The sequence below is a fragment of the Bacillus rossius genome, chromosome 1 (assembly GCF_032445375.1).
Source record: "Bacillus rossius redtenbacheri isolate Brsri chromosome 1, Brsri_v3, whole genome shotgun sequence".
NCBI classification, from domain to species: Eukaryota; Metazoa; Arthropoda; class Insecta; order Phasmatodea; family Bacillidae; genus Bacillus; species Bacillus rossius.
In genome coordinates, this window is record NC_086330.1 from 70043299 (window position 1) to 70105292 (window position 61994).

The 61994-nt window shown below is 39.9% G+C and overlaps 2 protein-coding genes across 2 annotated transcripts in view; one reads left to right on the forward strand and one right to left on the reverse strand.

The window, feature by feature from the left end:
• Nucleotides 1-5935: 5935 nt before the first annotated feature.
• On the reverse strand, nt 5936-33443 carry LOC134537344 (PRADC1-like protein). Its single transcript, XM_063377687.1, has 6 exons — nt 33158-33443; nt 21449-21582; nt 17485-17600; nt 16723-16890; nt 13120-13242; nt 5936-9459 (listed from the first exon to the last, which is right to left on the reverse strand). The coding sequence occupies exons 1-5, from the start codon at nt 33249-33251 to the stop codon at nt 13122-13124; spliced, it is 633 nt and encodes a 210-aa protein (XP_063233757.1). The 5' UTR covers nt 33252-33443; the 3' UTR covers nt 5936-9459; nt 13120-13121.
• Nucleotides 33444-53158: 19715 nt separating this feature from the next.
• LOC134537352 (trafficking protein particle complex subunit 6b) overlaps nt 53159-61994 on the forward strand; it is a 10821-nt gene continuing 1985 nt past the window's right edge. Inside the window, exons 1-3 of the mRNA XM_063377699.1 lie at nt 53159-53348; nt 57528-57589; nt 58008-58209. Of these exons, the coding sequence (XP_063233769.1) occupies nt 53262-53348; nt 57528-57589; nt 58008-58209 (351 nt within the window). The 5' untranslated portion in view covers nt 53159-53261. The remainder of the gene's footprint in view (nt 53349-57527; nt 57590-58007; nt 58210-61994) is intronic.

Genomic DNA, 61994 nt, shown 5'->3' on the forward strand with positions numbered 1-61994 from the left:
TTCTTTGAGGAATAATTTTTTTAAATTTTTCTATCTTTTGTATGATAAAATCTACCTCAACATACTTTTATGAATAAAATTGAATCATTTTTATTGAATTATCACTATTTTGTATGAATACAAAGGAGTGAAATGAAATGTACAGACACGGGGTGGGGGGGGGGGGGGGGGGTCGATCGGTCGGCTTTACGGTGGATCGTTAGTGGGCGCCACCACGTGGTACGGCACGTGGACCCGGTGAGACTCCTAACTCAGGGCGTGACGTCGCCCATGTGAGACGTGATATCCCCCCTTGAAAACATCTAGCACTAATTCCTGCCCACTCTCAGCGTCGGGCACGCTTTTCCCTACGAAGTGGGCTCTCAGGCATCCCACACGCCATCACTCTCCACATGGTCACACAGATTGAAAATAAAAGAATAATACGTGAAATTCACACACCTGATTTATTCCGCTAATTCCGCTCACACATGTACACGGTTGAAGCTATGCAAAACGCCCGCGGCACGAATCAGTTTATAGGTGATGAGCCACCACGTGGTCACATGTTGATTTACGTAGTACAAAGAAAAAAGACCGAGACTGGTCGTAAATTAATTAATAAAGCAGTCCCCCGACCGAGAGCCGCTCCGAGAACTAAAAGAAAGCGATTGAAATGAAATTAAAGTTAACAGAATTACTTGGCAGAGAATACAAGCGGTGAGGTCCCCGGAGTGCTGATGCGTCTGCTCTCGGTCGTTAATGGCGGAAGACTGCGGGTGAGGTCATGGCTCGCTCGACTAACATGGCGCCCTCCCGCCGAAACAATTGCCGTTACAAGATATTAGCGAATTCGTGCCACGGGAAACTAAATTAACATGACAAGAATGCATTGAAAATTATGTAACAATTTTTGAATGAAAAGAAAAGATTGTACAAATAATAATTATTAAGATTGAAACGTAATTATTGTCTGGCTTCGGGTTTCCTCGGGAATGTCCGGAAACGCTATGATATTTTAATATATAAGTTAAAAATAAAAGTACATAAAACCCTCCCGGCCGATCTGCCGTCACGTTGCACTTAGGGAATATAAAAACAAACAACACAATTACATATACTTATGTGTTTAGGGGTACGGCGCACTGGCTCGACAGCGCCCTCTTGCCGGGCGAGCACACACGCACGCACACGTACGCACGGGTAGGCGGGAGGTTTGAATGGAGGGTGGATGGTGTTTGGGCGGTGGCATATCGGACTTACAGGGGCCGTATGCCCGAACGATGTCAGTACAATTTAATTAATAAATTTACTTTTATTTGCATTCATTATTAAAATATATTTATTACTTTTGAAATGTTACGTGCGCCGTATTTATTTTTACAAGTTCAAAAAAAAACTTCGCACCTGCCGGGATTCGAACCGACAACCTTACGATTAGAAAATAGCGCCGATGACCGCTCAGCCACGAGGCTAAAATTTAATTGATAGTTTCAGATGTTATATATACCTTTATAAAAATTTTGTTCACGGTAGGGGAATAACATTATTTCATTTTAATAACTCGATTTTATAACAAATACGCATCCCAAATACACCAAACTTATTTATAAGGTGTTACAATATGTTTTAAAACATTGTGCAAAAGATCCCAGCTGTAATTTGAATTATTATGTGTAACTGTAAAACACCATTATTGGTTCAAAACGTATTTGAATATTCAACATTACTTTTAAATAACCGTACCGATTGTGCTGAAAATCGGTGGACGATCGTTAAATTACATAATATTAATAATTCAAACGACGAAAATATGATTGAAAAGTCAAATCGATGGTCGTTCCAATCGAGTGGAAGAGAGATGCCACGCATGCGTACAATGAGCAAACAGGAACATCCGTAGTGGGACATTCGTAGTGGGACACTTTTTTGTGCGTGCAGCCGGCGTTCTTCGATTTATTAGACGTTGTCACGTCAAAAATGTTTCATCTGAAAATCCTCTATATTTTGGGTGGGTCTCATATATTTCATTGAATTTTTATTTGTGGAATTGCAGTATGCTCTTCTGCAATCTAAGTATGTCATATACTTCAACCCTCCAGTTGTACAGATGTGAATACTTATATATTTTTATGACCAAATAAAAATAATGGTGAGAAAAGTAAGAACAGAGTCTTTGATGTAATTAATTGCTCTTTGACATTGGCAGACTGGCATCAAAACAGCAGCAAGTAAAACTGTTGAGTAGGCCTACTTATACATACTGTTTCCAACTGGTTGACATTACTCCTTATGAGGGTAAAAGCAAGTGGTGATAAAATTAAACTTAAAAATCACCTATTTCTGGGTTCAATCAAATATATGGCACCTAGGTATCAAACTAATGGCAATATGGTTTAGAAGAAGTACATTATTACTAGTGAGATGTGATATATTAATTAGATGTTAAACATTGTCATCATCCTTTTAATCTTTTCCTGTACTTCAGTCCTACCATTAAATCTTGTGTAGACACTGTAACAGGAAGAAAAACTCAACATACTGCACATTTGATAGTCTCTTCTGACATCACAGGAGGATAACTTAATGATGGAACAGAAAGATTTTGTGCACAGGCAGAGACTGCCCGACCTCATCTTTACTGACCCTTTTTTTATTTGCAGTGTTCTTTGTAGCTCCATGTAAACCAAATTAATCTCATGAAGCACCACAAAAGTAGAGGAACATTAGCTTCATGAATGAGAAAAAAATTCCTTTACTTGCAGGTTGATGTTTGTATTTCTCCTTTTCCTCTGTGACTGTAATTATTGTAAATACAATACATAATATAATACCGACATTACTCCCAAAATCACTGAGATAGTGCTTGGTAAATCTTTATCTAGTAAGATGGTTCAATGGTTTATTCTGGATATCAACTTCATGAGTGTTTGTAAAAAGGTCTGACAGGTCAAGGAAGCAGACATGGACAGATCAAACAAGGGTTATAGATGTCCTCAATTCTCTCGATAAGAGAGAGCATGACTACAAAATATGCCTCATTTGCACTCTCTTGATCTAGTTTTTCTTATGCCTCAAAAAGTAAAACTATACCCTACTTTTAAGAGTTTATAGATTCAATTTTTAAAAAAGTAATTAAATTTATGAATGTTTTAGCAGATAAAATGTAGGGTAAGCCATATACTATTTCTCATTTCTTAACATATTTTATTTTTAATATGCCACAGGCAAATTGTATGTTTAAACAATTACAGCTTTGTTTATTCATTCTGATAGTATAAGCATAATTATTTATTGTACTATTTCACAGTAAAGTTGGATTCATGTGCATTATTAGCATATTTTGTAATTTAGGAATTCTTTAATTTTCTGCAAATGTCATTGATCAATAAGTGTTTATTTGTTGGCTAGGTTGAAATGAGTATGATCATCATGTTCAACATTATATATATATATATATATATATATATATATATATATATATATATATATATATGAATTTACACATAAAAATGATCAACACTATGTTAATTTTATATATATGTGTGTGTGTATGTATGTGTGTGTCCTATATATATACATACACATACATACACACACACACACACATATATATATAATTAACATAGTGTTAATCATTTTCATGTGTAAATTCATTCCTAGAACATTGTTAGGTTCACAATTTTTCAATAATTTAGAAGTGTGAAAAAAACAAGGTATATTTGCACAGTTATACTGTTACATAATTATCTGTAGTAGAATTTTTGCTTAAGCCTATTTTATTAGCAGTTAATAAGAACAATCAATGTAGTTTTGAAGAACACCTGTAAAGAAAATAATGGAATTTTCTATGTATTTTTACCAAGCTTTGTGATTGGCAGAGAAACTAAAGTGCTGTTTCTATTGGTTAGCTGGGCCATCTGAAGGCCTTCATCCTGCGTGGGCAGCCCTGTTGTCCAGCATGCTAGTCATTGCTCAGCAGTTTAACTAGAATGTCATGTCTTTGGTAGCTCACAAAAATTTAAGTGTGTTAATTTAGTGGGGAATAATTTCAATTCTGTTAGTCCAGACCAGACCAGACCAGACTGGACTGGACAGGACCACATCATAAATAAATTTTTCACAATCTGTGATTAAAAATTTGAACACAGGCGTCAGTTTTCAGCCCAGGGTACTTTTTTTCCTTGGTAATTATCCACTGTTGTAAGGAATGGCAACACTATTTTAACAGAATGGTAACTACCCAACGAGTCCTTGGGGTCAGTGATCGCTGATGCAGTGTGTGTCCTGAGTTCTAAACCAATTCTGGCATGACTGACTCAAATTAAGATCAGAGAGTTGGTTTCAAATGTACTTCACAACCTACTGCAATTATGCACATCAGTATTTACCGTTTGTGCATAACTGTGTGACATAAATAATTATTACATTCTATAGCTTGGTGAATACATATTTTGGTTGCTTTGAATGGCCGTAACTCGGCGACGATTGCAGATGAAAACGAATGTTTAACTTAAACCTACCTCCTTTACAAATAGTGGCCTTTTATTCTCTACCTGTCCTCTTCATTATTGGCTACAGGTTTTAAGTCACCCTGCCACATAATCAATATCAAATAAATATAGTACATATCGGAAAAACTTGTATAACTCATTATGAAGAGACTAATGCTGTCTCGCCAGCCAATCAAGGCGAACCTTGAGGGGTTTAATGTTTCTCCCCAGGCCAGTATTTTTCAGAAAATAATATGATTGGTCGGTTGGCCCACGAGGTTGCCTCCCTTGTTTTGTCTTGTAAAGGGATGGTAACTGCGTGGTGTGTGTTCAGTATGTTCAGAAGTAGTCGTGAGTCGACAGTGGCCGGCAGTCGGCAGTCGTTGCTCGTATTGTTCAGTAATGTCAGTTGTCGGTTGATCGTTGCGGCATGCTCGCTGAATGTAAATTTACGAAGAGATAATTTTACGCCTGTTGGTCAGGCTAGGCCGAAGAAATTTTTTTGTTTGGATTTTATTTAAAAATTTTGACCACAGGCGTCGGCGACAGCCCAGGGTGACTTGTCACCCACCCGGGAGAATTTTTGTGGGATAGCGTACGTGGGTTAAGTGGATTAACCCGGGGATTTATTTTCATAAATATAGAGCGACAAGAAGCTCTGAAGACGAACTGGAAACTTTGTTGGTATGTATGGGAATATTTTTGTTTGTATCAGCAAGCAATTCACCCAGTATAAAAACTTTTCTGATTCACAAACTTTGACCGACAAGAAGACAAACTACAATGGGTATGATGTGTGAATTAAAGTAGATTTTTTTCTTTTAAACAAAAAACTCTACCAAGCTTTAAACAATCATCTACGCATTACAACAAAGTGTTGAATGTCTTTGTTAACATTCCAGGTTGCAGTGGCCAACTTGGAATGTAACAAGCAGTGGCAGAAGGATGAGTAGACCATTGGTAGTACTTTCTAGAACTCAAATTTGAGACAAGTTATAATACCAATCATCACTGAAATTAATAGGGTTTGCTAGTTCTAATATTTAAACAATGAGTTGACCTGGTTGAAACTCAAAAAGAGCCTTTTTTTGCTCAAGAGATTTGACGTTTTTAAAAATCAGTGGTTATGGTCATTTTATTTTATAAAATAAAAAAGTAAACCTGCGTACAAAGTACTGTAATTCTAAGTATATACCTATTATTCTTCCACAAGAAATTTGTTAATATTTTAAATACATTAGTTTCTAATCACTGCTGGCATGTTTAATATTGAATATTAAAATTAGCACTAATTATACTACCAAAAATGTTAACCAGGTAAATGAAAAAATATGAAACAGTTGATAACAATTAATTTTTTATATTATTGCTATCTTAAGTTTATTAATAATTAATTAATGTATCCAAGATCATGAATATATTTTTTTGCAAATTAGAGTTTACTATGTAAAAAATAAAAATAATTCCAACAAATAAGAAAATTTTATTCTCAAATTAAGAACCTGTACAACAGAAGTCAACATTTAAACACAATATGTATAGTAAATTAAACCGGTTAGGTGCTCTTGGAACAATAAGAAAAATACAGAAATTCTAATTTAATTTTTTAAATTTTGTTGGTAGTCTTTACATTATTTTTCGACGTACACATAACATGATGATCTACTTCACTATTCCACTAGTCAGAATTACAATAACCTGTTGTCTCTGATGCCCTTCTGTCTGTCAGCTCCGTGAAGCTAGCCAAGCAATTAACAACACTACTTCATCCATCTGTAAAATATTTTTCCAAACCCGTGCAGCCAATGATCAATGTTTTCTCTCTCGGAGATTTATCATAATTTTGTTTGCTTTTTAGGTCCTGTTCTCATATGTATTGTATTAGCAAATTATCGTAAAAAAATTATCATAATTATTGAATTGTTTGGATGTGAGATTTAACGCCAAAATGTTATTGCTTTTATGCAAAACAGTTGCACAAACAAAAACAAACTCCACATGCTTGTATTCTGATAACAGTTGTTTGATGCAACCTACAGTGTATGTATTTATGTATGTACGTAATTCCATCTGTCCACCCATCAAAAATACGAGTTTCCCAAGCTTTTCATGGAGAGACAAGAGTTGTTCTGAACCATCTGATTGGCTGCAGGTTACATTACTGAAGGACAGACAAAGGTGATGGGCTATTGTAATACCGGCTGAAGACAAAAATGAGCACTGAACAGTATTAAATACAATATCTACAACATGCATTATTTACAATTCCAATAGGCACATGGAGAAATGATCAGGGACTATGGCACACTACTTCAGGAGAGATGAACACATAGGAAAAATAATTATTCTGTAATAACACAACACTTAGCCTAAAATATATTTTGTACCATTCTTCCTCCAAGTTCATTAATGCCTTATGTTTACTGATTGAATGAAAGGAATGTTCTTGCCACATTATTATTTTTTATTTTTGGCTTAAACATGGGGGAAGGTAAGGGAAGGAGTTTAAATTGTGTTATTAAGTTATAAAATAATCAACTTTTTATAAGAAAATTGCAACTAAAAAAGTTGTTGTTTGTGATAGAACGTTGAAACTGATCATTATACCAATATTAACAGCATTACAATCAAAATGTTTGCTACTATAATACCAGGCTTAATATTAGAGCTGGGAAGGTAATGAATTTTGTTCGGGAAAATTTCCCATGGTAAACGGGATGGGATCGAGAATTATTTGAGGTAACAAATTTCAAAAATGTTAATACTATTTCAAAGGAAAAGTGTTGTCCTATTTATTGTGTAGGCCCATGGTTAGTGATTATACATTGATAGAAGGATTTAATTTTGAAGGACCACAAAATACCATGAAATAAGGCTAACCTTATTTTATTTTATAACCACAAAATCAAACAAAAAGCCTAATTTGCTTTTAACTCAAGTTATTCACTCACTAGTTTTAGTTATTTATGTCTGCTACATACCCATCAGCAATATTATTACAAACACATTAACAGGGAATTTCCACTCAATTGTGGCATCTTTATTTATGTTTACATTTGTTTATGTTACTTTCAAGGCATAAGTCACAACATCTATAAAGTGTTTAGATAAATGCAGTAAGTAAGCTACTACTGTATGACTATTGTGATTGATTGATCATAACTAACAATTAAAACATAGTTTCAACTAAAGTGTTAACATTTTATCCATAGCACAATATACAGTTCCCGTGTTTTTGTTGATGTAATTCGTAGTCAAAGCCAATTTTGTTTATATTTTTTTCAGATACCAGTAGGTGATACCAAACAAAGGTTTATGACAGGTTTAGGTTTTATTATTGGTGAATGTGTCAAATGCTGAATAAGTGCTGGTTTAAAATCGTGTCTACGAATATTTTTTATGCCACTTTTAATGTTTTGAGTTTGAACTGCTCAAAATAGAGCATTTTCAAGTGCATAGACATATGTGTATATACACTTTACCAGAATAAAATCAAGAAACAGGAAAAAAGAAATTTCAAGCCCACCTTTTGGGAAAGATACGTTCCCTTTTTTTTCCGGGAAATACTGGAATCCAGCCCAGCTACATAATATCAAAACTTGGTGTACAACTTTCCTTACGAGAGGCACAATTTTTACAGCTAGACATCCACACTTACCTGGCGAGGATAGTGGCTTTGATCCCAAGCCTTAGCATTGACCAATCAGAACTGAGTAAGACTGTGTGCACAACCATGTGTCGTACAACCCAAACAAATAAGCAAAACGCTGTGCAGCAATTGAATCGAAAGTTTATTTGATGATTCCACAATTTAACAATGCATTTGGGTAAAGCATTATACAAAAGTTATCTGTGTAATAATCAGGACCTATTTCCTACATACAACCATAAAAGCCTGCTAAAGTTTGTTGTGTTGCTACTGAAATTCCTGCCTCAACTTTTTGATGAAACCGTGCTGTATCTTGACTAGTTTATGGTTTCAAAACAATGCACAGTTATCAGAAAACTGGAGTTCAAAAGTTTGTACACTGCCTCTAATGACTAAGTACAAAAATATTGCAGACACAAACATTATTTCCCTATTTGAAGAACATGTATTTACATAACAGAGCCTTCTTTACAAGTGAAATAAACATTACAGTGTTGTTGTATAAGTTATAAACTTATAAGTCTTATCACATGTTTTTGTATATTTAAAGACTTGTGACTTGCAGGCTTGGAACTACAGTAACATGCCCCTAAATAGGCTAATGACTAAAATGTTAATGGACTATTACTTATGGCCGTGATATTATTCATGCTTTTGATGTACATACATGTCACTGATATCACCAACTCACATGCCTTCTTAGAGTCATTGCTAATGGGCTATTCCTATTTATAGCCATCTTGCATTTGTTTGGTTACAAATTTTATTACAATATAAAATAACTTAATTTTCAAGCTGTAAAATGTCACAAAAGTAATTACTATAATTATGAATGTTTACATTACCTTTTATTGCTTATAGATTTGGTATGGTGATCAAATTAGTAAAGAAACATAAAATGCAAGAGAGCTATCGAGATCAACTCACATAAATAGCCCTTGATAACAGCAACAACAAGAAAATGAAGTTAAACATATTGTGTGAGAAGGAACATTAATTCTTTGTACACATCACAGGAAAAATGCAGACTATGTTGTTTAGGTCAAATATATTAAACCACACAGCACAGATCTACACACCTCCAGAGACTACCTAATATTGTAACGTAACTATACATATCAAATAGCTGCAAGCCAATGCCTAGTTAATTTTACCTTTTAAACGGCACAATATAATATAAAAAACTTGTATGACACCTACAAGTAGATGTATACAGAACTGGTGTTCCAAAATGAAGTACAATATAATATAATGCAGGGACACTATATTAACCTCATGTTGTCACATACCATATCAATATGCATTGTGTATCAGTCAGCCTCCATTTACTGCCTATAACTGCAAAGAAAAACATACATAAAGAACTCATTAGAAAATGAAAATGTGCATTTCTTTAAAAACATATATTATAACCACATGCATTTCAGTAGTAAATGACAGAGAATAACGTAATGTTTGTTTGGTTCGAAGGAAATGGCAATATACCAAACCTTTATTTAATTTGCATTCAATTGACCTATAAGTATGTAAGTATTCAATGCTTGACTGAAAATTCAAGTGAATGTTTTTAACACCTTTTGACTCTGTAATAATTAATCCCATACAAGTTAAAACGCCACGAGACAATCCGGGTGCCAGACAATAATGATTAATGACATATGAGAGCTGGACAGAAAACCTGTCACTTTAGATGGTGCTATAATGACCAACTACAGTAGAGTGAATAATGATGTTTACATTATGAGTACATGCTCTCACAAATAACCACAACTCAAGTAAACAGGTATGAGCCTACGTTAAGCAAATCAACCACAAAAACTTAAACAGGTTGTAGTAAAACAACATTTTAGAAGATAATGCTATAAAAGGAACTAATGGAGCACCAACAGCTTTATCCTATGCTATATTTGTAAAGTCAAATCAATACCCTAACTCCTTAATAAGTTTTGGGTCAAATTTTGAGATAAATATTGGGAAACATACTGAGCCTAAGAGGAAAATAGTTATGAGTGAATTTGTAGCAAATCTACTTAACTTAAATTCAAGCACAGAACAATGCATGTAGAACCAATTGTTGACTCATTTTTGTGTTGGGGGGGAGGAATGATTTTTAATGATTTCATCTAAACAATTTTGAACAGATTCCTACACCTATTGCTATTATCGAAATATTGCATATTACTATAATATAAATATATACAGTAAACTCCCGGTATACCGCGCCCCGATAGATCGCGGAATCGGGTATATCGCGGGTCAAACCATGTCCCCCAATCAGAAATGAATAATAATAATAATAATAACACAGTAGAACCTCGTTAATTCGTGATGGTCGGGAACGAGATAATCACGGATTACCGAATTTCACGGTCTAGCGATTAAAAGCCCGGAAGGTCTTGTCAAGCTTCTCAGACACCGGCGTGCAGCTGGGTAGGCCAAGGTCATGTGACGTAACATCTACCGAGGCTTACTGCGCCTTGGCAGCAGATGGATAAAAAATAGTAAACTCTCCATTATTCGTGTTAATTGGGACCCCGCCGATGCCCGGATAATTAAAATCATGTAAAAAAAAAAGTAATAAACCCGGATAATCCGTTCACGGTAAGGACCGTCTTCGAATTAGTCTCGGCTTAAAAAAATACGGCACTGCCTAGCCATTAGTTCACGGTCATTTACAACAGCGGAAGAGAGAAAGATAAGATCGTGCTGACCTTGCACCCCCCCTCTCCACCATCGTCCAGCCGAATGCCAGCCAGACACGTCACTCGCCAGGCGCCTGCCGTGCGTTGGCGGGTGGAAACAAACAAAGGGAGACGGGAAGCAGAAGTCAAGACATCCCCCTCAAGTTTAAAGAGTGACAAATGTGACAGGTGAAAGGGGGACGACACAAAGGGTCGGTACAAACAGCGTTGCAGAGTTTGGCGGCCCACGCGAAGGCTTGCAGTGTTTGCCGGCCGCCGGCCCGCGTGACGTTAATTTTAAGCGCTGACAATTTTTACTTCTCTTTTTTTTATGCACTTTTAAATCGTCCCGGATTATCCGGTTCTCGAATTAGCGCGTCACGGATTAACGAGTTTCTACTGTAATAATAATGGAATAAATGGTTGACAGCCGATTAGGATAATTTTGCGTTGTAACTCACAAACTAAGCATCGGGCAGAAAAAAGCCTAGGCGTAGAAAATGTCCGCAGTGAAATTCTAAACAAGATATCTCCGTACATTATTCCTCTATCTTGTAGTGTTTTCAAATTATGGTCCAATCCAGTCCAGTGTTATTTTCTGAAACACTAGTTCTTAACATTTTTTTTAACCCACAAATAAAGCATCGGACAGGGGACCCGATAAAGCCCACCGTCTAGCGACATCATCCAGCGTGACTCGGCTGGGGATTGATTTTGGATAGGTTTGGTTGACGGCCAGCGCTGGGAGGGGAGAGGCGAGCCGAGAATATGCGACCAAGACACCCGGGTAGACGGGAGGAGTGGAATATAAGCGCCAGTGATGAGAGGGGCGATTAAGACGAAAGGGGGGAAGTCTGGTGACCTTGAGTAGTTCACTCATTTCCGTCTGCACACTTCTCGTGGTCACGTGTGTTGACAAGCGGAGACATATAAATGTTTTGTTACAACTTGAACCTACAGACGTAATATTATTCGTTGTATTATACACGTTCATCTTTTTACTTTTGTATAATGTTTTAACATTAAATAGTAAAGTAAATCAGCTAGCGTATTTTTAATCTTTGCCGAGGAATTCCCAGTGGTCCAATACTTACGTGAACCATACTGTACCACTTTTGCCGTGAGGTAGTAAACAAGCCCCGGAAATGTTTATGTGTAGCGGCCTCCCGACCTTTAACCAGAGGCTGGGGAATATAACACTTGCCGATCCGAGCCACACACACTCAGCAACTCGACACAGCGTTTGATGGAATAAGTAAAGACAACGTTTAACAGACTTTTTAATACGGCGCCACTTATTGCGCTAAAATTATTTTGGCGCAATTTTTGTATCCCACATGTGACCATTTATAATTTACTGTAAGCATGGATAACAAAGTTTAACTAACCACTTTACACGATAGACGATTCTTTATTTTATATTGTACGAATGCTAGAATCGTTTTTCACGTATCTGCTGCATACTTCTGCAAAAGACACGCTATCTGTAAGTACGTAAATCTAGAATTTTTATTTTGTCAATCAAACTCGGTACTTTGCGATTCATATTCGGTTTGAAGTATTACTATGGCCTTTCTATTTAGAAGACTTTGACCACAGAATCGTGTGTAACCGCACACACTGCACTTACTTTGTTACGGACACTCAGACGAAGCAGATACTGTGGCTGACACCACGAGACTGGCAGCAGCTTGTGTGCCGCACGTGTGTATGGCGGCGTGTGGCGCGCTCGTAGGCCGTGCGACAAACTGTGCGCGGCGTGCGGAAAAATAAAAAATAAAATTCAACATTTAATATTTATCTTTAAAATTTATTATTTTTTTTTCACCCGCGTTTAGTGAAAACTGCGGATGCAAAGTTCGCACAATGGCGGGCCGTCTATTCTGTGCGTGCTTGCCGACCTATTAGAACACAGGCGGTGTTTTGACCTTGGTCACATCGAAACATCGCGGTTATGCAACAACGCGGGTAAAAGTTATGTCCCCCGACAACCGCGTTAAATAGGGAGTGTACTGTATTATAATGAGTTAATATCAAAACTGTGTCTTTTTAAATTATAGTATACTAAAAGTAACTTAACTTTTTTTTAATAAGAAAGTAATTTGGGAAGCTATTATGTAATAAACCCAAAAAGAAACCCTTAATTTGCATTATGATTGATGGCTCATTTACATCAAACAGCAATTGTAAATTTAATATATAAAATAAATCATAAACAGAAAATCACTAAGTCTGTTGATCACAGAATTGGCTAATGAAGATAATCGTCTTAAATTCTGGCAACTCAAGTTAACTAGTTAAGTTGCAGAAAGCTTACCTTTACCAAACCATCCACGGAGGCTCATTTATTTTGTACGCTGAGGTGAACGTCAAATTAACTGGAATGTTGATGACAGCGTAGACCCTCTGAAGTTTCTCCAATGTCCGTTTTATCATAATCCTTGTCAAAATAAAACACGTGAAAGTATGAGAGACTGTTTTAACTAGTAGTGCTGTGAATATGCCTGTGTGAATATTCAAAATTACAAACATCTAAATGAATAATTTATTACTTAATTGTATTTGATAAAAATGAAATGAAAAACACTTTAAAAAAATTAATTTTTTTTTATATTCTAAGTTTAGTGAAACTACATTCAAGGAACCAGTTTTCTGTTTGTCAGGATAAACTGATAAAATGTATCGCCCGGAAATAAATCATACAACTTGCAAATAAACAATCCCTTTTAAGCGGTCAAGGCTAAAAAGAGGTGTAAGTATAAAACAAAATGTACTACAAAGAAGGGTAAATGCATGGCTGCAGGAAAAATTTGCAATTCAGTAAAAGTGTCACTGCAGTTTGTCTTACTCAAATAAATAACAATTTCTTTGTTATTAATAACAAAAAGAGTACTTATTGTGAACTATTTTCATAATTATAATTTTGATTACATTTCTGTACAATTTTCCTCATTCAAAATATTTTAAATAGATTAGTTTAGTTAAGGTATCAATGATTTTTCGGTCATTAAATTCATTAACTTATACTAAAGTTATCAATAATTTCTTTTTTCTAACATTATACAGTCAGCGTTGGGTAGACCTATGTGTACGCCAGTAAATGCCGAATTCAAATTTATTTGAGTGATTATTCGGACTTTACCCGACAACAAACTTGGATAATGCTAAGTTACCCTGGGAAAAAACAACCTAGGTTTAGGCATTTTTTTATTCTAGCATTACTCTTATCTTAACACACACAATATATATATATATTCTTATGCACATTTTAATGATATGTATAATGACATGAGCAATATTCCTTTGTCCAAAAAGTACAAATTTAAATTTGTATTTTATGTGGCAACAGTGCACACAGAAACAAGGACAGTACTAACAGCAGTCGGCGTGTGGCAGAAAGAGACGGCGCTATTTACTTCCCCACTGTAATCTAAGAATAAGATGCTCTACAGTGAAAGTTAGCTTTAACTGGGGGGGGGTAACAATCTACACAAAGCACTTTCAGGGCAGTTGGGAATCCTGCGACCAACGATCCCTCGTTGTCGGGCCCCACTGTTGGTCGACAATTCTTCTGTGAGCGTGTGTGTGTGTGTGCCTATGCCTAGCTATTACAACTGTGTTTGACACAGCTAACACGTCACAGTTACTTATATTTGAGTAATTACAGATGATATTACGGTGTAGTGTATGTTAAGGGTGAAGTATATTAACTGGCTGGCAAAGTATGGTGGTTGGCTGTATTCGTGTATGGTTAGTACCAAAACTAATAATATCAAATAATTAAATCAATATCAGAATATTACTATATATTATTGATATTTAATTTTTAGCACATAGGTAGGTACAACACTTGGAATGAAAACTCATGATCTGAAGAAGTTTGCATAGAAAAATTATGTTCAGATACCCTAACGTTGTACCAGCTTAGAAATAACCTACCAAATACAGATAGCCAGATATAAATGAACTCGGGCCAAATTTTGATACTACACCGTCATTACTGAATTCTCAATGGTTAAAACTACCGGTACTAGCTCTATTTGTGGTAGATCATGTTCTTCGGCCACTCAAGACTTCTGGGTAGATCGGCGGATGGTCGCAGGAACTCATAGAAAGGGACGCTGTAAGAAAGTTCTAATCAACTACGACTGCCGTAGGCTACGATTCAGTGACTGTATCGGCGATACAAAATGGTCCTGAAAACGTGGTACAAGGAAAGTTCTCACCACGAGATGACAGGAATCAGATGTAGAAATCACGATAATGGAAGCACAAAACGCCTCGTACGTCGTGGTAAGGCGTATACCCTGTATTCTGAGGTAGATGAACTCAGAATTCTCCTATCTGAATACTCTGCTAACACTGTAGTATTCAACTATCGTGGTTGACACAAACTTCTTGTTTCCATTGCGGGCACCAGGTTTTTGGCGACACATCGCAAGGGAAACGTCTTCTATAGACCATGGCGTCGTGGAATTCTCCCTATTCTTTCGTTTTCAACTTCCACTTCCCAGGATTGTTGTAGCAACCAGTGAGCTCGCAACTAGCAGGAAGAATACTCAGCAGTCGTAGTAAAAATCAAATGTACTGTAATTAAACATGTGTATAACTCATGTAAAGCTTGCAGAAAAAGGAATTGGCGTCCAAAGAATAATAAATGAAGACAAGAAATTATTAAACTGCGACAATTTCCAAAGACTAAACATACTGGCTTGCCTTAGCTATCCATATTAGTGTGGTTGCTGGTACAACTTATAATACAAATGCATATTTAAAAAATAATAATTAATTTACAATAAACATGAAATCAACCTGTAAACGGGTGACTGTTTACAAAGGCAGTTATTTTATAACTTTAAATAGACATCCCACAAATATTATAAAAGCGAAAGATTGTGTGTATGTTTGTTACTCCTTGATGCCCGAACCACTGAATGGATTTGGATGAGATTTGGCAAACAGCTAGCTCATAACCTGGATTAACACATATGCCATATATTACTATGAAATTCATCCCTATTAAGAGTGAAAAAGGGGTAAATTTATTTTTATAACAGAAAAGCATAGGTCATAGACATACAAATAGTGAGTGTGTGTCATTTCTCTATGTCTGCCACACCATCATACATAAAGTATGGCAACTTTCTATTCTTCTTCTACACCGTCTGTTTAATGAGGCTCAGCGCCAGCTAACAGCGCTAATAGCAGTATATATCTGAACTTCGTCAACAGATGGCATTACATTGAATTTTAAACGTGCTATTTTTGGTGCATCCATCACGTCTTGCCTTGGGTTAGGGAAAGTTTGTGAGTGAGTGTGTATATGTTTTACTTCTTTACACTGTAATAAAACATTAGCTACTTCTTTTTCTAAAAAAAAAAAAAATGGATGTTCATATATGATATAGGATGTTGGTATGTATGAATTCGATACTCAGACACCATTTGGCAATCACCATAAAAGTTGGCACATCAAAGTGTTTTTTAATGTAGAAGGTTTTAATGCTATCCATTTTTTTTGTAACTCGCCACTAGATGATGCTGCAGCGCATCAACTTCTAAACTGTTCAACCGATCGCCATGGGTAAACAGGAAATTATAGGTCAGACACACACACACAGCAATTTTGTGTCATTTCTCTATGTCAACCACACTGTCATATAGTGCAATCCATTTTGCTTTAACTCACAGACAATATATCACCCTGTGTTCAGCCCGGGCAATGCCAGGTACTGCACCTATAATATGTACAAGGTCCTAGTTTAATATAAACTTGAAATATGGTCACAAATTCTGTTTTAAAAGTTTGGTGCGAGGCTTATTCTAAACAACAAAAAATTTAGGTTATTGTCAAACTATAAGGGATGAAAAAATTATTTGAGGGCGAATATGGTATTATTAGTGATGACGTATGACTGACCCGTTCTTGCCAACGAGGAAGCCAGCCGGGATGTGGACCTCCCGGTCCGTGTTGTCATCTATCATCTCTATGTAGAGCTCGTCGTGGTCCTCCAAACTATCCGTCACGATGACGGCCCGCGCACCAGCCTGCTCTGCACGCAGTGTCTTGCTCAGAAAGGAGCAGTCCCTGCCAACATGGCCGATCAGTCAGAATTTTCGCCAACACTCATTTTCCATACCCGTCTATACATTCAGTTCAGGCTTACCTGAACACATGATATAAACCACTGCCCGTAAACTTGGGAGTGAAATAACATGTTCAAGCTCTGGTATATATAGTTAGGCTAACAGATTAAGTAAATTATTAGTTTCTCGATTTAATGTGTTACACAAAGATCTATATTTGATATTGATTTTTTGAGTTTATGTACATTAGAACAAGACTATCATGATAGCAACATGTTTTCCAAATGAGCCATCAATTGTGAAAAACATGAGACACGTGTGAAGAAAGGCAAGAAATGAGTATATTCATATGAGGAAATAGAGAATTCCTTTAAGAACTCTCATGCTGGGACTGAGTGCTGCTTTCCCATTTACGAAAAATCTGCCCACTCACTGAGAAAGGCGTCATGCAAAGTTGTCTGTTTATGGTCCTTTCAAAGATAATAAAATCAAACTTGGATCAACAAAGCCATCTGTCAGCAGGAACAGAGACTCGGACCCGTGCTTCCTTGTTGAGGGGAAAAAGATTCAAGCTTAAAGTCCAAGTACGACTCACCCTCTGTCGATCAAAGCAACGCTTCCTTCCAGCTGCTCAGCATTCTGAGGCCAGCTACAACCGTGCGGAGGGTCAACCGGTACCAGTGGAACACTGCGCCCAGAAAATGTCTCATTCTGCACTCCGCAACAACAACAAACAATTAGGCCACCTTGCAGCCGACCAGCACACTGGTGTCAATGAACAATAACCACTGTCTACAAGCTACAACAGTTGGCATGCCTGAAGCTGCAGCCCAGCACATTGGGTTCTATTCCTAGCAACAGTAAATCATTCAACACACTTTCCTGAGAACATGTTAACAATAGTGCTGCTACTAAAAAGCTTTCATTGTAAAAATATTAAAATATAAGCACTTGGTACATTTATATAATTTAAAAAAAAACTAGTATATTAAAAAAATTATTTAACTGACTTTAATGACAAATAAAGCTTGAATTACCTCACAATAAATTGAAATACAACTCTTAAAGATTTAATAAATTTTTACATGTGACAATTGCTGACCAGCTGCATTCACTGCAGAGCCAGAGGTGACTCCAGAAAATTTTAAGAGGAAGTATGTGTTTTGTTCATTATCTTTTTTGTAGGTATATTGCATCACTGTATTTTTGTATTTTGTACAACATGACTTGTCTAATATCTCTGCACAAACTTGCACACACATGAATGCAATAAACTTAACTAAAATAGCCACCGACCCCAGAACTATGTTCACTCAATATTGGGGGGAAAAATCGAGCTGTAATATTTTTGGGTGAAATATGCAGCGGTGCGATTTTTCTGACAGAAATAACATACTGTAATAAAGCCTCTAAAATTAGCAGTAACCTGATATGTTAAGTTTTCAGGTAAATTTTAGATGAGCTATATGTTTAAAGAAAAACACAAATAAATATTGTCAGAATTTTTATACAAACAGAACCAGACTAAACATACAGTTTGTCTCTTTTTACCTTTTTACCATTTTACCACCCAATGGCTCTAAAATTTGAGAGTTGGATAGGAGAAATTCTATCCTCTACCAACTGATAAAGGAAAAAAACAGTTCATGTTTAAACAGTACCTACCAATCTTCAGAAAAGAAATTATTGTATAACATATATCAACCAATTTTAAATTATGTTTATCTAATGCTGGCAATAGGAAAACAAATAAGAAAAGATATATAATAAGTATATTTTTCAGAAAATGTTTTTGGGAAATTTTGCCACTTACATATCTAGCAGTAATTATTTGCATACATTTATTTTACTACTTCTTTAGATACAAATCTAAGTTTTGTTTCTTATATTATTCACTCACTAAATACAATTGGTAAGATATCTCAGTAATTCTCTGATAATGGTTGACAAATTAGTTTGATTATCTTGTAAAATGCAGAGTGCCTTCATTTTTAGATTTAAAAAAAAACACATTGCTATAGCATATGCTAGTTTATTGTCTCCAATATATAATCTACAGATAAACTATGGAGAAGTGAACAAGTTAACTAGCAATGTCTCTGATAACATATTTAATACAATTTCTTTCAATTATCACATTAATTCTTATATGTACATTGTGATAAGAATTTGCAATTGTCTGCCTATATGCCAGTATTTCCTTTGGGGGCCTACTATACAGATTCTGTGTCTGTAGGCTTTTCCACTCTTTTGTAGAATTTATGAAAAAATTAAATTTAATAATTTATTTTAGTATCAAAATCCACTTATATTTTATTTATTTTTAAGTTGAGCCTTTGATTAATGATATGTACCATAAGGCTATACAACATGTGGAATTTGAGTAGGGCTTAGGATATTGGTATTTCCTCAGTACACAAGGTAAATACACAAACAAAAACTCAAATCACCCTTTCCTGCCATCACCATATACCAAATACCTACTTTAACAAATTAATGATCTACATCCAGTGGTAGTTTCCCAAAATGCTTCCCCCCTTTCTGTAGTATATTCTATTAACTCTTTTATTGTATTTATTGTAGTATACCAGTATGCAATGTAACATTTCTTGAATCAAGTGAATATTAAAATTGGTGACACTACTAAGTTTTTTGTCCATAAATGTTTTTTTTTAATATCCCTTTTGTGTAAATAGATAACTAGAGTTTGTGTATAAAAATAGAAATAAATAAAAAACACATACTTGCAAACATGCTAAATTTCAAATTAATAAATTACATATAGCTATAAAACTTACACTATCATAAGCCATTTCACTGTATTTAAAGTTTAAAACAGTTACTGAAAGTGAATTAATCTAAACTGCAATGTGATAAAATGTGATTCAAAGTTTCTTTCTTCTCATGCAAAAATTATCTTCTAGGCAGTAAAATGAAAAAAATAAAAGATTTAATCATAAACACAAGACACAGGCAAAATTAAATTTATTCTCGAAAGAAACTCAGAATAAAGTCATTGAAAAATATGGTTCCATTAAAAAATCAGCAATTTAAAACCATATTATCACATCAAATCAACAGATGTCTCACTAAATGTGAACTAGAATACATTGTTAATACAAATATTCTCAATTCTGCATTTTTACATAACTCTAAGTGTATTGAGTCTATTCAAGTACGTATTGACTAACTCCTATTTTTGAAGTTGAATGTGGTATGACTTTAGGCTGTTATTGTCCCAAGGGCTCTGCGTGATGATGCAATCAGGTGGCTGGATAGAGTCAGCAAACAGAGACAGTGATTTATATCATCTACAAGCTTCTCGCAGAAAAAAAATGCCTCAACATTATCACACTTGAACCAGCCATAGGAGTGCTTCAACTTCCACGCTGCCTTTATTTTCATTAACTTTATCTCAAGTTTATAACTTTACTATAAACAAGTGAATTTGTTTCACATTCCAAGTTGATTTCTGTTGAACATAAGTAAACACTGGGCTGTCATTTATACAGAGTAATACTTACATGTACTATCCATGTCTGATAGGAAGGTTCCTGGAAGGAATGCGGTTGCGAGGCTAGCTCTGACGTCTCAAGGTCAGACAGACAAGGGACTATGTGCTACTACGGAGAGCGAAAACATTTATTCGCCTCGTACACAACATTAAATTTCCAGTTACACGAAACACGAATGTTATAGAAGAAAACCTGAACAATTATTTACTACCAACGTTACAAAATTTTATTTTTTGCTAAAAGATTATAAAGAGCGCCGACAAAACTACGGAGCGCTGCTATTTTCATGCTATTGAAACCAATTTAGTCAAAAAATCGTCATATTGTCTAAAAACTGAGCGCATTCCGAAGAAGCTGTTATTTTTATATGTATATTTAACTTTTCTCTTTTTCCCGGTAGAAGCCATTGCTAAAATGAGGTTTATTATTACTATTTAAATTTATCTATAGTTACGTAAATAGTAGAGTTTAATAATTACTAATTAAATAACTACCTATAAATTTTAAATATATACATTTAGTAAAAATACTAGCGGACCACGCGTTGCGCCTCTACTTGAAAACAAGAAACGATGTTTGCGTGCAGAACTGTACACTGCTCAGGCGACAAGCGATAACTGGTGCCCACCCCCTATGTTTCCGGGTAGGGACAGGTTCCCCCCCCCCCCCCCCAACTCCACCACACCCGTGTCTAGGGATCTTCCCATAAGTCACGTACAGTATTCATGAGACAGTTAATGCAATACACACATGAACAATGACAAGGTACTAATATATTTCACACTGTAACTAACACAATAACGCGAGGAGAATCTGGGTTCCAATCTCAGTCCATAAATTCAAATTATTGATTTCCAAGGCCCGAAATTAGTCCAGGAAAATTGCTGGGATGGTTATTACAATAGGCCTTACCCCAATAGCATTCCTTTGTGTTAGTTATGTATGGTCATCTCTAATGACCTCGTAGTCGACAAAACGAAAATACACAACTAACATTTAATTAAACCCTTCCTATCAAAATAAGGAAGCAGAATGATAACTTACAAATGTCACTCCAAAATCTTTTGCTGGTCGAATCCTGTACGTGTATTCCAATTCCTTTGGTTCTATAATCTCGAAGAAAACATCAGACCCGATGATTTCTGCAGTGGATACTTCCGGCAAGTAAATGTTGCTGCCTGAAAAATGTAAAATAAAATAATAATCAAACATTTATGTTTTTGGCACCTTAAATTAAAAACTTGATTGAGAGAAAAAAAAACCAAACATTTTCCATGTTATTAAGAAACTACTTATATCATTTTGATTTAATATTTAGTGTATTATATTTATATAGGCTACGTTAGTGGAAACACATCTTTTATTGCACCTACTTACAACCAGTACAAATCTGTTAGTACGCGTCACTAAACAGGAGAAATTATATACTAAGTACTTGTAGCCGACCGTTTGTAAGTCCCCCGATATAAATAGGTCATCTCAACCACAGCATCAAGCACATAGAGCACACCAGGTCAAAATGATGAGACGTGACGTGGACCAATCATATTTTAGAAGTGGGATTAGTACATAGCAGCAAAGGAAACTTAAAATACACAAATCCTAAGAAGGACTGGTCCTAGGCATTTTTCTAGTATCAGCTAACAATATTCTGGCATCCCTTCTGCTGGCAATCTGGAATAGCTCCCACGTTGAGAGGGTATGGTAAAAATTTGAAAATGCAGGTTTCAGGATAGTGTGTTAGGTATATTTTAACCTAAATGTCAGGATTATCAGTAATCTTGTTATGGTAGGAAATACCTAGCAAAAGGCAGGACTACTGCAATACACGGGAGTCTAAGAGGTTGCATAACTCCTAGATCCCAGGAAACCCGAGGCTCACAGGCGACCGAGCCCTTAGCAACAACGCAGTGAGCGCTGATTGGCTCTAGATGATGTCACTTCAAATCTGTGCTGATTGGAACATGATGATGTCAGTCTGGGTTCGCCGGGTATAAATACGGGTTTGTTAGCAAGCAGCAAGCAGAAGGTGCCTGGCTGCCAGCCAGAGGCTTCGGCTTACCACATCGCTCCGAAGAAGACAACAGATCGCCATGCTGCCGCCATCGCCCACGACGCCCGGAACTCCGCTACACCACGACGCTGCTGACTTAGAAAAATCCGCAACCGAGGCCGAAGGGAATCGCTGCTCCGCCACGAGAGACAGTCACCCTGCATCCAGAGGCACCAACTGGACTCTGCCTGCGGAGGCCACACCGTCACCTCCGGAGTATATCACCTCCATCCGCACTCAAGGTGGGACTTAGCCGAATTCCAACAAAGCCGTAAGTGGAACTTTAACTTTTCACACTGGATCGGGACTTAGCCGCAGACGACATATTACGAAGAAACTGACTTAACCTCAGACGCCATGACTCGCCACCAATACTCGCCAGGAGCGAGTAGGAACTAGCTCTGCGAGTAATTTTGAGAAAGGCTGCTAATCAAATTTGAAGTCCTCAGGGGTGGGCGAATACCCCCTGAAGGAAAATAGTGAAGGGAGCAGACTTTTTATTAGGGACACTCGCGCAGCGAGTGGCGAAGGAGCGAGTCGGCGCAACGAGAGAGGAAGTCGACATCTAAATCGTCCGCATACGGCGAAGAGGGGTTTATAGGCAGCGTTGGCGAACTTACCCGGAATTGACTTTGTATATAGAGTAGTAAATTGATAGAGACAGGACTGAGACGCCGGATAACCGGAACTATAAAGACGACGAGTTGGCCGCACCTCAATAGTGTGTAGGCGAAAGCGCCACTAGGAATCTGACTTAAATGTTTATTATATAAATGGAGGACGGACCCAAACTCGCGGCATTGGTCTAAGTATAAGTCAAGTATATGTTTTGAATTGTGTGTCAGATAAAGATTGTGTGTAATTGAGTAAAGTTAAGTCTAGTTTGCAATTTTGGAAGTATCAGTAAATTAATTCAAAGAAAATAGAATACAAAATTACATTGTTTGTTGCCATAGCTAACATAATCTCTAAATGTCAGGGTTATTATTTGTTCTGCCTTAGTACTTTTGCATCAAAGTAAAAGTGTGTAATTTGTGTTCACAGAGATCGTCAGCCATTTGCAGTTAACCTGTTTCGGCTATTGAAGCAAACGGCGACGTATCAGTACCAAGTTTGCATGTTTGTCGTGTACTACATTATAACCAATAAAAGCATCTTGTACACAAAACTGTTTAAGTTTCTTCGCAAGATAAAAACCCACCCTATCTCCCTTGGCAACTCTGTTCGAGTCGCTGTAGGAGATAACAATCTTATACTTACTACTAGCATAAAACAATCATGGTATTAGTTTCAAATGACTGGCAGGGGATACCTGCCAAGTGAAAGAAGAAAACCATACAACCAGCAACAAAAAGCTGAGTGCTAGGCGGAAAGATATAACTGACTCCCTACAGGGTCCAACGGCTTCGGGTAGAAGGACCTTGTTGGGTGTTGAGTCCCCCAGTAGAGGAAATGCTACTGGAAACTTATCATGGAGGGAGGGGTAGCAGCTCCCACCATCACTGGCGTAAGGCTGAATATGAATGACATCAGTAAGCTTACGTTCCAAGGAGCAGGCATGGATGAAGCATCTCTAATGGCTGCCACACTGCTTGGTCCACAGGCGACCAAGATTAAAAATCTACTCAAGCAAATAAAGTGATATGCCAGATGGATGAACCTGGAAAACGACCCAGCTACGTTTAGGAACATTGAATATTGGTACTCTTACAGGGAGGATAGAGAAAATTGTGGATGTTATGACAGAGAGGTTAGGAGTGAAAAAAGTGGAGAGGTAGTGGGCATATGGAACTGTGGGATGGCAATTATGAGCTGTACTGGATAGGAAATGATGAGGGAAGGAGAAATGAAATGGAGTAGGCTTGGTACCGTAAAACAGTCTTGACTCAAACACTTTTTTATGGTTTTTGGGTCGTAGGTAGGTAACAGGTTAAGATAATCAAATACAACCTTTACCATTAATTGAAGAGTAGTTCATTTATTAAATATCAGCCTTATTTAACCTCTTTAAATGTTACGCTAAAGAATAAAATAATAAACAACTGTGTCCAGGTCAACCATGTAAAACGGTGTTGACTCGGACACCGACTTTAATAACATTATAAAAAAGAAACTTGCCTTCAACGTCCGCACTTGGACCCGCTAATACGTAAACCAAACTGTTTACATTTTTTTTATGGGTTTCAGACTAATGCTTACGATATGAGGGGGCATAGAGTAATAAAAACTTGCTTGTATCACACATGAAAACAAACATAATAATGAATACAAAAAAAGAAAACATCACATTATAATGCTAGGAAACAACTGCAGTTTCAATTGACAATATAGCCATCAAATGAGTATTTAAATTTGAAGGAAACCAAGCGGTCGTTTTTGTAGTCAAAAGCTGGCAGTCCGAGACTGCGCTTAACTTGCTCGTAGTCAATGACACTTTTGTCATGTCTGGCTCTGCCCACTTAAAAACGAAATTATTTGTGTCCATGTTTCGGGCGAATTGCATGAAGAGTCCATCAGGAAAAATTGCTTCCACCAGCCCCACAAAGTATTTCACACTTATCTTGCTGGCGAATTTCACCAACAACCCGTCACCAACACGTGGATTCTTGAAGACAAGTTCGTCATCAGGAATTCCTTCAGTGTCCGATAAACGAAACTCGTTAGAAGACTCTTTCAGAGAGAAGTGCCCCTCCTCACTAGATGAAGACAATTCCCTCAGCCGCTTTCTAATTTTCTTCCCCTCTTTGTTTGGCTTTGCAATCTTCGATTTTACACTGCTGGATGAAGGTTTCGGATCGGCAACCTTGATATCTTTAGCTGAAATGCTGAGTCCTGGAGCAACATTGACTTTTTTCTTCCTCTTAGGTTTGTTGTCACCAGTGTCATGGCGGAGAGTAGACAAAAAGTCAATTACTACCTCTCCTTCTAGCTGCCTTGGCTTCTTAGTAGGAGACTCCTCAACTTGGGTTTCTGGTTTCTTTACCACTTTCCTCAAAACATGTTCTGTGTTAAGTGGACTAATTCCACAGGCTCGAAACCCAGCTTCTAGGTTTTTTTGCTGATTAGGCGATATTGCCTTGCAGAGCTTTTTCAATAGAGGAGGGAACAACTGCTTCGGTAGATTGCTCAGTCTGCGGTCTGCTTGCAGTTTCCATTCTAGGAGAATCTGTCTCCAAGCTCCCTTCAATGGCCTAAAAAAAGCTATGTCGATGGGGTTGCAACAAGTGTGTTGCAATGGGGGGAAGACAAACAAATTTGATTTTGTTTGACTCGTAAAGGTTCAGTACGTCTTCAGAGAAGTGTGTTGAAAGGTTGTCACCAATGACAACTTTGTTACCTTCACAAGACTTTGCCCAAGGCAAAACAATGGTTTTAAACCAGTCCAAAAATTTATCCTCGTCAATCCATCCAGATTTTGACCGGTTGTAACGAGCCCCAGGTGGGCCTCCTGATACCCAAGTGTTATACATTCTTTCTGCCTTGTAACAGACAAAAGGAGGCAATAAATTCCCACTTGCTGTTCCAGCGAACATGAGGGAGATACAGCTTTTTGAGCTGTTCAGAATCCGCTCTGGGTATTTTGTACCCTGTTTAAAAATATATTTTGATGAGCCAGGGTCATCACTCAGGTTGGTTTCATCATAGTTTAGTATGTTTGCTGACGGTGTGTCACCAATAGTCACTTTAAGGTTTTCAAAGTATTTTGAAACCTGATCATGGCTGATCATTGCTCACCTATGGGTGATGTTTCTACTCATGCGTAGTCTGAGATCTGGATTTCTGGACAAAAATCCATTAACCCATTCTTCTCCAGGAAAGTTGTTTTTAAAAACAAGAACCTGACGGCCTTCCTTCTCCAAATACATTTTCACAACAAGGCGTATGTCGAGTCGAGTGAAAGGAAATCCCCATTCTGCTACTTGAGCTGCATGGGCAGCAAAAACCCTTTTTTCAGATTCTGAAAATATTGGCTGTTTGCCGTGAGGGCCTTTGTATTTTCCATAAACATGATCACTTAAAGTGGATTTTGGTAAAGAATACTTCTTTGCAGCTGCTCTAAGTGATATTTTTTTGTCTTTAATTTCCTGGATGACTTTTTGCAAAAGTTCATATCATTCACTCATAGAACACTAATTAATGACACTAACAGCAATAAGTTTATTAAATAAAACTTAAAAACATGACTCAAGTAAACACTGGTTAACAGACAGACACTGCACTCACCTCTAAATGTATATATTGCGGTATTTGGCGATAAGTGCGCTAGCAGACGTGATAATGCCTAGAGTTCACAGGTCCGAATCTCACTCTGTTGAAGTGTCCGGGTTAAAACTGGATTAACTTTTCCTCGAATATCTTTTTTTTTTAATTAGCGAAATAAGCTTTTAACTATCAAAATCTTGTTCACGAGAAAATCCTGAACATAATTATATCAACTATAACATCTTTGTCGATAAATATCAAATCTTATAAACCTTAGTTGGACAAAAATATATTTTTTTAAGAAGTTAACTATTGGTATTCATGCAAGTGACGAGACAAAAAATACAGCAATGCTTCTCATACTCGTAAAGCAGTTTATTTTGAGTTTTTTAAGCACATTTCAATGCCATGATCAACTTTATAACACATCTGGTGAGTTGATAGTTAATATTTTAAAAATAGTCTGCATGCTGTCCGGGTCAACAACCTCTGTTCGAGTCAAGACGTTTTTACGGTAGTGAAGGAAGGATGGCACGTGGAGGTAGAAAGCATCAGTGACCGGATTATACAAATGGTATTGTATGACAAAGGTAAAAAACTGGAGGTACTCCTGGTGCATGCACCCAAGTGGGTTGCATAGCCGAGAAGAAGAAGTTTGAGGAAGAACCGGAGAAACGATTGGGCAGAGAATGGGAGATAGTAACGGGAGATCAACACACGTGTATAAAGGTAGAACAAATTTTGAGGAAGTGTTAGAAGCAGTGGGTGGGGAGAAAGGAACAATTGAAGGGTAGAAGTTGCTGAAACTATGTGCAAGGAATGGCATGAAGGTTGTGAACAGTTGGTGAAGGAAAATGAGACACACCCACACAAGCTAATGAGGTACAGTTGAGACTACTCCTGTTGGAAAAAGATGTGATACAGCAAACTAAAAATATTAAAGTGATATCAAGTGTGACCCTAGGCAGGGACCACAGGTTATAAGTAGCAGACGAAGGGCTGGGCATTCAGAAAGAAAGTAAACCAACAAGAGAAGAGAATAAGGGCATGGAGACTGAAGAATGAAGAGGAGAGATATAAATATGTTAGAAAGGTAAAAGATGACATCCCAAGGTGTCGAGAAGGAATAGGAGAAGCTACAGTAGTTGTGTGTGGAAGAACAAGCAATAAAAAATGGATGAAAGAGTGCGAGAATAGTAGTGAAGTAGAAGAACAAATCCTTCAGAAGATGGTTTAAAAGTAGGTATAAGGAAAAAAAAGAGAAAAATAAAGAATGTGGTGTAAGAGGAGAGGAAAAAATAAGCAGAGATGCTAGAAAAGGAAGTGAAAGGAAGTAGGTAAGAAACTATTAAACAGCCAAGCATGGAGTAGGAGGAAAGACAGGGGTCACACAGAATGGAAAATGAAGAAGGAATAATGTTGGACGAAGAAGAGAAAATAGAACTGAATTCTTATGCTCAATATTTTGCAAGTGTTTATATCTCATCAAACATCCTGCACTAATCTCAAATATAAAATACCAGCTCTAATTCTATCTCTTTTTCCCTCCATTTCTGAGAGCTTGGTACATTGGGGCATTAAATCCCTAAAATCTAGCATTTTAACTGGACCAGATGAATTACCAAATTTTATTTTGAAAGGCTGCTCTCAATTACTGATGCCCTTGTAGCAACATATATTTAACAACAGTATTGAACCCAGGTTTTCGCAACAAAATTGAAACAAGCGAAAGTCATCTCTATACACAAAACTGGCCGCAAATGAAATGCAAAAAAAAAAAAAAAAAGACCTATTTCGTTACTGAATGGTTTTGCAAAAATATTTGAAAAAATATTCAAACAAATTAATTTTTACATAAAAAGTTGGTTATGTGATGGATTCAGAATTGTAATTACCACTGCTATGAATCAACTCACTTTTCTTAATACAATTCATTATGAAGTAACAAACAAGGATCAGGTGGATGCTTGCTATTTCGATTTAGCTAAAGCTTTTGACACTGTAAATAAATCTATATTATTGGAAAAGCTGTCAAATGTACGCACGCATATGTGATAAATGAATAAATTTGTTCACCAGTTATCTAAAAACTCTTCTCTTTCAATACACCACTTCTCAAGTTTTCAATACAATTCTGGAATTCAGCAAGGATGTATGATATAACCTCTGCTTTTCAAAATATTTATTAATTATATTATTCAGGTTTTTCATCATTTTGGCCCTTTTTTTTTTTTGCACATGACTTGAAAATCTTTAAAAAGATACTTCCACACACAATTTTCTTCTATTCTAAGAAGAAATTTCTGAAATTAATACTTAATGTAAAACAAATCTTGTTTAACTGAACAAACAAAAAACTAAAATCATTAGTTTACAAGGAAACTATATGTTTGGTATGATTATAAGTTAGACAACACTGAAATTTCAATTATCCTTTTATTAAAAATCTGGGCATCATATTAGATTCGAAATTACACTACCCTTACCATGTAAACTCTGTTTTCAGTACCCGTAAAACCCTAGCTTAATTTTAATACATTACCTTTTATACCACTAATATTAATTCCATTCATACACCCTTAATAAGATCAAAATTAGAATAAGGTTCTGTTATTTTGAATTAAATTAATAAATCAGACAATGACAAAATTGAAAATATTCAAAATGAATAACTCAATATTATACAAGGTGGCCACTCAATTCAGCTGAAAAAATTCCCTGACTTTTCCAGGTTTTTTTGACCAGTCAAAATCATCGGCAAAATTAATTTAAAAATAAAGCCCGTTGTAAACAACACATACATGCAGACAAATCATGCTAAATATTTATTTCTAACAAAGAAAATTAAAAAGAGAAACAAGTGCACAGTGTAGGCCTAGTTAAAATTCCAATATTAATTAAAATTTAAAGCAAAAATTGTGATATTTTCAGGCCTACGTACATACCTAATCAAGCTGCTGGTACTTGCATTTTTTGTAGCATATCACACAACACAAACAAATTATTCAACTTGACACTTTATTATTTAACACCCTCAAAAATTGAAAGTTCAAAAAATTATGTACATAAAAAAACACACACTAAATTAACCTTTCAATGTTTTTTATAAAGTCTATTTTTGCATTGATGGCATCAACTTCCTTCTTCATATCTTCTAGTTCTTTTACTTGTCGCTTTTTGGTTTGGTGTTTATCATGTTCAATTTTGTCCAGCTATTGCTGTGTCTGCAGAGCCTCAAGGTATTTTGCATGGGAATTCCTAACAAACTGCATCATTGATTTTGTTATTTTTACATGCTCAACCCCACCTGCTAAGGTAACTGCATTGTGCACATGTCTTAACGCCACAAGGCTGTGTTCTTTTTGATTTTCAATCAAACAGTCACCATTAACCGAAAATCCTCTCTCTAAACTAGCAATTCCATGAGAAATTATCAGTAGAAATTTAACAAAATTAACTACTTGGTTTTAAACATTGTGTTAACTAAACAACTTCATACAATGATGATCGAGGTGAGAATGTTTTTCAAATGCAGTCATGCATCCAATCACTTCTTCTGACTCTAGAATAAGATGTAATTCACGCTGAATGCTGTCGGCTTGCACACCAGATAACCAATTGTGTTTCACCAATATTTCCAAGCATGATGCCAAATTTTTCTTGAATAGAACAGATTTAGTAGCAACAGCAGGATCAAGAAATGTCAGTGCCTCAGTTAGTCTGAATTTCAGAGGAGACTTGTCCAACAATTTTGTGGTACATTGAGTTAGAGCTTGGCGACAACATTGCTTGAATTCCAAAATCTGAAGTTCTTTCACTCCTTTTGCTTTTTGTAATGCATATCTAACAGAAAAACCAACATCAACATTTTTTGCATGTAGCAAGTTATCTGTGCTCAAAATAAGTTTGCCTGGTGAAAGAAAATTCTTCTTAATGACATCTTCCTTAACAAAACATACCATCAATGTGTGTACCAATGAGAAGAGAGCAGAATGAAGAAATGGAGCCACTAGAGATTCTGTCTGAAACTGTCTCAAGAAAGGTTCTAACAAACCTGCAAGAGAATAACAGAATGAAAGTTTTGCTCCAAACAGGTTGTCTTTGACACATCTTGAAACAACAGAAAAACATTCATTCTGTCTAGTATATGCTTTCTTAACCCGCACTGCACACTTTACAAATTTTGACAAACAAGGTAGAATTTCAATAGCTCGAAGTGCAACTTTGCTGTTCTCTACCCAACGAATAGAACAAAATTTCATAGGAAATATTCTTGTATCTGTGTATTGTATATAATCTGCTCTTCCTGCAGGTACATTTTTGAATAAGTTGTAGACTGCTCTCAAAAATTCAACTATATCCCACTTAGTTTCACGTATAGCTGCTTTAAAAGCACAATGGACAGTATGTAAACCACAAGATCCTATATCTAGTAATGTCGGCTTACAAAGGTCGTCACCTTTTAAGTCAAACAAAAAATCTTTCAAAAATCTATGATTGACATTTGGGCCATCCATTGTTGACACTTGTATAAGTTTACTTAAATTTATATCAGACAGAGAGCTTTTAAAGTGGATAAGCAAATAAGCAGCCGTTGTATGACCAAGAAATGCAGACGTAAAGTACTGTGATGAAACTTCATTTTTTTCAGAGTCCCAAAATCTTACAAAAAGGTCCATCTGCTGCTTTTGAGCCACCTTGTTTAGACTCTCATCAAACCCTACAACCACATAGTTGCAATCTGAAATCAATTTCACCAGCTGTGTTTTGAAATAAGGCCATAACCCATGTACTATTGTATATGCAACTTTAGTTGAATTTTCTTGGCTATTTCACTGTCAGGGAAAAGTATTGGAAAAAGGTCAGCACTTCTAGCACCACTCCTAAATAAATTATGTTCTGTCACAGAATGCAAACACCAATATATTTCAGACTTTGTTATGCTATCATTTAATAGAAAAGCATGCAAAGTTTTCTTAGGCATATCAGTCACTGGACTTGGACTAACAGGTTCAGTGGCATCTGTTGGGTACTTACTAACCGAAGCTTCAGATGTGCTTTGTCCATGTTTTAATAGAACGTCTATTTCCACACACTTCTTGCGTTTTGCAGCTGCTTCTTTGTGTTTTTTCCCATTCATATGGCTTATCACGGCTTGTTTTCCCATATTGCTTAGGCTGAACTTAGTCATGCAATAAAAACACCGGGCTGAAAATTTAGTCGACTCGTCTTCAAGTAACCATTGTGAAAAATCTTCACACGCAAGCCATTTATAATTAAAGCTAGTTTTTTATTTTTGTTTGGAGCACGACATGACGAAAACTTGTCACTTTGTCTTTACAAATAAATATTTATGTACCACAACTAAAAAGTGTGTCAACCTTAATCGACATATTTACGTACCAAAACTAAAAACACTTGCCAGCCTTCATCGACGTATCCCGCCATTTTTACACAAAAACAAATAATGAAACGCAGGATTAATGTATACACATACACTAACTTGTTTTATTCACAATCTTAAAAAAAACACGCCACAAGAAAGTAGTACAACAAAAACTATCCATTTAACTGTAACAATCCATGCGCAGATGGTTATATGCAAGGCCTAATAATCATGCAAACAACAGAACGGAATAACGGATTTACAAACCATAAAATAATAGAGAGACAGGTGCACCAACATAATGTATCAAAGCCGCAAAATATTACGAGACAACACGAGATCTCGAAAACACAAATTCAACGTAAATCCTACCTTTCATTTTCTATTTTACTAGTAATATTTTTAAAAAATCCTGTTTCAACGAAAAATTTCCAGATTTTTGATAACATTCCCTGACTGTACCTGATTTTTCCCTGTAGCTACAAAATTCCCTGACATTTCCAGGTTTTCCAGGTCGAGTGGCCACCCTGTTATAAGTATAAAAACTACCCTTGTCCTAACCTAGTTTAGTTGTTTGATCTAATGTTCAACAAACTCTGCTGATTAATACTTATTTTAATTGTTTAACATTATATCCATTATTATAAATTTGTAATACAACTTTTATGCTAGCTAATGTATATATTGTACATATAATAGAAATAGTGCATGTAATAATATGCATGTATTTCATAAATTTTGAAACCATGTTGACAAGCCCTATATTCAGAGAGCCACTGCTCATCAACTGAGTCTATTGGGTGCTAAGAAAATAAATAAATAAAATAAACTGTGTTGTCTTTGCCTTAGTTGTGGCATCCTACGTCGTTTTTGTATCATAAGCTGGTGGTGCCTCCCTTGTGGGCAGTGCCTACCTTGTGGAAAGTGCCAGTCCTGTGGGTATTGCCTTTAAATAATACTGTGTTATGCTTGTGAATTGCTTATCTTGATTGTTTCCGAACCTTTATTTTAAGGCTGCGGCTGCCCGGAGCCTTGACTCCATGTGGGATCAACGGAACCGTTACAATAATAATATGTTCATGCAAAGAAAGTAATTTAAATTAATACAAACCTGCTAATGATAACAAATCACAATAACAAAGCAGAATTACACAAATAACTTTTGAAACTTTTTCTAAACATTCCGTAAGTTTTCGTATTTCCATTTTAAACCTCAAAGTACATGCAACAATGTGAACGTATGATGTTGAAAAAAAATTAAGATAAGTGTCCTCTAAAACATATTAAAATTTCAAAGATAAAATTCATTTCACTGACATCGCCGACAGTATAAGAGAACTTATGAAAATCGTCTGCACATTTTACATTACCGCATCACTCATAGATATTACGTAACTAAAGCCTGTATCACAACATGCAATGTTCCATTCAGGCTCCGCTAGAAAATTCCGGCAAAACTGTTAGCCAAGCCACCATTACAGCAGGTATGGATGTTTCTATGGAATAACCTATCATATATTTCCAATTACATCTACAATAAACAAGTGAGTTTAATTTATTGTGGAAATAAATTGATTACAGAAAAAAAATTAAAAAACGTAGATATTCATGTATTTAGGTTGTCGTCGTATGGACTGTATCATGGTTAAAGTAGAAGGATATTAGTGCCCGGTGAGTTCTCAATGAGGATCAGACATTGTGGCTGAGGCTACAGTGATATGTTGCTAGTGAAAGAAAGTAACTCTAAATATGTTATGATTTATTACAAAACGAGGTAGCACATTACATGGTTCTACAACAGCTCTCAGCTCAGATTGTGTCAGTGCCGGACATGGGCATAGCTAGGTTTTAGTATTGGAGAGGAGGGGGGTTAAAAAAAATGTCAAAAAGTGCAACATAATATCCATGTAAAAAACTGCAAACACAACATATTACAGAATTATTGTTCTGTTTTTCTTTTTAAATATATCCACTACATCAACCGCATCAATTTCTGTCCCATAGTGTATATTCATGAGAGCCAAACCGATCAATCTGTTTTCACTGGCTGTGTTGCGTAAGTAGTTGTTCAGTCTACTTAGGCTTGAAAAAGTCCTTTCTGGGGTAGCGGTAGAAACAGGTATGGTGCCCAAAATTTGTAGCAAAGTGTAAACATTTAGATACAGTTTTCGATCGCACTTATCTAGGCATTCCAAAGCACATTTTGGAGTAGGAGAGGTGCTTATCATCACTGCTTTCTACACATCTAGTTCTTCTTTGACTACACATGTACTTCTTTCAGGAAGCACTGACGAGTACATACTGACGTCGTCCCAAGCGCTCCTCCGGCTCGCTGAGGCCATTATTGCCCGTTGCTGCTTCAGGCTTGCGTGTGTGCCGGCACCCGTGCACAAAAGTGTAACAAATGGCCTTGGCCGAGAGGGGAACGCCCTGCAGAGGCACCACCATAACAGTAATTTGCCTTTCATAAGGGTTTTATTTATGTAATTATGTGAGTGTGTAAATATCTATTTGTGTTGTGTACCTGTACATGTGTTTCCCGGGCGACTGAGTCGCGTCTCCTCGCCTGTGACCATGTGGGCTCCATGCACACGCACACGAAGGGAAGAGGGGGGATTCATGTGTGCGCAGCAATGGGGGAGGCCGCAGAGTCGTCGCGGAGCGTGGGTCGAGTTAGTCGCCTGAGTGGGATGAGAGAGTGCGGTCGCGAAGTTGTGAGTGAGAGTCAAACGGACACTGTCAGTCATGTTACCGTTGTCACGTCACCGTCATTCGAATTGTCAGTCACGTCACTGTCAGTCACGTCACCGTCGTTCGCGTCGGCAGTTATGTCACAGTCTTTTGTGTCATCGTCATTTGTGTCACTGTCAGTCACATCACCGTCAGTCTTGTCACCATCATTCACATCGGCAGTTACATCACAGTCTTTCGTGTCATCGTCATTCGCGTCACTGCCAGTCACATCACCGTCATTCACGCCACTGTCAGTCGCGTCGCTGTCGTGTCACCGCCAGTCGCGTCACTGTCGTGTCACCGCCAGTCAGGTCACTGGTAGTGTTGTGTCACGCTCAAAGTATGTAGAGCTGGGCCTCGCCCTGATGGACTGTCACATATTAGAGCTGTGACAGCCCATGTACAGTGTGTGACTTGTGCAGTAAACACAACATAACGTCATAAACTGTTCTATTTCACCCGAGTTAGGGTAGTTCCCTTGCAGTGTGGCACGTACCCTCTCTACCGGAGCAGCTGGGCAGCGACTCCGAACCACGGGAAGGGCCCTAACATCGATAAAATGGCGCCCAACTAGTGTAAATGACCATGAACTATTACATAGAAACGGACATGAAAAGTGCGGATTTTCAAAACTTTCGGGAGCCGCGAGGATGCTGCAGGGAGTCGAGCAGGGACAAGAGCGGCGCGGGAGCGGAAGCCGACGCGCCAAAATGGTGTGAGATTGCGCCGTCAAGCGATAAGAGCCCGTCACACAGGTATCGGGTTTCATTCGGCCGCGCGAGTGAGTTCGCTCTTCTCCCTTTTCCCCTTCAAGGGATCATGCCGGATGAGCGCAGGCAAATTGCACCCTTCGGGTCGAGCGGGAGCCGAGTCCAGCCGAGCGAAGACGAGTACAGCCGAGTTGGACAATTCAAGATCACCGCGCCGCCGGGTCAACTTCCATGGGGCGAAGAGCATGCGGAAACGGGACCTCCGGCTGTGGAGGATGGGAGGCAGGCCCCCCTGCCTGTCTGTTCCCCGTCACCTGACGTCCCGGTCTACCGCTATGGCCGGTCAGCCGAGCAGGACGCGGAATGCTACACACCTGTGCTCGTGAATATGGACGGGGTCTGCAAGGTGTGTCATAAGCCACATGGTGAGGGCAGCTTGCGAAGGGAGGGCAATACACTATGGTGCTCGTGTACCCCTAAGGAAAAGACTGAAAAAAAGGAAATATATAACCATGACACAGAGCGGCCCATGATAAGGGAGTGCGTGACGTGCGCGATGGTAGGCTGTTCCGGACGACCAGGCGAGACAACGCGATGCTATGTGTGCGGCACTGTCAGACACCGGATTTTCACGACTGCACGCGAATTCGCTAATTTCAGGGAATGACTATTTCTATGCACAGCCTGTAACGACAGTGTGCGGCGCTATGGGGAGGCACAACCGGAACTGGTATGTGAAATACATGCGTGGCGGTGTCACTGCCTGTATTCACGGGGCGAGCACATGAAAATCCGCATGTTTTTCTGCAAGCATGCTGGGACAGACTATCAAGACACGTGGTGCCCGAGGAAGAGTTCACGGACAGAGTTAGTGGACAGCTCCGGGACAGTGCCCAAGCCTGGTGGGCGATGGCAGGCGAATACCGGATGTCTTGGACCGAATTCGTTACCCGGTTCGAATCCCGTTTTGATGATGCGCGTTCCTGTGCCAGCTGTCGGTACCAGCTGTACTGTCAAACACAGCGGGCCGGGGAAAGAGTGGAAGGCTTTATTTATCAAAAGCTACGCCTCCACCGACGTCTGACGACAAGCAGCTCAGTCGCCGAGATACTGCCAGTGATCGTGGAGCTACTGTCACCGGAATCATGACATTTCATACGTAATGCCGCGGGAAGAAGCGTGGACAATTTCCTAGCCGTGGCAAAGGAAACAGAGAGAGACATCCAGGCCATACAGAGTGCAACAGAGACCACGATGCAGCGGAGGTCCAACCCCACACCAGCGGTGCTGTCACCAGATGATGCTTGAGCAGTGGTGCGGTGCACTGGCCCGCCAGCACCGCCGGACAGATCCGCCCAGTCGCCATAGTCGCGGGGACGCAACCTTGAGCCACAGGGCCAGTCGCGACTGGCCGACCGAGGGGAACGACGCGGAGGCCCGACAGCCCACGAAGAGCGGCCTCCCCGCTGCAGGTACTGTCCAACAGAAATGTACCACTGGCACCGCGAATGCCCCGTCAAGGTCGCCGGAGAAAGGGGAAACAGAGGTGACACAACACCATCGGGAAATGCCTAGGTGAGGGCGATGAGACAGCTGGGCCCCGCTCTCCGAAACTCCAACCAGCCACGCCGCCCCGCCTACCTAATGTCGACGGGAGCGGTCAGCGCCGGCCCAACGGGCCGTGCCCCGAGTCTTCGGCGAGCTCTACTGTTCGCCCCACATCGTCGGCGTCCCAACCTTCAGCTGCTGGCGCCAGTAATCTACCACCCCGACCACCTGACGTCGGCGGGGGCGGTCCGCGCCGCTCCGACGGGCCGTGCCCCGAGTCTTCGGCTAGATCTGCCGCTAGCCCCACGTCGTCGTCGTCCCCGCCAGCAGCTGCGGGCGCCAGTGAGCTACCGCCCCGCCCACCTGACATCGGCGGGGGCAGTCCGCGCGGGCCCGATGGGCTGTGCCCCGCGTCTTCGGCGGGGGCGGTCCGCGCCGGCCCGACGGGCTGTGCCCCGCATCTTCGGCGAACTCTGGCTATCGCCCCACGTCGTCGGTGTCCCCGCCAGCAGCTGCGGGTGCCAGTGTGCTACAGGCCCGGCCATCTGACGTCGGCGGGGGCGGTACGTGCCGGCCCGACGGGCCATGCCCCGAGTCTCCGGTGAGCTCTGCCGCTCGCCCTACATCGCTGGGGGTCTCGACAGTAGATGCGGGGCTAGAGGACACGCTGTCCCGGCTCGGGTGCATGGGTCCCGAGGAAGGCAGTCTACTGTGCATACCTGTCCGGGTGGACGGCCGGGAAGTGCAGGCGCTGGTGGACACAGCTGCCAGCCTCAGCTATATTGCCGCCCACCTCATCGCCGGTGCTGACGTGACGGCTGAGGCGGGGATAGTCCTGCTGGCCACCAGGGGAGCTTGCGCGCCCATGTCTGAGCGCGCCCAGGTAAAAATCCACATAAGGGACCATGTTAGCCAAACGGACACCATAGTGCTGCATGAGCTACGAAAGGAGCTGATCCTGGGAGCCCCCTGGCTGGCACAGGTCGATGCTACAATCTAAGTAAATGCCGGGCGCTTGCACCTTGGTACCCGCGGCCTCTGGATTGTCTACTGTATCCACCAGCCTATTCCATCCCCACCTAGCACAGTTGTAGGTTTGGATGAGCTCTACCATGGAGTTCCAGCTGAGCACCATGTCCACATTGACGAGGTGATATGGGCTCATTCGCAAGTGTTTGCAGCTGCGGAGCAGTTATAGAGGACTACAATTACAGAGCATTGCATACCCCTGGTGCCCCATACCCCTCCGATCCAGAAAATGTTCGGGTTCGGACCCCGTGAACAGGATGCCATACAGGCGCAAATTGAGGAGATGCTGGCGAGTGGCGTCATAGAACCTAGTAATTCACCTTATAATAGTCATATCATAAAAGCCACCAAGAAATATGGAACACTGAGATTTTGCGTAAATTTCAAAGCAATAAATCACCTCACCATTCTGCCACCACCACCATTAATCAACATCACGGATGCCCTCGTGGCTTGGGGAATGACACCATATTTTCAAAGCTTGACCTCAAGTCGGGGTACTGGCAAGTTCCAGTAAGCCCCACCGACCGCCCCAAAACAGCCTTTACCGCCCCAGACGGCAGGCACTTCCAGTTCTGCGCGATGCCGTTCGGACTGATGGATGCTCCCGCAACCTTCCAGACCATGATGGTCCGTGTTCTAGATGGCTACATCGTCAAGTTTGCACAAGCCTACCTGGACAATGTGATCATCTGGTCATGTTTGTGGGAGGAACACGCATACCATCTGGCCTTGCTGTTTGAGCGGCTCGCCAGGAACGGGCTGACGTGCGCCCCGAGGAAGTGCCACATTGGGGAAGAGGAGATCGAGTTTCTGGGCCATATTTTGGATGCAGAGGGTTGCCGCCCGCTGCCCAAACACCTGTCCATTATTGAGGGCATGCAGGCACCCAAGACAAGGAAGCAGCTCCAGAAACTCATGGGGCTGTTGAATTGGTTGAGGTCATTTGTTCCCCACTTCGCCTCGATAACCGCGCCCATGACCGACCTGATTTCACCAAAGCACAAATTCCGGTGGACCCAGGCCGCCGACCTGGCCCTGGGCGAGGTTCAACAACAGCTCTGCAACTGCAACACCCTGTCGCATCTGGTGCCGGACGAACCACTGTTCTTGCAGACCGATGCCAGCCAGGAATGCATGGGGGTGGTGCTGTACCAGCTGGATGGCCAAGGCCAGAGACGTATTGTCTAGTACGCGAGTGCCAAGTTTGGCCCAGCGGAAAGACGATACCATGTCAATGAGCAAGAGTGCCTGGCTGTGGTGTGGGCACTAAAAAGATACCGACACTACCTCGAGGGGCGCCCCTTCATTCTCCGCACGGACATCCAGTACCTCAAATGGCTGGATTCCGTGCAGGAGGGCAAGTCCAAATTCACCCGGTGGCCCCTTCTCCTCCAGAGCTTCCACTTCATGGTGGAACATGTTCCCGGCCGGGAAAATGAGCTCGCTGACGAGCTTTTCCGGCACCTGGACCCCAGAACCATAGTCTACGATGACCAGGGGTGAGACAACCTCCTGCCCCCGGTTCCGATTACCAACTATTCGGACCCGGCCTCCGACGATGCCCTACTGTACACGCTGCCTGGGCCCAGCACAACGGAGCCGGCCATCCCATTCGCCACCATGGCAGAGCTGGCGGCTCACGTGCATTTCACCCTTCAGGACGACCTACAAACGCGAGCCCGACTGGCCGAGTGTGGCGACCAAGCATTTCCCCATCAGCGTAGTCTTGATGGTGTGCTTCAGATCCGTGGTGCTCGCAGAGGAAGCCGCTGGAGTATTCATGCACCCCCTGCTGCACGACCAGCCATCCTACTGATCTTCCACAGTCATGAGCTGGCGGGGCACCCTGGGGCTGAACAGACCCTGAGAGAAGTCCACTGGACGTTCCACTGGCCGGAGGTCACGGCCGACGTCAAGCAGTTCGTGCGTGAGTGCCAACGCTGCCAACAGTGTAAGGCGCGTCGACCTGATGGCATGGAGCAACAGGTTCCCCGATGCCCTGACCACCCGTTCCACGAGGTGGCCCTTGACATTATGGACCCCTACCCACGCACCTCCCAGGGAAACTATTCATCATTGTAGTCACTGATGTGTTCACGCGATGGACCGATGCATTTGCTGTCGTTAATGTCAAGGTGGGAACAATCATCGCCCTACTGGACCGAGAGGTGTTCCCACGGTATGGGTATCCGCGAGTGCTGCTCACGGATAATAGAGTCCAATTTACGGGTCACAGCTGGCGGAAGGCATGTGGGCGGTGGGGTGTCCATCATCACACCACCCCTATCTATCATCCCAGATCAAATCCCACTGAACACCGCAACCAAGACATTAAGACCCAGCTCAGTATCCGCCTTGATGAGGACCACACTAAGTGAGTCATTCGCCTCCCCACCCTCTTCTACTGCCTCCGCCAGCGCACGAATGAGGTCACGGGATGTTCTCCAGCTGAGCTGCTCCATGGTCACAACTTGGCATTGCCAGCCGAACTGGACATCATTAACACAGATGAACCTTTCCCGGTAGAGGACCTATGGGCTGGGGCACGCAGGCATCAGGCCCAGTTTTTGGATCATCGAACGCCCCAGTCCTTAAATCCACCCCCGCAGATCATTCCAGGCCAGTTTGTTCATGTAAGGCTCCATCATCTGTCAGCCAAGGGCCAAGGGTTTTGCGCGGACCTCGCGCTCAAGTGGTCCGAGCCCAGGGAGGTGGTGGCTCGCTTGGGGATGACCACTTATCTGGTGCGGCAGCCGAATGGCCGAACGGCCAAAATACACCGTGATGCCTTGCGGCTTGCCAGGGTCCCGATGCCGCAGCAGCTGTCAACCGCAGGAGCCACGGCTAGTTTTACAGACAAGGACAGCCCCAGGACCAACCAGAGACACCGCGAGGAGGCCGTTGTGCCAATTCTGACCCGATACCCCTAGACATCGACCCTGGAAGAAATCACTGCAGTAGGGAAGAAAGGAGATCGGACTCACCTCAGGTGCCGACGAACTTCGGTGATGAAATGGTCTCTGGCAATACCAACCCAGCGGGTTGCGAGGTTTCTTTAAATCCCGAAGCTCCAGTATTTTCCCGAGAAGCTACGCCCACCCAACACAAGCGTATGGGTATGAGTCCAACGGTTTAACCATGGACCACCTGGATAAGCTTGCTGACAGGCTGGACTCCAGGGATGCCCAAAACTCTGTCGTTAACACATCCCTTACCCCAATCCCCGATGAAGAGGACCCTGAGTTACCAACCATTGACACCATGCCTAAAATCGTATTCCCCTAGGAAGTAATGGAAGGGTTAAACAGGAATGGGTACCACCACCACCACATAGGTTATCCACCTGAAGGGCCCTGTGGCCCCGAGGAAGGGGTCATCATTGAACTCCTTGATGAGGTGAAGGAAGGGACAGACCCCCACCTATGCACCCAGACACCGCACCGAATTTCCAGGTTCCGGAAATAGCCCGCCGTTCCACTCGACACCGCAGACCTCCCTCCTACCTGCTAGACTATTGGCCATGGGTACCCACCCAGCAGTATACTCCTACTTCCACTCATGGGATGCCAATATGAATGCCCGAGTGCCCGAGTGTTAATGGTGAATTGCATGTGATCGTAGCATCAGCGGGCATAATGACCTTGGGGAGGGGGGCATTTGACGTCGTCCCAAGTGCTCTTCCGGCTCGCTGAGGCCATTATTGCCCGTTGCTGCTTCAGGCTTGCGTGTGCGCTGGCGCCCGTGCGCAAATGTGTAACATATGGCCTTGGCCGAGAGGGGAATGTCCTGCAGAGGCACCACCATAACAGTAATGTGCCTTTCATAAGGGTTTTATTTATGTAATTATGTGAGTTTGTAAATATTTATTTTTGTTGGGTACCTGTAGATGTGTTTCCCGTGCGACTGAGTCGCGTCTCCCCGCCTGTGACGATGTGGGCTCCACATACTCGCACACGAAGGGAAGAGGGGGGATTCATGTGCCTAATTGGGATGATAGAGTGCGGTCGTGAAGTTGTGAGTGAAAGTCGAACAGACAATGTCAGTCGTGTCACAGTTGTCACGTCATCATCATTCGCATTGTCAGTCACGTCACCATCAGTCACATCACCGTCGTTCGCGTCGGCAGTTACATCACAGTCTTTTGTGTCATCGTCATTCGCGTCACTGTCAGTCACATCACCGTTAGCATGTCACCGTCAGTCACGTCACCGTCGTTCGTATCGGCAGTTACATCACAGTCTTTCGTGTCATCATCATTCGCGTCACTGCCAGTCACGTCACCGTCATTCACGCCACTGTCAGTCGCATCACTGTCGTGTCACTGCCAGTCGCATCACTGTCGTGTCACCGCCAGTCAGGTAACTGGTAGTGTCGTTTTGCGCTCAAAGTGCATGGAGCCGGGCCTCGCCCTGATGGACTGTCACAGATGGGAGCCGTGACATCCCATGTACAGTGTGTGACGTGTGCAGTAAACACAATTTAACGTCATAAACTCTTTTATTTCACCCGAGTTAGGGTAGTTCCCTTGCCACGTGGCACGTACCCTCTCTGCCCGAGCAGCTGGGCAGCGACTCCGAACCACGGGAACGGCCCTAACGTCGACAAAGTAGGTAAGCAAGTTTGCAAATATTCAAGTATTCGAATATGCAATAATACAAGTATTCAATTATGTAAGTGTGCAGGAATGCCGCAATATTTCTACCTCCCATCTTCCATCTCATCATCTACCTTTTTCCCCACAACTTATCTAATTATTCCCCTCATGCAATCGTAATTTTCGTAATGCTCGAAAATTGTAGTCACCTCAGTAAAAAAAAATTTCACTTCAAAAGGAATGTGGTGGCATCAATCGTTAGCCATTACGAAAAGTGAGGAGTGGACAAACATAATCAGCATGACAAGAGTTCCGTAGCATCACTGCTGCGTCATTTCTACCTCTCCCTGGATATCACCCGTTCCTCCATTACGAATATAATATTGAATGCTTCGTTACATATGTATCCCCCCCCCCCCCCCCAACAACCTTTTCGGTCGCTAGATCATGCATTGTAGTGGCGTCGCTGCTGTCACACTCTCCTACTCTACCGAAAATTGTAGCCCCCTCAGCAAATATGTTTCACTTCAAAAATATAATGACTCAGCTCATCATTTCGGATGACCACCTCCTGTGCATACCAATCCAACTGAATGGCTGAATGGCTGAATGCAGATATGTGATTGAACCATGTGTTTGTTTCCCATGTTACTGCACTTGTGTAGTTAAAGAAAAACTGTATATAAATTTATTTATAAAAGTTCTGGAAGCTATATTATATTAGCTACACAGTAACAACTGAATAATCAGAGGACACAAGGAAGAATCATTTACAATTTAATTAGTTCTCTCAATAGGAACTACGAAGGTGAATCGTATAAAATAAAAAATAAAAAAATAAAAAAATAAAATCTAGTTCTGCTTATCTTCTACCTGTTTTATTGTTAATTAGGATTTTTTTTATATTTTCTTAGGATATTTATTGAAATTACAAAATTACCCTTGACAGAATTAAATATAAGGAGGGCCCGGGCCGTTAGTAAATATAAATTAAAACTATCTGAAACATTTTACAAATATTAATAATCCCTTTTTCACCAAAATAAATTTAACATTAATAAATTTATTTGATTTAAGACATTAGTTGTTCTGATCGGTGTTGCAGTATATATTCACAAATTTCCACAGAGGACTGTTAGTAGTATAGTTTGGCCGGTCCGGGGACATGGCACTGGCATGTGGTGCCAGGTGCCGGGTCAATGACCAATTACTCTAATGTCACGGCGGCCATCTTGGATGACCATGACCTTGACCTTAGACTTTGACCTTGACCTTCACCCTAGTGACCATATTGGATCTGCCATCTTAGATCCGCCATCTTGAAACTGCCATATTGGATCCGCCATCTTTAAATCGAGTGCCCCACTCACTCATGATGAAATTTATGTCACGGCCGCCATATCGATTCTTTTTATGTTCCACTGGAGGATGCCATCTTGGATACCGTCGACTTTGTTTCTGCTATTTGTTCCTACAGCGCGCAAGCGTCGCTGTGTCTCATCACATAAGGTCGATGTTCCATTACCTACCAGAGCTATTATGGTCCTTATCAACATATTAAATGTATTTTTAAGCAAAAAACCATTGGAAGTGCTGTGATTCGAACCATCGCAGCTCTGATCTGTAGGTTGGAAAATGTACGCCTTTAACCGCACGGCCATCGAGACATTTACCAGACTGAGAAATAATATATATATAACAATAACATACATATTCGGACTTGTAATTTTTTTTTAATTTGAAGTAACAATATCATCACCTGTTCGAGACAGAACCACCATCTTGTATTAAGACATAACTGTTGCAATTATCGTTACGGTCACCATCTTGAAAATCTGTATTTTTTATGCTAGAAATTCTAAAAAAAAAATATTTTTAAAATTGCCTACTTCAAATGTTTAGTTATTTAAACGATTTAGGTCCTCGGTTCGATTTCCGGCGAGAGTAAACCAGTAATTTATTAATATAATTAAAAAATTCTCCAACAAAGTAATAAAAAGATCTTACACCACACCCGACATTTTCAATTATGTCACCACTGTATCAACTATCGTAACGGACGCCATATTGAAAATATTTATTTATTATCCGTTTTTAATGGAAAAAAGTTTAAAATTCATCAAAAAAAACTTATTAAAATACTGATTGATTAGATGGATTACCTTCCTTGTTTCGAAACCAGTAAGATAAAAAAATAAAAACGACAGATCCTACCACCATGGATGCCACCTAGACTGACCTACCAACACCAATAACAAGGTATATATCGTCAGCTGGTATGACGTCATGTCCGACAACCTGTCTTCGTCTGCTAGAGTGTGCTGGCGACATGTTATATGGTGGATCTAATATGGCCACCGGGGTGATGGTCAAGGTCAAAGTCTAAGGTCAAGGTCATGGTCGGCCAAGATGGCCGCTGTGACGTCAGAGTAATTGGTTATTGACCCGGCACCCTGCACCACATGCCAGCGCCATATCCCCGGACCGGCCAAACTATACTACTACAGTTCACTGGCTGAGGATAACTATGTGATTCTGGCATTCTTTAATTTCCGAGGGACTGGCATGAATTTTGTATATTAAATTTTAAAAAGTCTTGAACTGGGACTTGAAAAACTCATTACCTGGCTCTTGCACCCCACAGTCTGGGGTTGGAGTGAAGTGTGTCACTCCATCAGGAGAGGCGGCGCGATTGGTCGCGGGTAACCGTCGCGAGCCATTGTAAGAACTAGCTACTCGGCTGAACTAAAGTGATTAGCCAACTAGATGAAAAGAAAAATTAGGGAAAACTCCCTAACTTAAGAGATTACATCTCTTAATTTAGTTTCGGCCGAAAATATTAAAGTCGCGGGCGATGGGCTCCGGCGCGAAATGTGATTGCGATGAGTGCAGAAGGACGAATTTCTCTATCTCCCAGGTGAAATGTGGTTAAATATGAGGCGAGAGGCCTGGAGTCCTAGGGAGTGGGATAAAAAGCCTCTGATTGGCTGGAATAAGCTCGCGAAGTACATGCCCCGCCCACCAAAAATAAATACGAAGAGGGCTAACTGCCTAACTTAAAGGGGCCTCAGAGATGCAAAGCAGAGCACTCTGTCGGAGACAACCGGAACTGACTCGGTGTTGGTACACGAGAGTCCCGCGAGGGGGGACTAGCGAGGACTAGCGAAAGTTTGGTCCATGTGGGGCCCACTGGTGCGTGCTCTGTCGGGAAGGAATGGAACTTTGAGTGTGGTGTGGTAGCGGCTGGCAGAGGTCTGGCTCCGATGCCTAACTAAAGGTAAGTAAGTTGACTTTGCCGCCTTGAGATGACGCAAGCTGTCTGTTCGCTGGCCAGTGGTCTGTTCTAGAGGCCAGAAGGCCGTTTATCTAGGTGGAAGTTCCTGGAATGGATGGTGGGTTTTTTTTTTTGGGGGGGGGGATGTTAGCTTGTGGGAAATCTCTTGTGCTGTCGCCGAAATGTGCCCGATGGCACTTAACATTAGGAAGTGGGTATTCCTGGCATTGCCAATGTAAGCTGGGCTTTTTGAACTGGGCTGCTGTGGGCAGCAGCTGAGAGGCTCCCTCCTGTCACGAAAATGGACATAGTTTCTGGTCGGGTTCGTGACTCGAGGCGGGGATAAAAATGAGGCGAAATTCTAGCATAGGCGAAATTACATCTGGGTGTACGTTTGAGAGTTGGGAAAGTGTCGCGGGACTCTGGTAAGAAATATTTTATTAGTATGCACAAAGGTCTAACAAAGTTTATGTTGGAGAATTTAGGTAAAAAAATAAATTTGTGCCAAATACTTCAAATTGACGGCACACCCAGGACTTGGTGCCTCCAGCGAGTGTCAAGCTGAGTGGTGGACTTTGCTGTTGGCCACATACACCGCCGAGGGGACAACCATCAGCAATGCTGAGGTGGAGTTGAGTATTCGGCAGCTAGTATTCCATCCGTATGCAGTTGTAATGAACGTCTTAAGGCAGTGTCTAGTTCTCAAGCTGATAGTATATAACCCAAATATCTAATTGTACTCAGGCCGCATCAACATTGGAAGCTCCTGGGAGTATGTCTTTCACAGAAACCACACTATCTATTGAGACCATTGTACTTGAGAACCTTAAAAATTATGTTCCTGTAGCCTACCTGGATGCAATGCAGCGACTTCTGAAGAAGATACAAGACATTTTTGCCTCAGAAAATCCAAAGACACATGACAGTGGCTGATTACCGAATCCCAAAGACACGTGATCATCCTGTCCATAATTACCAAAAAGCCTGTGATTTCCAGGAGCAAAAAACATTTGAGAACAAGTGCAAGAAACATTACACGAAGGCATAAATTATTAAACCCTCATCTAGTGTTTACAATGACTGGATGGTTCTGGCCACTAAAAATGAAGGGACGATGCATGTTAATGATTCTGAGTTTAATTCTGGCCACTAAACATTGTGACTATCAGATTGCTGTTAAATAGATTAGTTTAGAAGAAGCCTTGGCAGACCTAGTATTTACAACTCTGGACCTGCACTCCAGCAATTGGCAAGTGCCAATTCACCAAGAAGACTGGTAATAACTGCAGTCACAGTCCCTGATAGAAGATGCTTCCAATTATATTCAATGCCATTTTGACTTAAGTGTGTGTCGGCAACATTTCAATTAATAATAGACCATATATTTTGCTCTGTCTCGTCACTCTCACCTGATGACTGAGGGGAACAAGTGGATCTTTTAGTTCCAGAAGGTAAAACAATGATTTCGTCCAGGCGTTGGTTTCTCTGTTTTTATTTTACTTTTGGTTAGTTTTCATAATATAGAATTACAACATGTGATTTAATTACAAGAGAGCATATACAACATGGAATTGAGATTACTTTAATACAAGAATGGTCTGGCCCTTATAGAATTCACACAACTCAAAGAAAATTCGTGACAATTAAACATTATAATTAATCTTAGTGAGGTTCTTGATTTCAAGTCGAAAGACATCGTGACTGGATGCTAGTCCGAAAAAGGTTATAAAAATTGCAATGCTGGCATTTCGGAGATTGAGAGATGAAGTGGGGCAGCTGACGAGACGTCAGAGGCCCTGACTGGTTCGTCCCGTGTAGACGGATCTGGTCCTTGGCAAAGTACCCAGGTCCGGTGTTCGGTGCCTGGCACTGGTACTCTGGCACGAGTACTAGTGACAATTGAACCCTGTTACTTGGTCCCTGTCTGTTAACAGATCCAAACACATATGTTTAGGACTGAATTACAGACAGTAGGTGTAATAGGCAGAAAATGCCTCCTAGTTACGATGTCTGGTGGGGGAGGGGTGGTGCTAAAAACTCACCAAACAGGGTGATGTCTTCCAGAGCCTGCCTGCTGGTTGAGCAGACGAGCGCGACGCAGATGGTCCATGATTCTCAAAGAAAATTATCTACGATGACTAATACATTACTACTTTAGCTAGAATTACATGGACTGACTAATGCCTAAACACTACTATGTTGGGAAACATCCCTTGGCTAATCTGATCACATCTTAAGATAAATGGCGAGGCATCCCGATGACGTTTCGTTCTATGCAGTCAGTCCTGAATCGCGGCGCGCAGTGAGCTTATGGCGGCCGAGACTCTTAATTAAAAGCGATGTTAACGAAAGAAAGGTGGGAGGGCTTCGGCTCTCGAACCGAAAGGTTCCGAACATTACCGAAGTGCTTGTCGAGGAAAGCAGACTACGATATCTCGAAGTTGGTGGTACTGCCCGATGTCAGCACGACCTACTGAGGTGTGGCTGAACTGAGTAGAGATTGACTCGCGCGGGTCGGCTGGTAGTAGAATTAAGGCTTATAGAGAGGACTGAGCCAGCACTCTGGTGGCCTGGGAAGAAACTACAGTTCTGGTTACTGCGGGAGATGCCAGAGGGCGGGCGCTCCACAGGTGTTCAAACTCCCAGGGGAAGTGATTCGCAAAACTACCACTAGATGGCATGAGTATGTACTTCAGGTACTAAAGTCGTGGTCTTGGGGAGAGATGGCGTCTGGCCGGGGTTACTGGCCGGTCAAAGACCCGGGGCGGTGTTCCCAGGAAAACCTGGAGAGGGGGGGGGGGTTTAAAACTGCGGTGCCAGTGGGAAAGCTGGTCTACAAGACCCGTAGGCGTCACTATACTTTGGCGAAGATGATTCGCGATCATGCCAAGGAGTGCTGGCGACAGGCGAGCTCTAGGAACTGCCCGGTCTTGAGAGTTCGCAGGCCATAGCAGTTCTCGTCACGAATCGGGGACGAATTACAGGAGACATCTGTGCGCCAAGACAGGAATAATGGGATCGACCTGCTGGGTCATTGAATAGTAGCAACTGGGAAAGTTAGGGGAGACGAGTCTGACAAAGGTTGAATGGGAGTGTACAGGAGGAGGAACAAGTTTAAGTTCATGCAGCAGAAGACTGATTGGAAAAATTATTTAAATTGAAAAAAATTCAAATTTAAAATAGTGCCAAAACTACTAGTTGGCAGCACATTTTGTTCCTTTATGACAGTTTACATAAACTATATTAATGTGTGTTCGTAAAGTAGAAGGACCATGTGCATCTCCTGTCACCTAGGCCTTGGCGAATTAGAGTTTCTTGGCCACATCATTAATATGGATGGTTACCATCAACACCTAATACAGCAGTCGACACACTGTTGAATGGGCACAGAATTGCCAAAAATATAGAAACAACTAAAATATCTGAGAATGGCTTACTGGCAACTAAACTGTATACCTGATTTCTCAACCTTAACACACCCCTGACAGAATTTCTGTCCACTTGACAGAGTTACCGAGGGACCCCAGTTGCTCAGAAGGTGCTGGAAGCACTGAAACTGACTTTTTCCCACCGCTATAATCTTCTGTGCATCGATTCTTTATGTGCAGATGAACACGAGAGCCGAGGTCGTGGAGATGGTGCTTTACCAGGTGGTCGATTACAGGATCTGTCTAATCATAGATTACACCAATTCAAAATTCGAACAAGCAGAAAAGAACTATGAAGGTAATGATCAAGAATACCTGGCAGTAGTCTGGGCATTAAAGAAGTACCTCCGAAACCTGGAAGGCTGGCTATTTGTGCTCCTAACTGATAACCATAATTTGATGTGGTCGCGCACCCTCTAGAATTGCAAGAGAAAGCTAGTCAGGTTGACATCGTCCAGCCGAAGGCCACCCCAAAGCCCGACCTGCAACCGACAGTATCCGACCCCGCTAACGGAACGCACCCCTAGCCATGGCCGACCCGAGTCAGGCGAGCCTTCGATGCAAAGGTAGAATCAAGGGCCTTGTCTAATTAGTTAAACAACTCGACCCCTGTTCACGAATAATCAAACGTAATTTAATAATAACCACGCTAGTAATTAAAACCCCCGCCTAAGGAAAGTGCGACGCAGGAGTGCCCGAGTCACTCACGTGTGAACTTACATTAACAGGTTTGTGAGTGCCCCCTTTTGCGGCCTTCAGCCTGAATTAATTATAGTGTTGTGTTAATGTAAATATTACCTCTCTGTTTTTTATGTGTAACTAGCCACTGGAGCAGTGAACAAGTGACGAACAGTCTCTGGTGTGACTCTTATTATTTAAACTTAATTTACGTAAATTTGTTAACCATAATTCTTAAAGAGTATCTGCCAATTAGATTAATAATTAATAATTAATGTACGAATTTAGAGCCACTCTCAGCTTCTTGTTATTAAAATAATTTCCGAATAACAGAACTTTAGAAACTTTGGTGCCACGGGGAGCCATCATCCTTTGTCAACACCGAACAGTACTTCTGGGAAATATAGTCATTCAAACTAAATCACTTTGCTTCGTTACATTAACTCCCCGTGCGTCCCCAGTCCTTTCACGGTGTAGGGCCTAACCCAGCCGCTTAAGTTTTAAACTACCCGCAGGAGATATTACGCGGGGTAGACCACTTTACGGCACAGGCCGACTCCCGTTTACAGTGAAATTTTGCTAAGGTCGAGTGCACAGGCACCGACGACAACTACAAGTAAATTTTGCGTCTATATTAACTGCGGGCCGCGATTCCCACGAGTGAATCCGGATGCCATCCTGTTAACCATATTCGGGATTGGCCGCCTTCTATCAACCTCCCCCTCAACCTCGACTGGCATGAGGGCTTAAGATAGTGACATTGCATCAGAGCACTCATAGTAGACTAACTGTAACTTTGTAAGGTAATTCTTTGTGCGACATACCAGTGTAGTGCAAGTGTAATTTGTGACTGTAACAATTCATCTAATTAAATGGCCGCTCCGCACCCCCTGTGTGCGACTTGCCAACGACCACCTAAACCTCGAGTTCGTGTCTGTTATTCAATTGAGGATCCCTACACCAGCTAGGGACCCCGCCAATCACGAACTCCGCCGACGGTCCTAGCGGGCCACGCAGGGGCAACGCACCCACAAGACCCACAATTGGTTAGCCGATGAGCTAGCCTGGCGCCCTCCCGGAACATAATTTCAATCGGAGCCAATTTCCCCCCTAGGATACACGCCCGGTCTCGAACATTAGAACCCGGACGACTGCAAGGTGAGCTCACTTTTTCCAGTCATTTGACTTCACGGTGGAACATGCCCTAGATGTGGAAAATTAGTTATCCAATATCCTCTCCCGAGAGCTGGATGAGAACATGGACTAGGGGGAATACATAAAGTAGGAATAAATTATGCTGCTGAACCTATACCATTATCCTAGCCAACCAAGGTACCAGCAGTACTTTTTGAAGTCAAGCAAGTGTGCAGTATGCACAGAATATGTCATATGATGCGGAATGCTGACTGGCAGGGCATCCAGGAGGTGATGATATGTGGAGAGCTGACAGCATTATAACAGGGTAGGACTGGTCCATGATGTGTGGGAGAATGTGTGCATGTGTGAGATGTGCCAGTTGCGCAAGGCCTGAGGAGGTGGCAGGGCAGAGAAGTACAGCCCTGCCTCTCCACCACTTCCTTCCAGTCGATCTCCCAGGAAGTCATGGGGCCGTACCTTCATACATCCAAAGAAAACTGCTTCCTCGAAGTGGTAACGGACCTTTTCCATGCTGGACGGAGGCCTAACTCGTCAGCAATGTGTGCACTAGTACAATCGCCAACATGCTCCAACAAGAGGTTCTTCCTCAGATAGGGGCAACGACAATACATTTTAACAGAAAATGTCTGTCCCTTCATCAAGGCATGGAGGCAGGAGCAGTGTTGGGCCTGGTACATCGAACGCTGGAAAACACTGGCCTACCATGTTAGGGCCAACCTGTATGAATGACAAAATGAGAAAATGAAGGTCCAAATGCAACTTAGACTTGAAGATATGCGCATGGAGTGGGATGAACAGATGGCCACAGTACTTTTTCTGCAATCGCTGATAGACGAATGGGTGGTTAGGAGCGATGTAACACCACCACCCCCCAAAGTAAAAAAAAAAAAAAAATTACGATATATTAGTGAAGACAGTAGGTTATTGTGTGAGAAGCCACCTCACCAACAGATACTACTTGAGTCCCACTAGTCGGTGTTTGTGTAAATAGGAATATCTGTTGTTTTTTTAAACACATGTTCAAATTTAACTTTTTATATAGGTTTTCAAAAAAAAAAGTTCCTCTCCCCTCCGTACGACTCTAAAAAAAAATCATGTTGTTATCACTTTACAGGCAGTAACTCTATAAAAACTAAGAAAAAATATGAACAATTTTTTTTTTCCAGTTTAGATCACCTAAACAAAATACATCGTAATATTTAGAATTATAATCACACATTTCATTCAGAAATATCAACAGAATTACAAAAATCATAACGGTTTTGTGTCACCATATCCGGAAAAAAATTGAACTTTTACTCCGCGCTTTTAATAATTGTATCAAAGTTATACGAGCCAGAGATCTCTAATTAGAGGTGTAAAAGTAACGAAAAAATGTGTACCCGTATGTATTCGTTACTAAAACAATTAGTACTCGTTACTTTCTTATCGTTACTCGTTACTTCTGATACCGCATGACATGGCACATGCTATGTTATGTAACAGCATCGAATCGAGTCGTATTTCGTACGCGTACAGTATGACGTCGCGTAAATAAAAATAAATCGAATATAAACAATTAAAAATATTTGATAATTAACAGCTTTTGTTAACCAAGAAACAATTAACTCTCATTAGAGCGGCTTTATTATAATATATCTTTTAAGATAAGAACATAAAACGTGAAAATACGCGATTATAAAAAACAAAAACATACATATTTATAATTTGTAAAAAATACTTTCTTACGTTGTTTCTGTTCGAATCTAAAACTTTGTCTACACACACAATACCTTTAATAAACAGTAAAAAACTTGGACGACGAATTTCCAAATTATACTTTTATTAATAAACAAACATCGTTCTTTGTAACGAATACGCGCGCGCATGCGTGAAACATACGAAAGATGCGAGTAACGAAATGCATTCGTGTGTAACGTTTCGTTACTCGTTACTAGATGCCGCACCCGTTACTCAGTAACGAATACATACGTTTTGCTACAGCTCTATCTCTAATACGAGCGAACGGTAAACCTCGGAACTATTCGGCGTTTTGATCAAGACCCCCAATTAAGTAACCTATGGAAATGGCTGACGAAGTTATGTTTGAATATTTACATGCTGAAATTGTTTCATATGTCATTTCAGAAAATGAGAATGAAAAAAAGGTACGTAGAATTTTTACAGGACGGATAATCCGGTAATACTTCAGAGAGTTCTAGCTCCTAGGAAATAAGAAGAATAATAACTTAAGTTAGACTATGAAATGACCTAAGGGCCGGCCACAATACAGTTTAGCGATAAGCATTTATTCATTTCAACAAAGTACTAACACAGTGGCCTGGATACAACGTTAATAAAATAAACCTAATTCCTTTCTTTATTTTAGCCTTTGAAAAAATAATGCTGTTGCAGTTTGGTAGTGTTAACAGAATAAAAGATGCAATAGTGCAGGAATTGCAAAATTAAATGCAGAAATTTTTTTATCCTGGAAATTATACCATAATATTAATAGTTTAACTCAATTTGTGAACATAATAATTATGTTATAATAATTATTTACCAAAACTAATCCTGGGCACAATCGAATCTGTTACACACACAGTTCAAAAGCGGTAATTATTGGACGTCGCAGTTTTTTAGAATGGGGAAAAAAAATATCAGAAAACATGGTTTTCACACGTCCCTAAATTTACCCCTGAAGAGATGTTTCTTAATTGCTAATAGTTGCGTGAAAAATAAAAGTTTAAAGCTTACATTACAATACCTGTATTTTTACAGTATTAAGAGAGAAAATTAAAAATGTGCTTATTCTTCCCTTTCATATATTAAAGTATATCCCTGGATCCTGAAGGCTTTTCTTGATGGCATGATCCTGTGGTACATAATTCTTGCTGTTTTAATTTAGTACATCGAAAGATCCTGATAGCATGATCCGGTTGGCTTGATCCTGTGGTACATGATGCTTGCTGTTTTAGTTAAGTACGTCAGAAGATCCTGCACATAAAAGAAATTTCAAAATAATAAAGTAGGCCTATTTATATTGTAGTTTGAAAAAAAAAATATTTTTATTCGCCTGATGGTCATAATTCATTATTATCAGAAAATATTTATTTGTTGTAGAAGCAAGATTGTACAAGCAAGAATAGGAGTACAAGACTTGAATGAGATCATTGAAAAAGCAAGAATGAAATGGTATGGACGTGTGCAGAGAATGGAAAAAGAGGTAAATATGTAGTGTACGGATTAGCGCCAAAAATTTTTTTAAAAATCTGAAATAACTTTCATTATATGCTCTTTTGCGTCCTCTTTTCATTACAGCCTTCGGAGATAAGAAATTCCAAATACTTTAGGAGATATCGAATTTTTTAATTTTCATATTTGGGCAATATTTGTTAAAAAAAATTTAAAATTCCGAAAATACCTTTATTCTGTGCTCTTTAACTCCCTCTTTTCATTAAACCCGGCGGAGATAAGAAATTCCAAATACTTTAGGTGATATTGAATTTTTTAATTTTCATCCTGTGCACTCGTGCAGCTTTAATAGTTGCTTGTTTACAAGTATGATTTTTTTTTGCGACGTACGAGAAAGGGGAAACCTAAGATGCACAAAAAGTTCTGCCATTCCCGATTACACCCGAACAATTCACCTTCGGGCAACCTCGGGTTTATTTATTAATATTTATATTTCTCTGTTTATTTTAATGTAGCTATACTTACCTAACTAACCGTCCATAGTGTTTTAAAGTGTTTTAATGTAGCTAACCTAACCGACCACTTTTAATATTTGAATTCATTTTTCCTGTGCAAAAATAAAACAAATCCCGAAGTTGGCTGAAGGTGAATTGTTCGGGTGTAATCAGGAATGGCAGAACTTTATGTGCATCTTAGGTCTCCCACGTGAACGACTACATCATGTAAAAAGAAAATTATGTGAGTTCCTACTGTTCATCCTTTGTCCCGGTTTGTTAGGTTAGGTCAGCTACATTATAAATACTTTAAAACTAAACAACCATTAAAATTAATTTTATTATTTTTAATGTCCGTTCAGTTTCGAAGTATTTATAATGTAGCTGACCTGACCTAATCTACCTTTGTCCTGTTTTGTTAGGTCAGGTCAGTTACATTATAAATACTTAAAACTATACAAGTAAAATTAATTGATATTATTTTTAATTTCCGTTTATTTTGAAGTATTTATAATGTAACTAACCTTACCTAATGGAAAATTTCTGTTATTTAGGCATTCACGCACACACTGCAAAATTTAAAATGCTTCGGTCAAATGATTACATAGGTCTTGTATTGCAAAATAAGAACGGCGATATCTCCACAAGTAATTGGAATTTCTTATCTCCGCAGGCTGTAATGAAAAGAGGACGTAAAAGAGCATATAATGAAAGTTATTTCAGATTTTTAAAATTATTTTTGGCTCTAATCCGTAAACTACATATTTACCGGAAAAGAGAAGTAGCCTAGGAAAATGTTGGAATTGAAGTACACAGGAAAAAGACACCAAGGAAGACCAAGGAGGAGATGGGAAGAGCAGATAGTTTAAGGAGTGCAGGAGAGAGGAGAATATCGGAGTAAAGTGAAAAATGAGGAATGGTGGAGGGCCAGAGGAAGATGGCTCTTTACTTAGCTGACCCAGCCACGGGCCTAAAGCAGTTGATGATGATGACCTACATTGACTTAAGTTCTCCAAAAAAATTTTAAAAATCCACTTGGGTAAACAATTAATATCGGCAATTAAGTGAATAATAGGTATAGTAATGTAAAATTATTTTTTCACAAACCGGTAGGAATTAAGGGTCATTCCATATCAAATCAACAAAGGGTATAAACCTGACCACCTCAGAATTTGATGAAATTTGGTATGAAGGTTGTTCTCATAGAGGTTAAGAAAAATGCCAATTTTTTTCAAATATCTCAATGATTATTTCAAAATTACTGCTTTTTAAAGTTTCCCAAAATCCGCCAAAAAAACCTAACCGGCATATTTTGAGATCACCATAGATTTTCTCCTAATTGAGCTAGAGAGATGGGATTGGTGTATTTTACTCAGTTTTAAATTCTCTTTTTTTTTATGTACAACACAATATACTTTGTTATAAAAAGTGTTTTTGAGTAATCAAATTCAAAATTTTGTTTTTTATATTCTCAAAAAGTGCATTTTTGAAAATTTTAAAAAATCCTATAAATAGTTTATACTTTTGGTAAATGATTCTCAAAAATTCAAAGTGGGAGGCTAATGGTTCATAGTTAAATAATAATTATTTTAAAGGGGTGTTTTGTAAGTTTTTATATCAGTTTAATACTATGTACCCTAACTGTACTTAATTTATTTACTATGGTGATTATTAGCATAATTAATTATGTACTTAGGAGGGTTGCCTCTAAGACAACACCTTAGTTACTGTATTTACAAAATGAATTATTTTTTTTAGTTAAGTTGGAAATAGTTTTTATAACTTATTTTATAATGCATTTTATTTGAAAATGTAAGGAGACACTCATAATAACAATCAGCAGAGTCTGTTCTAGATGATTCTTCAAGTTGTGACATGAAAAGTGACTAATAGTGGGTAGGTCTGTTGATTGTTTCATGAGCTGACAAGAGCTTCACAGAGAAGTTGAGACAGGCTCACTCTCATTTCTCTCTTCTGTCTGTGTTCTGTTGTTTAGTCTGTATCTGCATTAATTGCTATGCAAGTGAATGTACAGAATGCCAAGGTGTTGCTCCAATTTGCAAAATTATTGAAGAAGCTTTTGAAGAAAATCTTATAGAAAATGTCACTTATTATTAGTGGGTGTCTGTTGATTGTTGCAGTCTCGAAACTCTACAGAAATCTAATGAGGATTTCATTCATATTTTCTGTGACAAACTGACAATTAAAAAAAAAAAAAAAAAAAAAAAAAAAGCATTTTATTGCAAAGCAACAGTCATCATTCATTAATGACAAAAAAGACAATATTAAAGAGTCTTAGTTTGTAGTAAACCTTGATTTCTCTGAAAACTATAATATTGTTGTTCAGGAAGAAGCTCAAAGTTTCCACTGGGAAAGTGATCATGTGACAATACACCCATTTGTGATTTATTACAGAGAAGCATTTAAGTTTTGTTGTAATTTCACCATGTTAGGAGCATAACACTGTTTCTGTGTTTTTAGAAAAATACTAATAAGTACACTAAAAATAATGTTTTCTTAAAAAAATGTTAGTTCACGTGCGTAACTATTTCGTATCAAACATAATTTTTAATTGTTAAACTCAATAACTCATGCTATCGATGTATGAAGATAGCTGACAATATGTCCCAGATTGTCTTTAATTCAGTTTTCTTTTAGGCAGGTGATCTGTCATCGTTAGAGTACCTTGGCTTCTCAACAGGCTACAGGATCATTGAAAGGTATAGTATGAATGCCATCTCCATAAGTTGTGTATTTTTCTCATGAGTTTACCACAAATTACTCCTCAGATTTATTTGAAAATATTTAGTAGTTCTGACAATACAATAATATTAATAAGCCATCCATTTGATATAAATGAATACAACTGATTTGATTTTATGGGGTTTTACATTATTTATTTATGCACAATCTGTTTGGCCACCTCTACTCTACATATAAAGGTTGGCAGAGTTTAGAGAAACTGTTGATATGATTGAAAATTAAAATGGCATCTCAGACCCTATAAAATAAATAGATACTAAGAAAGAATTGAAAATAGTTGTCTTGCATGAAAATATGTATTACCGTTAATAACTTTTTCCACTTTTTGGATTTTGTAGTTCTTTTTTAAGTGATGTGCTACTTGCCTTTTTCTAGGTTGACCAAAGAGTGGCCTCGATTCAAAGATGAACTGGAAACTATGAAGTTTATTTGCACTGACTTTTGGTCCTCAATCAACAAGAAACAAATTGATAACTTGAGAACCAATCATCAGGGCGTGTATGTTCTTCAGGACAACACATTCCGTTTCCTCACAAGGCTCTCGGCAGGTCGACAGTACTTGGATAAAGCTCCCAGGGTAACTTACATAGTTTTGTGTTTTAAAACGGACAGTAAAACTGGTTCCGTCATACAATAATTTCCACATAAACTACTCGAAATTAGGTTTTGCACCATTCTGTATATTGCATGCTGGTTGTCACACTTCAGGATTGTCACATTAGAGCTGAAAAAACTGCTTCCTGTCTATTGAGAGTCCAATACAGTCTGTGGCCTCAGTATACCCCAGAAGAGCATGCTGCATCTACAGTTCTTATCAGTAGTAAGTAGTGTGTTTGCTCTGTTCTGAGAGTCAACATGCCTAGAAGTATCATCTCCACTTTTGCTTGTTTACACATTGTCACTTAGCAACAGGCTGGGTGTTGTTCGTGCTGCAAGTTACTCATCAGGTCAGCATACACCATAGTGACATCGTTAGAACATGTCAGCATTATGATGTTTCACTAAAGGGAAGGCCACACAGAAAGCTACGCTATGTCAGTGATGTTCGCTGTGTATGCTATGTTCAATTCGTCAGGTGGCCAGACAGATCAGTGTAGTTCGCGATGTTGGAGAGATGCATGTCGTGGGATTCGAGTGATGATTCAGACAATTATGATAATCTGCTGGCTCTCGCAGTATGTAAGTGTAAAAAGAAATGGGTTCACAAAGTTAAACTACAAAAGAAAATAATCAGAATTTCATCATTTGATGAAGCAGTTTCATGTGAGGACACAGCCAAATTTATGATTATTTCAGAATAAATACAACTCAGTTTGATAGCATTCTCTCGAAATCAAATCCCAGGCATTTTCCTTCATATTCTGCCTTCTATATTCATTCATCAATTTATTCCATAAACTTGAGAATATTTTTGTACCCCTTCAATGAACTTTTCCTTCTACGTGACTATTTAAAGTACAATACTGAGAGAAACACAACTTCATAAAAAACAAACGCAGAAGTACAGTCCATTTCCGCAAGAAAACAGATGTTAGTTTTATTATGTGCGCATGTGCAAAGTCAGCGACGTTTTGAAAAATAGCAGAGAACCAAACACCGTGAGACAGGATCGCCAATATTGCAAACATAGCCAGCATAGCTGGGTGTGGCCAGGGACACCTGAGATGCAGCTGGCTATATTTTACTTGCATAGCGAGCATAGCACTCTTGTGTGGCCAAAGCTCAAGTGTGGAAGACTGTCTCGTTTTGGTCGTCAACGATCAACACCACCATGTGATAACAGATACTTATGAATTATGGCTGGTAGGAACCATGAGGAGAATGCCACAGAATTGCATAATGACTTCCTGGAGGCAACAAGGAGACCTGTGGCAATGCAGACTGTTAGAAACCATATACACAGGGAAAACTTAGTGATCAGACTTTCAACATGATCACCTGCACTAACAGCCAAGCTCCATGGTGGCATATGAACTTGGGTAAGAGAGCACTAGCAATGGAGCCTGGATCATTGGCATGATGTCCTTATTGATGATTTGCCTGACTTGTGACAATCATCGGAGGAGAGAGTGGGGGGATGCTTGACTCGGGCACACAGTCCTTCGGGTCCAGCAGGGAGATGGATCAGTCATGTTTTGGGCAGGCATCATGTACGGGCGTCGGACATCACTGTCGTCATAGAGAGTGATAAAGAACTCCGCAGCATCAAGAAAAGACCCTCCAGCGTATTGTTGAGCTGCAGACAACATGTAGGCAATGCGTTTATCTTGCTAAACGGCATTTGTGAGTGGCGTGCTGGACTCTATATGAACAACTCTCTAGGAGGCTGACATCCACACAATAGAATGCCCTGCGATGTCTCCAAATATTAACCCAAATGAGCATGCTTTGGATGTTTTGAAACATGTAGTACGACGCTGTGGAAACCCACCCTAGAACTTATATGGAAAAATAATCTAAATTATGGTTGTACAGAAATTCTAAATATCTTAAGCTTTTCAAGCTTACAATTTATATAAACCTTTTTTACCCGGTGGTGGAGGAAATGGTTCTCTCTCTCTCTCTCTAGCTTTCTCTCTCTCTCTTCTCGCCCCCCCCCCCCCCCCCCCACCCCAGTTTCAGTATGACAGCTCATCTGGACTTATTTTGTCATGTAAACAAGAAAAGATGAAAATTATTTAACGGAACTAAATCGAGCTGACTAACTTGAAAACAGATGTGCAGTTCCTTTTTTTCCTCTCCCCGTGAAACAATCGAAAGGGAAATTTTTTTCATATGACTTCTAGTTCCATGGCAAAAATGGCAGCATGTACGGGTTGTATTGTTTTCTACATGTTCAGAAGTTTGATGCTTGTGTATGAAGATATTTAGTGATGTTGTTTGTGCCATCATAATTTCCACAGACAATAAAAAACAGAATGGGCTGGTGTATGACTTTGATTACAACTAAATACTATTTCACAGTTTTTTAATAGAACATACTTGTATGTAGCCGATCACGCTGGAAATTTGTTCCGGAAAATGTTCCCGACTTCAGACACAGTGAAAGCTATAGTTGTGGGCCCACGTAAACTGCTGCTTTAATCAAAGAAATGGAATCCAGCACAACTACCACAGTTGTTAAGCTTTTGCAAGGTGACTTTTTTTTTCTTTGTAAACAATTTGGAACAAAGATACAAATAATAAGTTGTATCTACTTTGTATTTACTTTTCCGAACCTTCTTTAGTTCAGTTGCTAATTACCTGTTGGCCATGCCATCTTTGCAAGGTGTTTCAATTGGCAAAAATATAGGACATATTTTATTGATGGAAATCAAAAATTTGTTGTGTCTGTACATAATTGTGTAGCCTTATGTTCTGACAATGCTGTGTATATGGTTGAACATAAGAACTGTGTTTATTCGTATCTTAAAAAAAGAAAAACTGCCAAATTGAGTGGTTTTATTTTTGAAGTGAAACTACATTGCTACAATTTTCAAGCATTATGAAAATTCCAATTACTTTAGAAGATTAGTTAGGTACTTGCACATGGTGGGGGAACCAGGAAAGGAGAAGTGTTCGTCAGTGGCAACGCTACTTCACCGCGTGTACTAGCAATCGAATGGTTTAGTTGACAAGTGCGGGGGGGGGGGGGGGAATAGGTACGTAGTGTAGCATGCTATGTGCTAGTTGTAACGGTCGAAATGGGAGACGGCAGGTGAGAGGTAGAAATGACACAGCAGTGATGCTACGGAATTCTCTTAATGGCTAACGATTGTCGCTACCATATGTATTTTATTTTATTTAAAGTATCTACAATTTATTTATTCATTTGGATAAGAGTTGTTTATTTGTTGAATTAACTTTATAAGTATCATTCATGTTTACGTGAATAATGTATTAATAAATATATAAAAAAGACATATAAACTTTAGAGATTAGCTTTATGAGTGTAATTTATTTTTGGTGTGCGAATGCTGTGATTTGAAATATCAAAATGACTTATAGACTGATAGTCTTAGAGTGTTTTTTTGTTCTTTTATTTGATTCAGCTGGAGATCATGATTTAACATCTTGCCTAGAAATAATAAAAAGGCAGAAGCAGATAAGAGGTATTATTGAAGGCAAAGTAGGAATAAACCGCCAAAAGAGGTGCCAAAAAGTGCCAGTGAACGAATGTGAGAGTTCAGGCCATGGAAAAAGGCATTTTTTCATTTGAGATCATATCCTTATCGTAGCTATTCTCAATTATTTTCTCTTGTCCAATTAAAAAAATGCTACTAATTTATCTGTATCTATACCTAATATGCAAGAATTTTTATTTCTGTTGCGGTGGACTCCATGCACAATTTTTTTTAATGTGTACTTTAAATAATGCTTTAG

Excerpts from the sequence above, each read along its gene's own strand:
- LOC134537344 (XM_063377687.1), bottom strand. The coding sequence starts at position 33,251 with ATGGAAATACGAAAACTTACGGAATGTTTAGAAAAAGTTTCAAAAGTT. Across the intron at positions 21,583-33,157 it reads TGATTTGTTATCATTAGCAG|GCAGCAACATTTACTTGCCG; the intron begins GTTTGTATTAAT and ends TACATTTTTCAG. Across the intron at positions 16,891-17,484 it reads GTTGCTTTGATCGACAGAGG|GGACTGCTCCTTTCTGAGCA; the intron begins GTGAGTCGTACT and ends CCATGTTGGCAG.